Consider the following 72,089-nt stretch of genomic DNA (forward strand, 5'->3'; position numbering starts at 1 on the left):
ACCCTCAACTTTAAGTGGCTCCTATACTGGTTAAGTGCCACTAATGAAAACAAAACGGAGCTCCCTTTAAAAGGGAAACATGGAGATACCATACGATCAAGCAGGCCCACTCCTTGGCCTGTAACCTAGGAAGACAGAAATGGAAACACACAGGCAGGCAAAACTGCACTGCAGCAGTATTACAGTACCCAAGACAAGGAAGCAGCCAAAACGTCCATCAAGAGACGAATGGACAAAGAAGAACTGGTACGTGTCCGGACGGAATACTAGCCACGGAAACAAAAATGAAACAATGCCCTTTGCAGAACCATAGAGGACTCTGGAGGTAATCACGCAACATGAAGTCAGTCAGAAAGCGAAAGACACGTATGCCATGGGATCAATTACAGGTGTTACCTACAAGTTGAAACCAATGAAGACATTTCCACAGAGAGAGGCGGTCACAGATTTCTTAAACAAACTGATGGTTAGCCAACTGGAAAGTTGTGAAGACTGGATACATTAGGATCTTGCGGTTAAACACAGATATATATAAACACAGGTGAAATACGTAACCACCAAAGAGCTATGGGATTCCAAGAGAAGACTACTCCACACTGTGCCATAACCTCCATGCCAAATGGCTCCAAAGATGAATACATATATGTATAGGTGTAAAAGAAACACATCTTGCACACCTAGAACAAGCAAAACATTATAATCAAATTTGTTGTCATGAGAAATTAAAATTATACTAAAAAAACGAACAGGAATTAATGAGGCATAAAATTATGGGGCTTCTTCCTGGCTCATTCCATTCTAACTTACAAGCTTGGAACAGAGCTTCTAGGAAGGCTCAGTTGAGCTAGTAGCCACATTTGAGAACGGAGAAACCCTGTAGCACTTTGGCCTTCCTGCAAGAGCAATTTTAAACCCAGGGCTAATGGTCAGTTAAAAATCACCTCCATTGCAGGCTTGTAAGTGACACCTACCCGCAGAAAAACGTTGGGGGTCGAAAAGTGACCAAAAAATTAAAAAGCGGGCAATCTTTCAAGAAGACAATTCCAAGAGGCATATTTTATACACAGTTTCTCTTTTCTTTCTGTCTGTCTTTTTCTTTAAGCTAAAAACGTCATGGAAAAATGCTCAACGTCACAAATTAATCAAGACGTGCAAATCCAAAGTATAAAAACGTTCACCTCACAACAGTCAGAATGATCATCAGCAAAACAGTCCACAAACAATACATGCTGAAGGGCTTTTAGAGAACGGTGGACCCTCTAGCTGCTGGTGGGATGTCAACTGGTAACAGCCAGTAGTGAGAACAGAGAGGAAGTGCGTTTAAAGGTAAAAATTGAGCTACCGTATGATCTGGTAGGCCCACTACTGGCCCTATCACCTGACAAGACCAGAATCAAAAAGACACAGGCTGACAGTCCTACACGGCAGCAACATTTACCCTAGCCAAGACTTGGAACCACCAACATGTCCATCCACGGAGGAGTCCGAAAAGAAGAAGCTGTCCATGTACAGAAAGGAATACCACTCCGATAGAAAACATAAATTAAATATGAAAAACAGACAAAAGTAAGGAGACATATACTTTGGGGGTGTATCCGCCCACAATCCCCTCTAATTTACAAGCAAGGAACACTACCTTCCAGGAAGGTAATGTTTCCCTTGTAACCTGAGGGGGAATGTAGAAATGCTGCCGCCCTGGGGCCGTTTGCCGAAACAGCAGCTTTAAAACCTGGGCTAAGGTCGCGACTTCTTATTCACAAGGACCGAAGGGCTATAAATGACACCTGCCAACAAAATGTGTTGAGGGAGGTAATGGTGGAAAACATTCAAAATATGGCACATACTCCAAGAAACCATTTTAACCGGTTAGCTGTACTCTTAAAATAACAAAACAAAGTACACGGCTATAAGCTCAATATCAGGAATTATGAGACACATGCAAATCCAACCACAGAATGGTATCAGCTGACAGCGGTCACAATGACCATCAGCAAAAAAACAGAAACAATAAATGCTGAAGATGTTGCGAAGAAATGGATACCCTCAACTTTAAGTGGCTCCTATACTGGTTAAGTGCCACTAATGAAAACAAAACGGAGCTCCCTTTAAAAGGGAAACATGGAGATACCATACGATCAAGCAGGCCCACTCCTTGGCCTGTAACCTAGGAAGACAGAAATGGAAACACACAGGCAGGCAAAACTGCACTGCAGCAGTATTACAGTACCCAAGACAAGGAAGCAGCCAAAACGTCCATCAAGAGACGAATGGACAAAGAAGAACTGGTACGTGTCCGGACGGAATACTAGCCACGGAAACAAAAATGAAACAATGCCCTTTGCAGAACCATAGAGGACTCTGGAGGTAATCACGCAACATGAAGTCAGTCAGAAAGCGAAAGACACGTATGCCATGGGATCAATTACAGGTGTTACCTACAAGTTGAAACCAATGAAGACATTTCCACAGAGAGAGGCGGTCACAGATTTCTTAAACAAACTGATGGTTAGCCAACTGGAAAGTTGTGAAGACTGGATACATTAGGATCTTGCGGTTAAACACAGATATATATAAACACAGGTGAAATACGTAACCACCAAAGAGCTATGGGATTCCAAGAGAAGACTACTCCACACTGTGCCATAACCTCCATGCCAAATGGCTCCAAAGATGAATACATATATGTATAGGTGTAAAAGAAACACATCTTGCACACCTAGAACAAGCAAAACATTATAATCAAATTTGTTGTCATAAGAAATTAAAATTATACTAAAAAAACGAACAGGAATTAATGAGGCATAAAATTATGGGGCTTCTTCCTGGCTCATTCCATTCTAACTTACAAGCTTGGAACACAGCTTCTAGGAAGGCTCAGTTGAGCTAGTAGCCACATTTGAGAACGGAGAAACCCTGTAGCACTTTGGCCTTCCTGCAAGAGCAATTTTAAACCCAGGGCTAATGGTCAGTTAAAAATCACCTCCATTGCAGGCTTGTAAGTGACACCTACCCGCAGAAAAACGTTGGGGGTCGAAAAGTGACCAAAAAATTAAAAAGCGGGCAATCTTTCAAGAAGACAATTCCAAGAGGCATATTTTATACACAGTTTCTCTTTTCTTTCTGTCTGTCTTTTTCTTTAAGCTAAAAACGTCATGGAAAAATGCTCAACGTCACAAATTAATCAAGACGTGCAAATCCAAAGTATAAAAACGTTCACCTCACAACAGTCAGAATGATCATCAGCAAAACAGTCCACAAACAATACATGCTGAAGGGCTTTTAGAGAACGGTGGACCCTCTAGCTGCTGGTGGGATGTCAACTGGTAACAGCCAGTAGTGAGAACAGAGAGGAAGTGCGTTTAAAGGTAAAAATTGAGCTACCGTATGATCTGGTAGGCCCACTACTGGCCCTATCACCTGAGAAGACCAGAATCAAAAAGACACAGGCTGACAGTCCTACACGGCAGCAACATTTACCCTAGCCAAGACTTGGAACCACCAACATGTCCATCCACGGAGGAGTCCGAAAAGAAGAAGCTGTCCATGTACAGAAAGGAATACCACTCCGATAGAAAACATAAATTAAATATGAAAAACAGACAAAAGTAAGGAGACATATACTTTGGGGGTGTATCCGCCCACAATCCCCTCTAATTTACAAGCAAGGAACACTACCTTCCAGGAAGGTAATGTTTCCCTTGTAACCTGAGGGGGAATGTAGAAATGCTGCCGCCCTGGGGCCGTTTGCCGAAACAGCAGCTTTAAAACCTGGGCTAAGGTCGCGACTTCATATTCACAAGGACCGAAGGGCTATAAATGACACCTGCCAACAAAATGTGTTGAGGGAGGTAATGGTGGAAAACATTCAAAATATGGCACATACTCCAAGAAACCATTTTAACCGGTTAGCTGTACTCTTAAAATAACAAAACAAAGTACACGGCTATAAGCTCAATATCAGGAATTATGAGACACATGCAAATCCAACCACAGAATGGTATCAGCTGACAGCGGTCACAATGACCATCAGCAAAAAAACAGAAACAATAAATGCTGAAGATGTTGCGAAGAAATGGATACCCTCAACTTTAAGTGGCTCCTATACTGGTTAAGTGCCACTAATGAAAACAAAACGGAGCTCCCTTTAAAAGGGAAACATGGAGATACCATACGATCAAGCAGGCCCACTCCTTGGCCTGTAACCTAGGAAGACAGAAATGGAAACACACAGGCAGGCAAAACTGCACTGCAGCAGTATTACAGTACCCAAGACAAGGAAGCAGCCAAAACGTCCATCAAGAGACGAATGGACAAAGAAGAACTGGTACGTGTCCGGACGGAATACTAGCCACGGAAACAAAAATGAAACAATGCCCTTTGCAGAACCATAGAGGACTCTGGAGGTAATCACGCAACATGAAGTCAGTCAGAAAGCGAAAGACACGTATGCCATGGGATCAATTACAGGTGTTACCTACAAGTTGAAACCAATGAAGACATTTCCACAGAGAGAGGCGGTCACAGATTTCTTAAACAAACTGATGGTTAGCCAACTGGAAAGTTGTGAAGACTGGATACATTAGGATCTTGCGGTTAAACACAGATATATATAAACACAGGTGAAATACGTAACCACCAAAGAGCTATGGGATTCCAAGAGAAGACTACTCCACACTGTGCCATAACCTCCATGCCAAATGGCTCCAAAGATGAATACATATATGTATAGGTGTAAAAGAAACACATCTTGCACACCTAGAACAAGCAAAACATTATAATCAAATTTGTTGTCATAAGAAATTAAAATTATACTAAAAAAACGAACAGGAATTAATGAGGCATAAAATTATGGGGCTTCTTCCTGGCTCATTCCATTCTAACTTACAAGCTTGGAACAGAGCTTCTAGGAAGGCTCAGTTGAGCTAGTAGCCACATTTGAGAACGGAGAAACCCTGTAGCATTTTGGCCTTCCTGCAAGAGCAATTTTAAACCCAGGGCTAATGGTCAGTTAAAAATCACCTCCATTGCAGGCTTGTAAGTGACACCTACCCGCAGAAAAACGTTGGGGGTCGAAAAGTGACCAAAAAATTAAAAAGCGGGCAATCTTTCAAGAAGACAATTCCAAGAGGCACATTTTATACACAGTTTCTCTTTTCTTTCTGTCTGTCTTTTTCTTTAAGCTAAAAACGTCATGGAAAAATGCTCAACGTCACAAATTAATCAAGACGTGCAAATCCAAAGTATAAAAACGTTCACCTCACAACAGTCAGAATGATCATCAGCAAAACAGTCCACAAACAATACATGCTGAAGGGCTTTTAGAGAACGGTGGACCCTCTAGCTGCTGGTGGGATGTCAACTGGTAACAGCCAGTAGTGAGAACAGAGAGGAAGTGCGTTTAAAGGTAAAAATTGAGCTACCGTATGATCTGGTAGGCCCACTACTGGCCCTATCACCTGAGAAGACCAGAATCAAAAAGACACAGGCTGACAGTCCTACACGGCAGCAACATTTACCCTAGCCAAGACTTGGAACCACCAACATGTCCATCCACGGAGGAGTCCGAAAAGAAGAAGCTGTCCATGTACAGAAAGGAATACCACTCCGATAAAAAACATAAATTAAATATGAAAAACAGACAAAAGTAAGGAGACATATACTTTGGGGGTGTATCCGCCCACAATCCCCTCTAATTTACAAGCAAGGAACACTACCTTCCAGGAAGGTAATGTTTCCCTTGTAACCTGAGGGGGAATGTAGAAATGCTGCCGCCCTGGGGCCGTTTGCCGAAACAGCAGCTTTAAAACCTGGGCTAAGGTCGCGACTTCATATTCACAAGGACCGAAGGGCTATAAATGACACCTGCCAACAAAATGTGTTGAGGGAGGTAATGGTGGAAAACATTCAAAATATGGCACATACTCCAAGAAACCATTTTAACCGGTTAGCTGTACTCTTAAAATAACAAAACAAAGTACACGGCTATAAGCTCAATATCAGGAATTATGAGACACATGCAAATCCAACCACAGAATGGTATCAGCTGACAGCGGTCACAATGACCATCAGCAAAAAAACAGAAACAATAAATGCTGAAGATGTTGCGAAGAAATGGATACCCTCAACTTTAAGTGGCTCCTATACTGGTTAAGTGCCACTAATGAAAACAAAACGGAGCTCCCTTTAAAAGGGAAACATGGAGATACCATACGATCAAGCAGGCCCACTCCTTGGCCTGTAACCTAGGAAGACAGAAATGGAAACACACAGGCAGGCAAAACTGCACTGCAGCAGTATTACAGTACCCAAGACAAGGAAGCAGCCAAAACGTCCATCAAGAGACGAATGGACAAAGAAGAACTGGTACGTGTCCGGACGGAATACTAGCCACGGAAACAAAAATGAAACAATGCCCTTTGCAGAACCATAGAGGACTCTGGAGGTAATCACGCAACATGAAGTCAGTCAGAAAGCGAAAGACACGTATGCCATGGGATCAATTACAGGTGTTACCTACAAGTTGAAACCAATGAAGACATTTCCACAGAGAGAGGCGGTCACAGATTTCTTAAACAAACTGATGGTTAGCCAACTGGAAAGTTGTGAAGACTGGATACATTAGGATCTTGCGGTTAAACACAGATATATATAAACACAGGTGAAATACGTAACCACCAAAGAGCTATGGGATTCCAAGAGAAGACTACTCCACACTGTGCCATAACCTCCATGCCAAATGGCTCCAAAGATGAATACATATATGTATAGGTGTAAAAGAAACACATCTTGCACACCTAGAACAAGCAAAACATTATAATCAAATTTGTTGTCATGAGAAATTAAAATTATACTAAAAAAACGAACAGGAATTAATGAGGCATAAAATTATGGGGCTTCTTCCTGGCTCATTCCATTCTAACTTACAAGCTTGGAACACAGCTTCTAGGAAGGCTCAGTTGAGCTAGTAGCCACATTTGAGAACGGAGAAACCCTGTAGCACTTTGGCCTTCCTGCAAGAGCAATTTTAAACCCAGGGCTAATGGTCAGTTAAAAATCACCTCCGTTGCAGGCTTGTAAGTGACACCTACCCGCAGAAAAACGTTGGGGGTCGAAAAGTGACCAAAAAATTAAAAAGCGGGCAATCTTTCAAGAAGACAATTCCAAGAGGCATATTTTATACACAGTTTCTCTTTTCTTTCTGTCTGTCTTTTTCTTTAAGCTAAAAACGTCATGGAAAAATGCTCAACGTCACAAATTAATCAAGACGTGCAAATCCAAAGTATAAAAACGTTCACCTCACAACAGTCAGAATGATCATCAGCAAAACAGTCCACAAACAATACATGCTGAAGGGCTTTTAGAGAACGGTGGACCCTCTAGCTGCTGGTGGGATGTCAACTGGTAACAGCCAGTAGTGAGAACAGAGAGGAAGTGCGTTTAAAGGTAAAAATTGAGCTACCGTATGATCTGGTAGGCCCACTACTGGCCCTATCACCTGACGAGACCAGAATCAAAAAGACACAGGCTGACAGTCCTACACGGCAGCAACATTTACCCTAGCCAAGACTTGGAACCACCAACATGTCCATCCACGGAGGAGTCCGAAAAGAAGAAGCTGTCCATGTACAGAAAGGAATACCACTCCGATAGAAAACATAAATTAAATATGAAAAACAGACAAAAGTAAGGAGACATATACTTTGGGGGTGTATCCGCCCACAATCCCCTCTAATTTACAAGCAAGGAACACTACCTTCCAGGAAGGTAATGTTTCCCTTGTAACCTGAGGGGGAATGTAGAAATGCTGCCGCCCTGGGGCCGTTTGCCGAAACAGCAGCTTTAAAACCTGGGCTAAGGTCGCGACTTCATATTCACAAGGACCGAAGGGCTATAAATGACACCTGCCAACAAAATGTGTTGAGGGAGGTAATGGTGGAAAACATTCAAAATATGGCACATACTCCAAGAAACCATTTTAACCGGTTAGCTGTACTCTTAAAATAACAAAACAAAGTACACGGCTATAAGCTCAATATCAGGAATTATGAGACACATGCAAATCCAACCACAGAATGGTATCAGCTGACAGCGGTCACAATGACCATCAGCAAAAAAACAGAAACAATAAATGCTGAAGATGTTGCGAAGAAATGGATACCCTCAACTTTAAGTGGCTCCTATACTGGTTAAGTGCCACTAATGAAAACAAAACGGAGCTCCCTTTAAAAGGGAAACATGGAGATACCATACGATCAAGCAGGCCCACTCCTTGGCCTGTAACCTAGGAAGACAGAAATGGAAACACACAGGCAGGCAAAACTGCACTGCAGCAGTATTACAGTACCCAAGACAAGGAAGCAGCCAAAACGTCCATCAAGAGACGAATGGACAAAGAAGAACTGGTACGTGTCCGGACGGAATACTAGCCACGGAAACAAAAATGAAACAATGCCCTTTGCAGAACCATAGAGGACTCTGGAGGTAATCACGCAACATGAAGTCAGTCAGAAAGCGAAAGACACGTATGCCATGGGATCAATTACAGGTGTTACCTACAAGTTGAAACCAATGAAGACATTTCCACAGAGAGAGGCGGTCACAGATTTCTTAAACAAACTGATGGTTAGCCAACTGGAAAGTTGTGAAGACTGGATACATTAGGATCTTGCGGTTAAACACAGATATATATAAACACAGGTGAAATACGTAACCACCAAAGAGCTATGGGATTCCAAGAGAAGACTACTCCACACTGTGCCATAACCTCCATGCCAAATGGCTCCAAAGATGAATACATATATGTATAGGTGTAAAAGAAACACATCTTGCACACCTAGAACAAGCAAAACATTATAATCAAATTTGTTGTCATGAGAAATTAAAATTATACTAAAAAAACGAACAGGAATTAATGAGGCATAAAATTATGGGGCTTCTTCCTGGCTCATTCCATTCTAACTTACAAGCTTGGAACAGAGCTTCTAGGAAGGCTCAGTTGAGCTAGTAGCCACATTTGAGAACGGAGAAACCCTGTAGCACTTTGGCCTTCCTGCAAGAGCAATTTTAAACCCAGGGCTAATGGTCAGTTAAAAATCACCTCCGTTGCAGGCTTGTAAGTGACACCTACCCGCAGAAAAACGTTGGGGGTCGAAAAGTGACCAAAAAATTAAAAAGCGGGCAATCTTTCAAGAAGACAATTCCAAGAGGCATATTTTATACACAGTTTCTCTTTTCTTTCTGTCTTTTTCTTTAAGCTAAAAACGTCATGGAAAAATGCTCAACGTCACAAATTAATCAAGACGTGCAAATCCAAAGTATAAAAACGTTCACCTCACAACAGTCAGAATGATCATCAGCAAAACAGTCCACAAACAATACATGCTGAAGGGCTTTTAGAGAACGGTGGACCCTCTAGCTGCTGGTGGGATGTCAACTGGTAACAGCCAGTAGTGAGAACAGAGAGGAAGTGCGTTTAAAGGTAAAAATTGAGCTACCGTATGATCTGGTAGGCCCACTACTGGCCCTATCACCTGAGAAGACCAGAATCAAAAAGACACAGGCTGACAGTCCTACACGGCAGCAACATTTACCCTAGCCAAGACTTGGAACCACCAACATGTCCATCCACGGAGGAGTCCGAAAAGAAGAAGCTGTCCATGTACAGAAAGGAATACCACTCCGATAGAAAACATAAATTAAATATGAAAAACAGACAAAAGTAAGGAGACATATACTTTGGGGGTGTATCCGCCCACAATCCCCTCTAATTTACAAGCAAGGAACACTACCTTCCAGGAAGGTAATGTTTCCCTTGTAACCTGAGGGGGAATGTAGAAATGCTGCCGCCCTGGGGCCGTTTGCCGAAACAGCAGCTTTAAAACCTGGGCTAAGGTCGCGACTTCATATTCACAAGGACCGAAGGGCTATAAATGACACCTGCCAACAAAATGTGTTGAGGGAGGTAATGGTGGAAAACATTCAAAATATGGCACATACTCCAAGAAACCATTTTAACCGGTTAGCTGTACTCTTAAAATAACAAAACAAAGTACACGGCTATAAGCTCAATATCAGGAATTATGAGACACATGCAAATCCAACCACAGAATGGTATCAGCTGACAGCGGTCACAATGACCATCAGCAAAAAAACAGAAACAATAAATGCTGAAGATGTTGCGAAGAAATGGATACCCTCAACTTTAAGTGGCTCCTATACTGGTTAAGTGCCACTAATGAAAACAAAACGGAGCTCCCTTTAAAAGGGAAACATGGAGATACCATACGATCAAGCAGGCCCACTCCTTGGCCTGTAACCTAGGAAGACAGAAATGGAAACACACAGGCAGGCAAAACTGCACTGCAGCAGTATTACAGTACCCAAGACAAGGAAGCAGCCAAAACGTCCATCAAGAGACGAATGGACAAAGAAGAACTGGTACGTGTCCGGACGGAATACTAGCCACGGAAACAAAAATGAAACAATGCCCTTTGCAGAACCATAGAGGACTCTGGAGGTAATCACGCAACATGAAGTCAGTCAGAAAGCGAAAGACACGTATGCCATGGGATCAATTACAGGTGTTACCTACAAGTTGAAACCAATGAAGACATTTCCACAGAGAGAGGCGGTCACAGATTTCTTAAACAAACTGATGGTTAGCCAACTGGAAAGTTGTGAAGACTGGATACATTAGGATCTTGCGGTTAAACACAGATATATATAAACACAGGTGAAATACGTAACCACCAAAGAGCTATGGGATTCCAAGAGAAGACTACTCCACACTGTGCCATAACCTCCATGCCAAATGGCTCCAAAGATGAATACATATATGTATAGGTGTAAAAGAAACACATCTTGCACACCTAGAACAAGCAAAACATTATAATCAAATTTGTTGTCATGAGAAATTAAAATTATACTAAAAAAACGAACAGGAATTAATGAGGCATAAAATTATGGGGCTTCTTCCTGGCTCATTCCATTCTAACTTACAAGCTTGGAACAGAGCTTCTAGGAAGGCTCAGTTGAGCTAGTAGCCACATTTGAGAATGGAGAAACCCTGTAGCACTTTGGCCTTCCTGCAAGAGCAATTTTAAACCCAAGGTTAATGGTCAGTTAAAAATCACCTCCATTGCAGGCTTGTAAGTGACACCTACCCGCAGAAAAACGTTGGGGGTCGAAAAGTGACCAAAAAATTAAAAAGCGGGCAATCTTTCAAGAAGACAATTCCAAGAGGCATATTTTATACACAGTTTCTCTTTTCTTTCTGTCTGTCTTTTTCTTTAAGCTAAAAACGTCATGGAAAAATGCTCAACGTCACAAATTAATCAAGACGTGCAAATCCAAAGTATAAAAACGTTCACGTCACAACAGTCAGAATGATCATCAGCAAAACAGTCCACAAACAATACATGCTGAAGGGCTTTTAGAGAACGGTGGACCCTCTAGCTGCTGGTGGGATGTCAACTGGTAACAGCCAGTAGTGAGAACAGAGAGGAAGTGCGTTTAAAGGTAAAAATTGAGCTACCGTATGATCTGGTAGGCCCACTACTGGCCCTATCACCTGACGAGACCAGAATCAAAAAGACACAGGCTGACAGTCCTACACGGCAGCAACATTTACCCTAGCCAAGACTTGGAACCACCAACATGTCCATCCACGGAGGAGTCCGAAAAGAAGAAGCTGTCCATGTACAGAAAGGAATACCACTCCGATAGAAAACATAAATTAAATATGAAAAACAGACAAAAGTAAGGAGACATATACTTTGGGGGTGTATCCGCCCACAATCCCCTCTAATTTACAAGCAAGGAACACTACCTTCCAGGAAGGTAATGTTTCCCTTGTAACCTGAGGGGGAATGTAGAAATGCTGCCGCCCTGGGGCCGTTTGCCGAAACAGCAGCTTTAAAACCTGGGCTAAGGTCGCGACTTCATATTCACAAGGACCGAAGGGCTATAAATGACACCTGCCAACAAAATGTGTTGAGGGAGGTAATGGTGGAAAACATTCAAAATATGGCACATACTCCAAGAAACCATTTTAACCGGTTAGCTGTACTCTTAAAATAACAAAACAAAGTACACGGCTATAAGCTCAATATCAGGAATTATGAGACACATGCAAATCCAACCACAGAATGGTATCAGCTGACAGCGGTCACAATGACCATCAGCAAAAAAACAGAAACAATAAATGCTGAAGATGTTGCGAAGAAATGGATACCCTCAACTTTAAGTGGCTCCTATACTGGTTAAGTGCCACTAATGAAAACAAAACGGAGCTCCCTTTAAAAGGGAAACATGGAGATACCATACGATCAAGCAGGCCCACTCCTTGGCCTGTAACCTAGGAAGACAGAAATGGAAACACACAGGCAGGCAAAACTGCACTGCAGCAGTATTACAGTACCCAAGACAAGGAAGCAGCCAAAACGTCCATCAAGAGACGAATGGACAAAGAAGAACTGGTACGTGTCCGGACGGAATACTAGCCACGGAAACAAAAATGAAACAATGCCCTTTGCAGAACCATAGAGGACTCTGGAGGTAATCACGCAACATGAAGTCAGTCAGAAAGCGAAAGACACGTATGCCATGGGATCAATTACAGGTGTTACCTACAAGTTGAAACCAATGAAGACATTTCCACAGAGAGAGGCGGTCACAGATTTCTTAAACAAACTGATGGTTAGCCAACTGGAAAGTTGTGAAGACTGGATACATTAGGATCTTGCGGTTAAACACAGATATATATAAACACAGGTGAAATACGTAACCACCAAAGAGCTATGGGATTCCAAGAGAAGACTACTCCACACTGTGCCATAACCTCCATGCCAAATGGCTCCAAAGATGAATACATATATGTATAGGTGTAAAAGAAACACATCTTGCACACCTAGAACAAGCAAAACATTATAATCAAATTTGTTGTCATGAGAAATTAAAATTATACTAAAAAAACGAACAGGAATTAATGAGGCATAAAATTATGGGGCTTCTTCCTGGCTCATTCCATTCTAACTTACAAGCTTGGAACACAGCTTCTAGGAAGGCTCAGTTGAGCTAGTAGCCACATTTGAGAACGGAGAAACCCTGTAGCATTTTGGCCTTCCTGCAAGAGCAATTTTAAACCCAGGGCTAATGGTCAGTTAAAAATCACCTCCATTGCAGGCTTGTAAGTGACACCTACCCGCAGAAAAACGTTGGGGGTCGAAAAGTGACCAAAAAATTAAAAAGCGGGCAATCTTTCAAGAAGACAATTCCAAGAGGCACATTTTATACACAGTTTCTCTTTTCTTTCTGTCTGTCTTTTTCTTTAAGCTAAAAACGTCATGGAAAAATGCTCAACGTCACAAATTAATCAAGACGTGCAAATCCAAAGTATAAAAACGTTCACCTCACAACAGTCAGAATGATCATCAGCAAAACAGTCCACAAACAATACATGCTGAAGGGCTTTTAGAGAACGGTGGACCCTCTAGCTGCTGGTGGGATGTCAACTGGTAACAGCCAGTAGTGAGAACAGAGAGGAAGTGCGTTTAAAGGTAAAAATTGAGCTACCGTATGATCTGGTAGGCCCACTACTGGCCCTATCACCTGACAAGACCAGAATCAAAAAGACACAGGCTGACAGTCCTACACGGCAGCAACATTTACCCTAGCCAAGACTTGGAACCACCAACATGTCCATCCACGGAGGAGTCCGAAAAGAAGAAGCTGTCCATGTACAGAAAGGAATACCACTCCGATAAAAAACATAAATTAAATATGAAAAACAGACAAAAGTAAGGAGACATATACTTTGGGGGTGTATCCGCCCACAATCCCCTCTAATTTACAAGCAAGGAACACTACCTTCCAGGAAGGTAATGTTTCCCTTGTAACCTGAGGGGGAATGTAGAAATGCTGCCGCCCTGGGGCCGTTTGCCGAAACAGCAGCTTTAAAACCTGGGCTAAGGTCGCGACTTCATATTCACAAGGACCGAAGGGCTATAAATGACACCTGCCAACAAAATGTGTTGAGGGAGGTAATGGTGGAAAACATTCAAAATATGGCACATACTCCAAGAAACCATTTTAACCGGTTAGCTGTACTCTTAAAATAACAAAACAAAGTACACGGCTATAAGCTCAATATCAGGAATTATGAGACACATGCAAATCCAACCACAGAATGGTATCAGCTGACAGCGGTCACAATGACCATCAGCAAAAAAACAGAAACAATAAATGCTGAAGATGTTGCGAAGAAATGGATACCCTCAACTTTAAGTGGCTCCTATACTGGTTAAGTGCCACTAATGAAAACAAAACGGAGCTCCCTTTAAAAGGGAAACATGGAGATACCATACGATCAAGCAGGCCCACTCCTTGGCCTGTAACCTAGGAAGACAGAAATGGAAACACACAGGCAGGCAAAACTGCACTGCAGCAGTATTACAGTACCCAAGACAAGGAAGCAGCCAAAACGTCCATCAAGAGACGAATGGACAAAGAAGAACTGGTACGTGTCCGGACGGAATACTAGCCACGGAAACAAAAATGAAACAATGCCCTTTGCAGAACCATAGAGGACTCTGGAGGTAATCACGCAACATGAAGTCAGTCAGAAAGCGAAAGACACGTATGCCATGGGATCAATTACAGGTGTTACCTACAAGTTGAAACCAATGAAGACATTTCCACAGAGAGAGGCGGTCACAGATTTCTTAAACAAACTGATGGTTAGCCAACTGGAAAGTTGTGAAGACTGGATACATTAGGATCTTGCGGTTAAACACAGATATATATAAACACAGGTGAAATACGTAACCACCAAAGAGCTATGGGATTCCAAGAGAAGACTACTCCACACTGTGCCATAACCTCCATGCCAAATGGCTCCAAAGATGAATACATATATGTATAGGTGTAAAAGAAACACATCTTGCACACCTAGAACAAGCAAAACATTATAATCAAATTTGTTGTCATGAGAAATTAAAATTATACTAAAAAAACGAACAGGAATTAATGAGGCATAAAATTATGGGGCTTCTTCCTGGCTCATTCCATTCTAACTTACAAGCTTGGAACACAGCTTCTAGGAAGGCTCAGTTGAGCTAGTAGCCACATTTGAGAACGGAGAAACCCTGTAGCATTTTGGCCTTCCTGCAAGAGCAATTTTAAACCCAGGGCTAATGGTCAGTTAAAAATCACCTCCGTTGCAGGCTTGTAAGTGACACCTACCCGCAGAAAAACGTTGGGGGTCGAAAAGTGACCAAAAAATTAAAAAGCGGGCAATCTTTCAAGAAGACAATTCCAAGAGGCACATTTTATACACAGTTTCTCTTTTCTTTCTGTCTGTCTTTTTCTTTAAGCTAAAAACGTCATGGAAAAATGCTCAACGTCACAAATTAATCAAGACGTGCAAATCCAAAGTATAAAAACGTTCACCTCACAACAGTCAGAATGATCATCAGCAAAACAGTCCACAAACAATACATGCTGAAGGGCTTTTAGAGAACGGTGGACCCTCTAGCTGCTGGTGGGATGTCAACTGGTAACAGCCAGTAGTGAGAACAGAGAGGAAGTGCGTTTAAAGGTAAAAATTGAGCTACCGTATGATCTGGTAGGCCCACTACTGGCCCTATCACCTGACGAGACCAGAATCAAAAAGACACAGGCTGACAGTCCTACACGGCAGCAACATTTACCCTAGCCAAGACTTGGAACCACCAACATGTCCATCCACGGAGGAGTCCGAAAAGAAGAAGCTGTCCATGTACAGAAAGGAATACCACTCCGATAGAAAACATAAATTAAATATGAAAAACAGACAAAAGTAAGGAGACATATACTTTGGGGGTGTATCCGCCCACAATCCCCTCTAATTTACAAGCAAGGAACACTACCTTCCAGGAAGGTAATGTTTCCCTTGTAACCTGAGGGGGAATGTAGAAATGCTGCCGCCCTGGGGCCGTTTGCCGAAACAGCAGCTTTAAAACCTGGGCTAAGGTCGCGACTTCATATTCACAAGGACCGAAGGGCTATAAATGACACCTGCCAACAAAATGTGTTGAGGGAGGTAATGGTGGAAAACATTCAAAATATGGCACATACTCCAAGAAACCATTTTAACCGGTTAGCTGTACTCTTAAAATAACAAAACAAAGTACACGGCTATAAGCTCAATATCAGGAATTATGAGACACATGCAAATCCAACCACAGAATGGTATCAGCTGACAGCGGTCACAATGACCATCAGCAAAAAAACAGAAACAATAAATGCCGAAGATGTTGCGAAGAAATGGATACCCTCAACTTTAAGTGGCTCCTATACTGGTTAAGTGCCACTAATGAAAACAAAACGGAGCTCCCTTTAAAAGGGAAACATGGAGATACCATACGATCAAGCAGGCCCACTCCTTGGCCTGTAACCTAGGAAGACAGAAATGGAAACACACAGGCAGGCAAAACTGCACTGCAGCAGTATTACAGTACCCAAGACAAGGAAGCAGCCAAAACGTCCATCAAGAGACGAATGGACAAAGAAGAACTGGTACGTGTCCGGACGGAATACTAGCCACGGAAACAAAAATGAAACAATGCCCTTTGCAGAACCATAGAGGACTCTGGAGGTAATCACGCAACATGAAGTCAGTCAGAAAGCGAAAGACACGTATGCCATGGGATCAATTACAGGTGTTACCTACAAGTTGAAACCAATGAAGACATTTCCACAGAGAGAGGCGGTCACAGATTTCTTAAACAAACTGATGGTTAGCCAACTGGAAAGTTGTGAAGACTGGATACATTAGGATCTTGCGGTTAAACACAGATATATATAAACACAGGTGAAATACGTAACCACCAAAGAGCTATGGGATTCCAAGAGAAGACTACTCCACACTGTGCCATAACCTCCATGCCAAATGGCTCCAAAGATGAATACATATATGTATAGGTGTAAAAGAAACACATCTTGCACACCTAGAACAAGCAAAACATTATAATCAAATTTGTTGTCATGAGAAATTAAAATTATACTAAAAAAACGAACAGGAATTAATGAGGCATAAAATTATGGGGCTTCTTCCTGGCTCATTCCATTCTAACTTACAAGCTTGGAACACAGCTTCTAGGAAGGCTCAGTTGAGCTAGTAGCCACATTTGAGAACGGAGAAACCCTGTAGCACTTTGGCCTTCCTGCAAGAGCAATTTTAAACCCAGGGCTAATGGTCAGTTAAAAATCACCTCCATTGCAGGCTTGTAAGTGACACCTACCCGCAGAAAAACGTTGGGGGTCGAAAAGTGACCAAAAAATTAAAAAGCGGGCAATCTTTCAAGAAGACAATTCCAAGAGGCATATTTTATACACAGTTTCTCTTTTCTTTCTGTCTGTCTTTTTCTTTAAGCTAAAAACGTCATGGAAAAATGCTCAACGTCACAAATTAATCAAGACGTGCAAATCCAAAGTATAAAAACGTTCACGTCACAACAGTCAGAATGATCATCAGCAAAACAGTCCACAAACAATACATGCTGAAGGGCTTTTAGAGAACGGTGGACCCTCTAGCTGCTGGTGGGATGTCAACTGGTAACAGCCAGTAGTGAGAACAGAGAGGAAGTGCGTTTAAAGGTAAAAATTGAGCTACCGTATGATCTGGTAGGCCCACTACTGGCCCTATCACCTGACAAGACCAGAATCAAAAAGACACAGGCTGACAGTCCTACACGGCAGCAACATTTACCCTAGCCAAGACTTGGAACCACCAACATGTCCATCCACGGAGGAGTCCGAAAAGAAGAAGCTGTCCATGTACAGAAAGGAATACCACTCCGATAAAAAACATAAATTAAATATGAAAAACAGACAAAAGTAAGGAGACATATACTTTGGGGGTGTATCCGCCCACAATCCCCTCTAATTTACAAGCAAGGAACACTACCTTCCAGGAAGGTAATGTTTCCCTTGTAACCTGAGGGGGAATGTAGAAATGCTGCCGCCCTGGGGCCGTTTGCCGAAACAGCAGCTTTAAAACCTGGGCTAAGGTCGCGACTTCATATTCACAAGGACCGAAGGGCTATAAATGACACCTGCCAACAAAATGTGTTGAGGGAGGTAATGGTGGAAAACATTCAAAATATGGCACATACTCCAAGAAACCATTTTAACCGGTTAGCTGTACTCTTAAAATAACAAAACAAAGTACACGGCTATAAGCTCAATATCAGGAATTATGAGACACATGCAAATCCAACCACAGAATGGTATCAGCTGACAGCGGTCACAATGACCATCAGCAAAAAAACAGAAACAATAAATGCTGAAGATGTTGCGAAGAAATGGATACCCTCAACTTTAAGTGGCTCCTATACTGGTTAAGTGCCACTAATGAAAACAAAACGGAGCTCCCTTTAAAAGGGAAACATGGAGATACCATACGATCAAGCAGGCCCACTCCTTGGCCTGTAACCTAGGAAGACAGAAATGGAAACACACAGGCAGGCAAAACTGCACTGCAGCAGTATTACAGTACCCAAGACAAGGAAGCAGCCAAAACGTCCATCAAGAGACGAATGGACAAAGAAGAACTGGTACGTGTCCGGACGGAATACTAGCCACGGAAACAAAAATGAAACAATGCCCTTTGCAGAACCATAGAGGACTCTGGAGGTAATCACGCAACATGAAGTCAGTCAGAAAGCGAAAGACACGTATGCCATGGGATCAATTACAGGTGTTACCTACAAGTTGAAACCAATGAAGACATTTCCACAGAGAGAGGCGGTCACAGATTTCTTAAACAAACTGATGGTTAGCCAACTGGAAAGTTGTGAAGACTGGATACATTAGGATCTTGCGGTTAAACACAGATATATATAAACACAGGTGAAATACGTAACCACCAAAGAGCTATGGGATTCCAAGAGAAGACTACTCCACACTGTGCCATAACCTCCATGCCAAATGGCTCCAAAGATGAATACATATATGTATAGGTGTAAAAGAAACACATCTTGCACACCTAGAACAAGCAAAACATTATAATCAAATTTGTTGTCATGAGAAATTAAAATTATACTAAAAAAACGAACAGGAATTAATGAGGCATAAAATTATGGGGCTTCTTCCTGGCTCATTCCATTCTAACTTACAAGCTTGGAACACAGCTTCTAGGAAGGCTCAGTTGAGCTAGTAGCCACATTTGAGAACGGAGAAACCCTGTAGCATTTTGGCCTTCCTGCAAGAGCAATTTTAAACCCAGGGCTAATGGTCAGTTAAAAATCACCTCCGTTGCAGGCTTGTAAGTGACACCTACCCGCAGAAAAACGTTGGGGGTCGAAAAGTGACCAAAAAATTAAAAAGCGGGCAATCTTTCAAGAAGACAATTCCAAGAGGCACATTTTATACACAGTTTCTCTTTTCTTTCTGTCTGTCTTTTTCTTTAAGCTAAAAACGTCATGGAAAAATGCTCAACGTCACAAATTAATCAAGACGTGCAAATCCAAAGTATAAAAACGTTCACCTCACAACAGTCAGAATGATCATCAGCAAAACAGTCCACAAACAATACATGCTGAAGGGCTTTTAGAGAACGGTGGACCCTCTAGCTGCTGGTGGGATGTCAACTGGTAACAGCCAGTAGTGAGAACAGAGAGGAAGTGCGTTTAAAGGTAAAAATTGAGCTACCGTATGATCTGGTAGGCCCACTACTGGCCCTATCACCTGACGAGACCAGAATCAAAAAGACACAGGCTGACAGTCCTACACGGCAGCAACATTTACCCTAGCCAAGACTTGGAACCACCAACATGTCCATCCACGGAGGAGTCCGAAAAGAAGAAGCTGTCCATGTACAGAAAGGAATACCACTCCGATAGAAAACATAAATTAAATATGAAAAACAGACAAAAGTAAGGAGACATATACTTTGGGGGTGTATCCGCCCACAATCCCCTCTAATTTACAAGCAAGGAACACTACCTTCCAGGAAGGTAATGTTTCCCTTGTAACCTGAGGGGGAATGTAGAAATGCTGCCGCCCTGGGGCCGTTTGCCGAAACAGCAGCTTTAAAACCTGGGCTAAGGTCGCGACTTCATATTCACAAGGACCGAAGGGCTATAAATGACACCTGCCAACAAAATGTGTTGAGGGAGGTAATGGTGGAAAACATTCAAAATATGGCACATACTCCAAGAAACCATTTTAACCGGTTAGCTGTACTCTTAAAATAACAAAACAAAGTACACGGCTATAAGCTCAATATCAGGAATTATGAGACACATGCAAATCCAACCACAGAATGGTATCAGCTGACAGCGGTCACAATGACCATCAGCAAAAAAACAGAAACAATAAATGCCGAAGATGTTGCGAAGAAATGGATACCCTCAACTTTAAGTGGCTCCTATACTGGTTAAGTGCCACTAATGAAAACAAAACGGAGCTCCCTTTAAAAGGGAAACATGGAGATACCATACGATCAAGCAGGCCCACTCCTTGGCCTGTAACCTAGGAAGACAGAAATGGAAACACACAGGCAGGCAAAACTGCACTGCAGCAGTATTACAGTACCCAAGACAAGGAAGCAGCCAAAACGTCCATCAAGAGACGAATGGACAAAGAAGAACTGGTACGTGTCCGGACGGAATACTAGCCACGGAAACAAAAATGAAACAATGCCCTTTGCAGAACCATAGAGGACTCTGGAGGTAATCACGCAACATGAAGTCAGTCAGAAAGCGAAAGACACGTATGCCATGGGATCAATTACAGGTGTTACCTACAAGTTGAAACCAATGAAGACATTTCCACAGAGAGAGGCGGTCACAGATTTCTTAAACAAACTGATGGTTAGCCAACTGGAAAGTTGTGAAGACTGGATACATTAGGATCTTGCGGTTAAACACAGATATATATAAACACAGGTGAAATACGTAACCACCAAAGAGCTATGGGATTCCAAGAGAAGACTACTCCACACTGTGCCATAACCTCCATGCCAAATGGCTCCAAAGATGAATACATATATGTATAGGTGTAAAAGAAACACATCTTGCACACCTAGAACAAGCAAAACATTATAATCAAATTTGTTGTCATGAGAAATTAAAATTATACTAAAAAAACGAACAGGAATTAATGAGGCATAAAATTATGGGGCTTCTTCCTGGCTCATTCCATTCTAACTTACAAGCTTGGAACACAGCTTCTAGGAAGGCTCAGTTGAGCTAGTAGCCACATTTGAGAACGGAGAAACCCTGTAGCACTTTGGCCTTCCTGCAAGAGCAATTTTAAACCCAGGGCTAATGGTCAGTTAAAAATCACCTCCATTGCAGGCTTGTAAGTGACACCTACCCGCAGAAAAACGTTGGGGGTCGAAAAGTGACCAAAAAATTAAAAAGCGGGCAATCTTTCAAGAAGACAATTCCAAGAGGCATATTTTATACACAGTTTCTCTTTTCTTTCTGTCTGTCTTTTTCTTTAAGCTAAAAACGTCATGGAAAAATGCTCAACGTCACAAATTAATCAAGACGTGCAAATCCAAAGTATAAAAACGTTCACGTCACAACAGTCAGAATGATCATCAGCAAAACAGTCCACAAACAATACATGCTGAAGGGCTTTTAGAGAACGGTGGACCCTCTAGCTGCTGGTGGGATGTCAACTGGTAACAGCCAGTAGTGAGAACAGAGAGGAAGTGCGTTTAAAGGTAAAAATTGAGCTACCGTATGATCTGGTAGGCCCACTACTGGCCCTATCACCTGACAAGACCAGAATCAAAAAGACACAGGCTGACAGTCCTACACGGCAGCAACATTTACCCTAGCCAAGACTTGGAACCACCAACATGTCCATCCACGGAGGAGTCCGAAAAGAAGAAGCTGTCCATGTACAGAAAGGAATACCACTCCGATAAAAAACATAAATTAAATATGAAAAACAGACAAAAGTAAGGAGACATATACTTTGGGGGTGTATCCGCCCACAATCCCCTCTAATTTACAAGCAAGGAACACTACCTTCCAGGAAGGTAATGTTTCCCTTGTAACCTGAGGGGGAATGTAGAAATGCTGCCGCCCTGGGGCCGTTTGCCGAAACAGCAGCTTTAAAACCTGGGCTAAGGTCGCGACTTCATATTCACAAGGACCGAAGGGCTATAAATGACACCTGCCAACAAAATGTGTTGAGGGAGGTAATGGTGGAAAACATTCAAAATATGGCACATACTCCAAGAAACCATTTTAACCGGTTAGCTGTACTCTTAAAATAACAAAACAAAGTACACGGCTATAAGCTCAATATCAGGAATTATGAGACACATGCAAATCCAACCACAGAATGGTATCAGCTGACAGCGGTCACAATGACCATCAGCAAAAAAACAGAAACAATAAATGCTGAAGATGTTGCGAAGAAATGGATACCCTCAACTTTAAGTGGCTCCTATACTGGTTAAGTGCCACTAATGAAAACAAAACGGAGCTCCCTTTAAAAGGGAAACATGGAGATACCATACGATCAAGCAGGCCCACTCCTTGGCCTGTAACCTAGGAAGACAGAAATGGAAACACACAGGCAGGCAAAACTGCACTGCAGCAGTATTACAGTACCCAAGACAAGGAAGCAGCCAAAACGTCCATCAAGAGACGAATGGACAAAGAAGAACTGGTACGTGTCCGGACGGAATACTAGCCACGGAAACAAAAATGAAACAATGCCCTTTGCAGAACCATAGAGGACTCTGGAGGTAATCACGCAACATGAAGTCAGTCAGAAAGCGAAAGACACGTATGCCATGGGATCAATTACAGGTGTTACCTACAAGTTGAAACCAATGAAGACATTTCCACAGAGAGAGGCGGTCACAGATTTCTTAAACAAACTGATGGTTAGCCAACTGGAAAGTTGTGAAGACTGGATACATTAGGATCTTGCGGTTAAACACAGATATATATAAACACAGGTGAAATACGTAACCACCAAAGAGCTATGGGATTCCAAGAGAAGACTACTCCACACTGTGCCATAACCTCCATGCCAAATGGCTCCAAAGATGAATACATATATGTATAGGTGTAAAAGAAACACATCTTGCACACCTAGAACAAGCAAAACATTATAATCAAATTTGTTGTCATGAGAAATTAAAATTATACTAAAAAAACGAACAGGAATTAATGAGGCATAAAATTATGGGGCTTCTTCCTGGCTCATTCCATTCTAACTTACAAGCTTGGAACACAGCTTCTAGGAAGGCTCAGTTGAGCTAGTAGCCACATTTGAGAACGGAGAAACCCTGTAGCACTTTGGCCTTCCTGCAAGAGCAATTTTAAACCCAGGGCTAATGGTCAGTTAAAAATCACCTCCGTTGCAGGCTTGTAAGTGACACCTACCCGCAGAAAAACGTTGGGGGTCGAAAAGTGACCAAAAAATTAAAAAGCGGGCAATCTTTCAAGAAGACAATTCCAAGAGGCATATTTTATACACAGTTTCTCTTTTCTTTCTGTCTGTCTTTTTCTTTAAGCTAAAAACGTCATGGAAAAATGCTCAACGTCACAAATTAATCAAGACGTGCAAATCCAAAGTATAAAAACGTTCACGTCACAACAGTCAGAATGATCATCAGCAAAACAGTCCACAAACAATACATGCTGAAGGGCTTTTAGAGAACGGTGGACCCTCTAGCTGCTGGTGGGATGTCAACTGGTAACAGCCAGTAGTGAGAACAGAGAGGAAGTGCGTTTAAAGGTAAAAATTGAGCTACCGTATGATCTGGTAGGCCCACTACTGGCCCTATCACCTGACGAGACCAGAATCAAAAAGACACAGGCTGACAGTCCTACACGGCAGCAACATTTACCCTAGCCAAGACTTGGAACCACCAACATGTCCATCCACGGAGGAGTCCGAAAAGAAGAAGCTGTCCATGTACAGAAAGGAATACCACTCCGATAGAAAACATAAATTAAATATGAAAAACAGACAAAAGTAAGGAGACATATACTTTGGGGGTGTATCCGCCCACAATCCCCTCTAATTTACAAGCAAGGAACACTACCTTCCAGGAAGGTAATGTTTCCCTTGTAACCTGAGGGGGAATGTAGAAATGCTGCCGCCCTGGGGCCGTTTGCCGAAACAGCAGCTTTAAAACCTGGGCTAAGGTCGCGACTTCTTATTCACAAGGACCGAAGGGCTATAAATGACACCTGCCAACAAAATGTGTTGAGGGAGGTAATGGTGGAAAACATTCAAAATATGGCACATACTCCAAGAAACCATTTTAACCGGTTAGCTGTACTCTTAAAATAACAAAACAAAGTACACGGCTATAAGCTCAATATCAGGAATTATGAGACACATGCAAATCCAACCACAGAATGGTATCAGCTGACAGCGGTCACAATGACCATCAGCAAAAAAACAGAAACAATAAATGCTGAAGATGTTGCGAAGAAATGGATACCCTCAACTTTAAGTGGCTCCTATACTGGTTAAGTGCCACTAATGAAAACAAAACGGAGCTCCCTTTAAAAGGGAAACATGGAGATACCATACGATCAAGCAGGCCCACTCCTTGGCCTGTAACCTAGGAAGACAGAAATGGAAACACACAGGCAGGCAAAACTGCACTGCAGCAGTATTACAGTACCCAAGACAAGGAAGCAGCCAAAACGTCCATCAAGAGACGAATGGACAAAGAAGAACTGGTACGTGTCCGGACGGAATACTAGCCACGGAAACAAAAATGAAACAATGCCCTTTGCAGAACCATAGAGGACTCTGGAGGTAATCACGCAACATGAAGTCAGTCAGAAAGCGAAAGACACGTATGCCATGGGATCAATTACAGGTGTTACCTACAAGTTGAAACCAATGAAGACATTTCCACAGAGAGAGGCGGTCACAGATTTCTTAAACAAACTGATGGTTAGCCAACTGGAAAGTTGTGAAGACTGGATACATTAGGATCTTGCGGTTAAACACAGATATATATAAACACAGGTGAAATACGTAACCACCAAAGAGCTATGGGATTCCAAGAGAAGACTACTCCACACTGTGCCATAACCTCCATGCCAAATGGCTCCAAAGATGAATACATATATGTATAGGTGTAAAAGAAACACATCTTGCACACCTAGAACAAGCAAAACATTATAATCAAATTTGTTGTCATGAGAAATTAAAATTATACTAAAAAAACGAACAGGAATTAATGAGGCATAAAATTATGGGGCTTCTTCCTGGCTCATTCCATTCTAACTTACAAGCTTGGAACACAGCTTCTAGGAAGGCTCAGTTGAGCTAGTAGCCACATTTGAGAACGGAGAAACCCTGTAGCACTTTGGCCTTCCTGCAAGAGCAATTTTAAACCCAGGGCTAATGGTCAGTTAAAAATCACCTCCGTTGCAGGCTTGTAAGTGACACCTACCCGCAGAAAAACGTTGGGGGTCGAAAAGTGACCAAAAAATTAAAAAGCGGGCAATCTTTCAAGAAGACAATTCCAAGAGGCATATTTTATACACAGTTTCTCTTTTCTTTCTGTCTTTTTCTTTAAGCTAAAAACGTCATGGAAAAATGCTCAACGTCACAAATTAATCAAGACGTGCAAATCCAAAGTATAAAAACGTTCACGTCACAACAGTCAGAATGATCATCAGCAAAACAGTCCACAAACAATACATGCTGAAGGGCTTTTAGAGAACGGTGGACCCTCTAGCTGCTGGTGGGATGTCAACTGGTAACAGCCAGTAGTGAGAACAGAGAGGAAGTGCGTTTAAAGGTAAAAATTGAGCTACCGTATGATCTGGTAGGCCCACTACTGGCCCTATCACCTGACGAGACCAGAATCAAAAAGACACAGGCTGACAGTCCTACACGGCAGCAACATTTACCCTAGCCAAGACTTGGAACCACCAACATGTCCATCCACGGAGGAGTCCGAAGAGAAGAAGCTGTCCATGTACAGAAAGGAATACCACTCCGATAGAAAACATAAATTAAATATGAAAAACAGACAAAAGTAAGGAGACATATACTTTGGGGGTGTATCCGCCCACAATCCCCTCTAATTTACAAGCAAGGAACACTACCTTCCAGGAAGGTAATGTTTCCCTTGTAACCTGAGGGGGAATGTAGAAATGCTGCCGCCCTGGGGCCGTTTGCCGAAACAGCAGCTTTAAAACCTGGGCTAAGGTCGCGACTTCATATTCACAAGGACCGAAGGGCTATAAATGACACCTGCCAACAAAATGTGTTGAGGGAGGTAATGGTGGAAAACATTCAAAATATGGCACATACTCCAAGAAACCATTTTAACCGGTTAGCTGTACTCTTAAAATAACAAAACAAAGTACACGGCTATAAGCTCAATATCAGGAATTATGAGACACATGCAAATCCAACCACAGAATGGTATCAGCTGACAGCGGTCACAATGACCATCAGCAAAAAAACAGAAACAATAAATGCTGAAGATGTTGCGAAGAAATGGATACCCTCAACTTTAAGTGGCTCCTATACTGGTTAAGTGCCACTAATGAAAACAAAACGGAGCTCCCTTTAAAAGGGAAACATGGAGATACCATACGATCAAGCAGGCCCACTCCTTGGCCTGTAACCTAGGAAGACAGAAATGGAAACACACAGGCAGGCAAAACTGCACTGCAGCAGTATTACAGTACCCAAGACAAGGAAGCAGCCAAAACGTCCATCAAGAGACGAATGGACAAAGAAGAACTGGTACGTGTCCGGACGGAATACTAGCCACGGAAACAAAAATGAAACAATGCCCTTTGCAGAACCATAGAGGACTCTGGAGGTAATCACGCAACATGAAGTCAGTCAGAAAGCGAAAGACACGTATGCCATGGGATCAATTACAGGTGTTACCTACAAGTTGAAACCAATGAAGACATTTCCACAGAGAGAGGCGGTCACAGATTTCTTAAACAAACTGATGGTTAGCCAACTGGAAAGTTGTGAAGACTGGATACATTAGGATCTTGCGGTTAAACACAGATATATATAAACACAGGTGAAATACGTAACCACCAAAGAGCTATGGGATTCCAAGAGAAGACTACTCCACACTGTGCCATAACCTCCATGCCAAATGGCTCCAAAGATGAATACATATATGTATAGGTGTAAAAGAAACACATCTTGCACACCTAGAACAAGCAAAACATTATAATCAAATTTGTTGTCATGAGAAATTAAAATTATACTAAAAAAACGAACAGGAATTAATGAGGCATAAAATTATGGGGCTTCTTCCTGGCTCATTCCATTCTAACTTACAAGCTTGGAACAGAGCTTCTAGGAAGGCTCAGTTGAGCTAGTAGCCACATTTGAGAATGGAGAAACCCTGTAGCACTTTGGCATTCCTGCAAGAGCAATTTTAAACCCAGGGCTAATGGTCAGTTAAAAATCACCTCCATTGCAGGCTTGTAAGTGACACCTACCCGCAGAAAAACGTTGGGGGTCGAAAAGTGACCAAAAAATTAAAAAGCGGGCAATCTTTCAAGAAGACAATTCCAAGAGGCATATTTTATACACAGTTTCTCTTTTCTTTCTGTCTTTTTCTTTAAGCTAAAAACGTCATGGAAAAATGCTCAACGTCACAAATTAATCAAGACGTGCAAATCCAAAGTATAAAAACGTTCACGTCACAACAGTCAGAATGATCATCAGCAAAACAGTCCACAAACAATACATGCTGAAGGGCTTTTAGAGAACGGTGGACCCTCTAGCTGCTGGTGGGATGTCAACTGGTAACAGCCAGTAGTGAGAACAGAGAGGAAGTGCGTTTAAAGGTAAAAATTGAGCTACCGTATGATCTGGTAGGCCCACTACTGGCCCTATCACCTGACAAGACCAGAATCAAAAAGACACAGGCTGACAGTCCTACACGGCAGCAACATTTACCCTAGCCAAGACTTGGAACCACCAACATGTCCATCCACGGAGGAGTCCGAAAAGAAGAAGCTGTCCATGTACAGAAAGGAATACCACTCCGATAAAAAACATAAATTAAATATGAAAAACAGACAAAAGTAAGGAGACATATACTTTGGGGGTGTATCCGCCCACAATCCCCTCTAATTTACAAGCAAGGAACACTACCTTCCAGGAAGGTAATGTTTCCCTTGTAACCTGAGGGGGAATGTAGAAATGCTGCCGCCCTGGGGCCGTTTGCCGAAACAGCAGCTTTAAAACCTGGGCTAAGGTCGCGACTTCTTATTCACAAGGACCGAAGGGCTATAAATGACACCTGCCAACAAAATGTGTTGAGGGAGGTAATGGTGGAAAACATTCAAAATATGGCACATACTCCAAGAAACCATTTTAACCGGTTAGCTGTACTCTTAAAATAACAAAACAAAGTACACGGCTATAAGCTCAATATCAGGAATTATGAGACACATGCAAATCCAACCACAGAATGGTATCAGCTGACAGCGGTCACAATGACCATCAGCAAAAAAACAGAAACAATAAATGCTGAAGATGTTGCGAAGAAATGGATACCCTCAACTTTAAGTGGCTCCTATACTGGTTAAGTGCCACTAATGAAAACAAAACGGAGCTCCCTTTAAAAGGGAAACATGGAGATACCATACGATCAAGCAGGCCCACTCCTTGGCCTGTAACCTAGGAAGACAGAAATGGAAACACACAGGCAGGCAAAACTGCACTGCAGCAGTATTACAGTACCCAAGACAAGGAAGCAGCCAAAACGTCCATCAAGAGACGAATGGACAAAGAAGAACTGGTACATGTCCGGACGGAATACTAGCCACGGAAACAAAAATGAAACAATGCCCTTTGCAGAACCATAGAGGACTCTGGAGGTAATCACGCAACATGAAGTCAGTCAGAAAGCGAAAGACACGTATGCCATGGGATCAATTACAGGTGTTACCTACAAGTTGAAACCAATGAAGACATTTCCACAGAGAGAGGCGGTCACAGATTTCTTAAACAAACTGATGGTTAGCCAACTGGAAAGTTGTGAAGACTGGATACATTAGGATCTTGCGGTTAAACACAGATATATATAAACACAGGTGAAATACGTAACCACCAAAGAGCTATGGGATTCCAAGAGAAGACTACTCCACACTGTGCCATAACCTCCATGCCAAATGGCTCCAAAGATGAATACATATATGTATAGGTGTAAAAGAAACACATCTTGCACACCTAGAACAAGCAAAACATTATAATCAAATTTGTTGTCATGAGAAATTAAAATTATACTAAAAAAACGAACAGGAATTAATGAGGCATAAAATTATGGGGCTTCTTCCTGGCTCATTCCATTCTAACTTACAAGCTTGGAACAGAGCTTCTAGGAAGGCTCAGTTGAGCTAGTAGCCACATTTGAGAACGGAGAAACCCTGTAGCACTTTGGCCTTCCTGCAAGAGCAATTTTAAACCCAGGGCTAATGGTCAGTTAAAAATCACCTCCATTGCAGGCTTGTAAGTGACACCTACCCGCAGAAAAACGTTGGGGGTCGAAAAGTGACCAAAAAATTAAAAAGCGGGCAATCTTTCAAGAAGACAATTCCAAGAGGCATATTTTATACACAGTTTCTCTTTTCTTTCTGTCTGTCTTTTTCTTTAAGCTAAAAACGTCATGGAAAAATGCTCAACGTCACAAATTAATCAAGACGTGCAAATCCAAAGTATAAAAACGTTCACGTCACAACAGTCAGAATGATCATCAGCAAAACAGTCCACAAACAATACATGCTGAAGGGCTTTTAGAGAACGGTGGACCCTCTAGCTGCTGGTGGGATGTCAACTGGTAACAGCCAGTAGTGAGAACAGAGAGGAAGTGCGTTTAAAGGTAAAAATTGAGCTACCGTATGATCTGGTAGGCCCACTACTGGCCCTATCACCTGAGAAGACCAGAATCAAAAAGACACAGGCTGACAGTCCTACACGGCAGCAACATTTACCCTAGCCAAGACTTGGAACCACCAACATGTCCATCCACGGAGGAGTCCGAAAAGAAGAAGCTGTCCATGTACAGAAAGGAATACCACTCCGATAAAAAACATAAATTAAATATGAAAAACAGACAAAAGTAAGGAGACATATACTTTGGGGGTGTATCCGCCCACAATCCCCTCTAATTTACAAGCAAGGAACACTACCTTCCAGGAAGGTAATGTTTCCCTTGTAACCTGAGGGGGAATGTAGAAATGCTGCCGCCCTGGGGCCGTTTGCCGAAACAGCAGCTTTAAAACCTGGGCTAAGGTCGCGACTTCTTATTCACAAGGACCGAAGGGCTATAAATGACACCTGCCAACAAAATGTGTTGAGGGAGGTAATGGTGGAAAACATTCAAAATATGGCACATACTCCAAGAAACCATTTTAACCGGTTAGCTGTACTCTTAAAATAACAAAACAAAGTACACGGCTATAAGCTCAATATCAGGAATTATGAGACACATGCAAATCCAACCACAGAATGGTATCAGCTGACAGCGGTCACAATGACCATCAGCAAAAAAACAGAAACAATAAATGCTGAAGATGTTGCGAAGAAATGGATACCCTCAACTTTAAGTGGCTCCTATACTGGTTAAGTGCCACTAATGAAAACAAAACGGAGCTCCCTTTAAAAGGGAAACATGGAGATACCATACGATCAAGCAGGCCCACTCCTTGGCCTGTAACCTAGGAAGACAGAAATGGAAACACACAGGCAGGCAAAACTGCACTGCAGCAGTATTACAGTACCCAAGACAAGGAAGCAGCCAAAACGTCCATCAAGAGACGAATGGACAAAGAAGAACTGGTACGTGTCCGGACGGAATACTAGCCACGGAAACAAAAATGAAACAATGCCCTTTGCAGAACCATAGAGGACTCTGGAGGTAATCACGCAACATGAAGTCAGTCAGAAAGCGAAAGACACGTATGCCATGGGATCAATTACAGGTGTTACCTACAAGTTGAAACCAATGAAGACATTTCCACAGAGAGAGGCGGTCACAGATTTCTTAAACAAACTGATGGTTAGCCAACTGGAAAGTTGTGAAGACTGGATACATTAGGATCTTGCGGTTAAACACAGATATATATAAACACAGGTGAAATACGTAACCACCAAAGAGCTATGGGATTCCAAGAGAAGACTACTCCACACTGTGCCATAACCTCCATGCCAAATGGCTCCAAAGATGAATACATATATGTATAGGTGTAAAAGAAACACATCTTGCACACCTAGAACAAGCAAAACATTATAATCAAATTTGTTGTCATAAGAAATTAAAATTATACTAAAAAAACGAACAGGAATTAATGAGGCATAAAATTATGGGGCTTCTTCCTGGCTCATTCCATTCTAACTTACAAGCTTGGAACACAGCTTCTAGGAAGGCTCAGTTGAGCTAGTAGCCACATTTGAGAACGGAGAAACCCTGTAGCACTTTGGCCTTCCTGCAAGAGCAATTTTAAACCCAGGGCTAATGGTCAGTTAAAAATCACCTCCGTTGCAGGCTTGTAAGTGACACCTACCCGCAGAAAAACGTTGGGGGTCGAAAAGTGACCAAAAAATTAAAAAGCGGGCAATCTTTCAAGAAGACAATTCCAAGAGGCATATTTTATACACAGTTTCTCTTTTCTTTCTGTCTGTCTTTTTCTTTAAGCTAAAAACGTCATGGAAAAATGCTCAACGTCACAAATTAATCAAGACGTGCAAATCCAAAGTATAAAAACGTTCACCTCACAACAGTCAGAATGATCATCAGCAAAACAGTCCACAAACAATACATGCTGAAGGGCTTTTAGAGAACGGTGGACCCTCTAGCTGCTGGTGGGATGTCAACTGGTAACAGCCAGTAGTGAGAACAGAGAGGAAGTGCGTTTAAAGGTAAAAATTGAGCTACCGTATGATCTGGTAGGCCCACTACTGGCCCTATCACCTGAGAAGACCAGAATCAAAAAGACACAGGCTGACAGTCCTACACGGCAGCAACATTTACCCTAGCCAAGACTTGGAACCACCAACATGTCCATCCACGGAGGAGTCCGAAAAGAAGAAGCTGTCCATGTACAGAAAGGAATACCACTCCGATAGAAAACATAAATTAAATATGAAAAACAGACAAAAGTAAGGAGACATATACTTTGGGGGTGTATCCGCCCACAATCCCCTCTAATTTACAAGCAAGGAACACTACCTTCCAGGAAGGTAATGTTTCCCTTGTAACCTGAGGGGGAATGTAGAAATGCTGCCGCCCTGGGGCCGTTTGCCGAAACAGCAGCTTTAAAACCTGGGCTAAGGTCGCGACTTCATATTCACAAGGACCGAAGGGCTATAAATGACACCTGCCAACAAAATGTGTTGAGGGAGGTAATGGTGGAAAACATTCAAAATATGGCACATACTCCAAGAAACCATTTTAACCGGTTAGCTGTACTCTTAAAATAACAAAACAAAGTACACGGCTATAAGCTCAATATCAGGAATTATGAGACACATGCAAATCCAACCACAGAATGGTATCAGCTGACAGCGGTCACAATGACCATCAGCAAAAAAACAGAAACAATAAATGCTGAAGATGTTGCGAAGAAATGGATACCCTCAACTTTAAGTGGCTCCTATACTGGTTAAGTGCCACTAATGAAAACAAAACGGAGCTCCCTTTAAAAGGGAAACATGGAGATACCATACGATCAAGCAGGCCCACTCCTTGGCCTGTAACCTAGGAAGACAGAAATGGAAACACACAGGCAGGCAAAACTGCACTGCAGCAGTATTACAGTACCCAAGACAAGGAAGCAGCCAAAACGTCCATCAAGAGACGAATGGACAAAGAAGAACTGGTACGTGTCCGGACGGAATACTAGCCACGGAAACAAAAATGAAACAATGCCCTTTGCAGAACCATAGAGGACTCTGGAGGTAATCACGCAACATGAAGTCAGTCAGAAAGCGAAAGACACGTATGCCATGGGATCAATTACAGGTGTTACCTACAAGTTGAAACCAATGAAGACATTTCCACAGAGAGAGGCGGTCACAGATTTCTTAAACAAACTGATGGTTAGCCAACTGGAAAGTTGTGAAGACTGGATACATTAGGATCTTGCGGTTAAACACAGATATATATAAACACAGGTGAAATACGTAACCACCAAAGAGCTATGGGATTCCAAGAGAAGACTACTCCACACTGTGCCATAACCTCCATGCCAAATGGCTCCAAAGATGAATACATATATGTATAGGTGTAAAAGAAACACATCTTGCACACCTAGAACAAGCAAAACATTATAATCAAATTTGTTGTCATGAGAAATTAAAATTATACTAAAAAAACGAACAGGAATTAATGAGGCATAAAATTATGGGGCTTCTTCCTGGCTCATTCCATTCTAACTTACAAGCTTGGAACACAGCTTCTAGGAAGGCTCAGTTGAGCTAGTAGCCACATTTGAGAACGGAGAAACCCTGTAGCACTTTGGCCTTCCTGCAAGAGCAATTTTAAACCCAGGGCTAATGGTCAGTTAAAAATCACCTCCATTGCAGGCTTGTAAGTGACACCTACCCGCAGAAAAACGTTGGGGGTCGAAAAGTGACCAAAAAATTAAAAAGCGGGCAATCTTTCAAGAAGACAATTCCAAGAGGCATATTTTATACACAGTTTCTCTTTTCTTTCTGTCTGTCTTTTTCTTTAAGCTAAAAACGTCATGGAAAAATGCTCAACGTCACAAATTAATCAAGACGTGCAAATCCAAAGTATAAAAACGTTCACGTCACAACAGTCAGAATGATCATCAGCAAAACAGTCCACAAACAATACATGCTGAAGGGCTTTTAGAGAACGGTGGACCCTCTAGCTGCTGGTGGGATGTCAACTGGTAACAGCCAGTAGTGAGAACAGAGAGGAAGTGCGTTTAAAGGTAAAAATTGAGCTACCGTATGATCTGGTAGGCCCACTACTGGCCCTATCACCTGACAAGACCAGAATCAAAAAGACACAGGCTGACAGTCCTACACGGCAGCAACATTTACCCTAGCCAAGACTTGGAACCACCAACATGTCCATCCACGGAGGAGTCCGAAAAGAAGAAGCTGTCCATGTACAGAAAGGAATACCACTCCGATAAAAAACATAAATTAAATATGAAAAACAGACAAAAGTAAGGAGACATATACTTTGGGGGTGTATCCGCCCACAATCCCCTCTAATTTACAAGCAAGGAACACTACCTTCCAGGAAGGTAATGTTTCCCTTGTAACCTGAGGGGGAATGTAGAAATGCTGCCGCCCTGGGGCCGTTTGCCGAAACAGCAGCTTTAAAACCTGGGCTAAGGTCGCGACTTCATATTCACAAGGACCGAAGGGCTATAAATGACACCTGCCAACAAAATGTGTTGAGGGAGGTAATGGTGGAAAACATTCAAAATATGGCACATACTCCAAGAAACCATTTTAACCGGTTAGCTGTACTCTTAAAATAACAAAACAAAGTACACGGCTATAAGCTCAATATCAGGAATTATGAGACACATGCAAATCCAACCACAGAATGGTATCAGCTGACAGCGGTCACAATGACCATCAGCAAAAAAACAGAAACAATAAATGCTGAAGATGTTGCGAAGAAATGGATACCCTCAACTTTAAGTGGCTCCTATACTGGTTAAGTGCCACTAATGAAAACAAAACGGAGCTCCCTTTAAAAGGGAAACATGGAGATACCATACGATCAAGCAGGCCCACTCCTTGGCCTGTAACCTAGGAAGACAGAAATGGAAACACACAGGCAGGCAAAACTGCACTGCAGCAGTATTACAGTACCCAAGACAAGGAAGCAGCCAAAACGTCCATCAAGAGACGAATGGACAAAGAAGAACTGGTACGTGTCCGGACGGAATACTAGCCACGGAAACAAAAATGAAACAATGCCCTTTGCAGAACCATAGAGGACTCTGGAGGTAATCACGCAACATGAAGTCAGTCAGAAAGCGAAAGACACGTATGCCATGGGATCAATTACAGGTGTTACCTACAAGTTGAAACCAATGAAGACATTTCCACAGAGAGAGGCGGTCACAGATTTCTTAAACAAACTGATGGTTAGCCAACTGGAAAGTTGTGAAGACTGGATACATTAGGATCTTGCGGTTAAACACAGATATATATAAACACAGGTGAAATACGTAACCACCAAAGAGCTATGGGATTCCAAGAGAAGACTACTCCACACTGTGCCATAACCTCCATGCCAAATGGCTCCAAAGATGAATACATATATGTATAGGTGTAAAAGAAACACATCTTGCACACCTAGAACAAGCAAAACATTATAATCAAATTTGTTGTCATGAGAAATTAAAATTATACTAAAAAAACGAACAGGAATTAATGAGGCATAAAATTATGGGGCTTCTTCCTGGCTCATTCCATTCTAACTTACAAGCTTGGAACACAGCTTCTAGGAAGGCTCAGTTGAGCTAGTAGCCACATTTGAGAACGGAGAAACCCTGTAGCACTTTGGCCTTCCTGCAAGAGCAATTTTAAACCCAGGGCTAATGGTCAGTTAAAAATCACCTCCGTTGCAGGCTTGTAAGTGACACCTACCCGCAGAAAAACGTTGGGGGTCGAAAAGTGACCAAAAAATTAAAAAGCGGGCAATCTTTCAAGAAGACAATTCCAAGAGGCATATTTTATACACAGTTTCTCTTTTCTTTCTGTCTGTCTTTTTCTTTAAGCTAAAAACGTCATGGAAAAATGCTCAACGTCACAAATTAATCAAGACGTGCAAATCCAAAGTATAAAAACGTTCACGTCACAACAGTCAGAATGATCATCAGCAAAACAGTCCACAAACAATACATGCTGAAGGGCTTTTAGAGAACGGTGGACCCTCTAGCTGCTGGTGGGATGTCAACTGGTAACAGCCAGTAGTGAGAACAGAGAGGAAGTGCGTTTAAAGGTAAAAATTGAGCTACCGTATGATCTGGTAGGCCCACTACTGGCCCTATCACCTGACGAGACCAGAATCAAAAAGACACAGGCTGACAGTCCTACACGGCAGCAACATTTACCCTAGCCAAGACTTGGAACCACCAACATGTCCATCCACGGAGGAGTCCGAAAAGAAGAAGCTGTCCATGTACAGAAAGGAATACCACTCCGATAGAAAACATAAATTAAATATGAAAAACAGACAAAAGTAAGGAGACATATACTTTGGGGGTGTATCCGCCCACAATCCCCTCTAATTTACAAGCAAGGAACACTACCTTCCAGGAAGGTAATGTTTCCCTTGTAACCTGAGGGGGAATGTAGAAATGCTGCCGCCCTGGGGCCGTTTGCCGAAACAGCAGCTTTAAAACCTGGGCTAAGGTCGCGACTTCTTATTCACAAGGACCGAAGGGCTATAAATGACACCTGCCAACAAAATGTGTTGAGGGAGGTAATGGTGGAAAACATTCAAAATATGGCACATACTCCAAGAAACCATTTTAACCGGTTAGCTGTACTCTTAAAATAACAAAACAAAGTACACGGCTATAAGCTCAATATCAGGAATTATGAGACACATGCAAATCCAACCACAGAATGGTATCAGCTGACAGCGGTCACAATGACCATCAGCAAAAAAACAGAAACAATAAATGCTGAAGATGTTGCGAAGAAATGGATACCCTCAACTTTAAGTGGCTCCTATACTGGTTAAGTGCCACTAATGAAAACAAAACGGAGCTCCCTTTAAAAGGGAAACATGGAGATACCATACGATCAAGCAGGCCCACTCCTTGGCCTGTAACCTAGGAAGACAGAAATGGAAACACACAGGCAGGCAAAACTGCACTGCAGCAGTATTACAGTACCCAAGACAAGGAAGCAGCCAAAACGTCCATCAAGAGACGAATGGACAAAGAAGAACTGGTACGTGTCCGGACGGAATACTAGCCACGGAAACAAAAATGAAACAATGCCCTTTGCAGAACCATAGAGGACTCTGGAGGTAATCACGCAACATGAAGTCAGTCAGAAAGCGAAAGACACGTATGCCATGGGATCAATTACAGGTGTTACCTACAAGTTGAAACCAATGAAGACATTTCCACAGAGAGAGGCGGTCACAGATTTCTTAAACAAACTGATGGTTAGCCAACTGGAAAGTTGTGAAGACTGGATACATTAGGATCTTGCGGTTAAACACAGATATATATAAACACAGGTGAAATACGTAACCACCAAAGAGCTATGGGATTCCAAGAGAAGACTACTCCACACTGTGCCATAACCTCCATGCCAAATGGCTCCAAAGATGAATACATATATGTATAGGTGTAAAAGAAACACATCTTGCACACCTAGAACAAGCAAAACATTATAATCAAATTTGTTGTCATGAGAAATTAAAATTATACTAAAAAAACGAACAGGAATTAATGAGGCATAAAATTATGGGGCTTCTTCCTGGCTCATTCCATTCTAACTTACAAGCTTGGAACAGAGCTTCTAGGAAGGCTCAGTTGAGCTAGTAGCCACATTTGAGAACGGAGAAACCCTGTAGCACTTTGGCCTTCCTGCAAGAGCAATTTTAAACCCAGGGCTAATGGTCAGTTAAAAATCACCTCCGTTGCAGGCTTGTAAGTGACACCTACCCGCAGAAAAACGTTGGGGGTCGAAAAGTGACCAAAAAATTAAAAAGCGGGCAATCTTTCAAGAAGACAATTCCAAGAGGCATATTTTATACACAGTTTCTCTTTTCTTTCTGTCTTTTTCTTTAAGCTAAAAACGTCATGGAAAAATGCTCAACGTCACAAATTAATCAAGACGTGCAAATCCAAAGTATAAAAACGTTCACCTCACAACAGTCAGAATGATCATCAGCAAAACAGTCCACAAACAATACATGCTGAAGGGCTTTTAGAGAACGGTGGACCCTCTAGCTGCTGGTGGGATGTCAACTGGTAACAGCCAGTAGTGAGAACAGAGAGGAAGTGCGTTTAAAGGTAAAAATTGAGCTACCGTATGATCTGGTAGGCCCACTACTGGCCCTATCACCTGACGAGACCAGAATCAAAAAGACACAGGCTGACAGTCCTACACGGCAGCAACATTTACCCTAGCCAAGACTTGGAACCACCAACATGTCCATCCACGGAGGAGTCCGAAGAGAAGAAGCTGTCCATGTACAGAAAGGAATACCACTCCGATAGAAAACATAAATTAAATATGAAAAACAGACAAAAGTAAGGAGACATATACTTTGGGGGTGTATCCGCCCACAATCCCCTCTAATTTACAAGCAAGGAACACTACCTTCCAGGAAGGTAATGTTTCCCTTGTAACCTGAGGGGGAATGTAGAAATGCTGCCGCCCTGGGGCCGTTTGCCGAAACAGCAGCTTTAAAACCTGGGCTAAGGTCGCGACTTCATATTCACAAGGACCGAAGGGCTATAAATGACACCTGCCAACAAAATGTGTTGAGGGAGGTAATGGTGGAAAACATTCAAAATATGGCACATACTCCAAGAAACCATTTTAACCGGTTAGCTGTACTCTTAAAATAACAAAACAAAGTACACGGCTATAAGCTCAATATCAGGAATTATGAGACACATGCAAATCCAACCACAGAATGGTATCAGCTGACAGCGGTCACAATGACCATCAGCAAAAAAACAGAAACAATAAATGCTGAAGATGTTGCGAAGAAATGGATACCCTCAACTTTAAGTGGCTCCTATACTGGTTAAGTGCCACTAATGAAAACAAAACGGAGCTCCCTTTAAAAGGGAAACATGGAGATACCATACGATCAAGCAGGCCCACTCCTTGGCCTGTAACCTAGGAAGACAGAAATGGAAACACACAGGCAGGCAAAACTGCACTGCAGCAGTATTACAGTACCCAAGACAAGGAAGCAGCCAAAACGTCCATCAAGAGACGAATGGACAAAGAAGAACTGGTACGTGTCCGGACGGAATACTAGCCACGGAAACAAAAATGAAACAATGCCCTTTGCAGAACCATAGAGGACTCTGGAGGTAATCACGCAACATGAAGTCAGTCAGAAAGCGAAAGACACGTATGCCATGGGATCAATTACAGGTGTTACCTACAAGTTGAAACCAATGAAGACATTTCCACAGAGAGAGGCGGTCACAGATTTCTTAAACAAACTGATGGTTAGCCAACTGGAAAGTTGTGAAGACTGGATACATTAGGATCTTGCGGTTAAACACAGATATATATAAACACAGGTGAAATACGTAACCACCAAAGAGCTATGGGATTCCAAGAGAAGACTACTCCACACTGTGCCATAACCTCCATGCCAAATGGCTCCAAAGATGAATACATATATGTATAGGTGTAAAAGAAACACATCTTGCACACCTAGAACAAGCAAAACATTATAATCAAATTTGTTGTCATGAGAAATTAAAATTATACTAAAAAAACGAACAGGAATTAATGAGGCATAAAATTATGGGGCTTCTTCCTGGCTCATTCCATTCTAACTTACAAGCTTGGAACAGAGCTTCTAGGAAGGCTCAGTTGAGCTAGTAGCCACATTTGAGAATGGAGAAACCCTGTAGCACTTTGGCATTCCTGCAAGAGCAATTTTAAACCCAGGGCTAATGGTCAGTTAAAAATCACCTCCATTGCAGGCTTGTAAGTGACACCTACCCGCAGAAAAACGTTGGGGGTCGAAAAGTGACCAAAAAATTAAAAAGCGGGCAATCTTTCAAGAAGACAATTCCAAGAGGCATATTTTATACACAGTTTCTCTTTTCTTTCTGTCTTTTTCTTTAAGCTAAAAACGTCATGGAAAAATGCTCAACGTCACAAATTAATCAAGACGTGCAAATCCAAAGTATAAAAACGTTCACGTCACAACAGTCAGAATGATCATCAGCAAAACAGTCCACAAACAATACATGCTGAAGGGCTTTTAGAGAACGGTGGACCCTCTAGCTGCTGGTGGGATGTCAACTGGTAACAGCCAGTAGTGAGAACAGAGAGGAAGTGCGTTTAAAGGTAAAAATTGAGCTACCGTATGATCTGGTAGGCCCACTACTGGCCCTATCACCTGAGAAGACCAGAATCAAAAAGACACAGGCTGACAGTCCTACACGGCAGCAACATTTACCCTAGCCAAGACTTGGAACCACCAACATGTCCATCCACGGAGGAGTCCGAAAAGAAGAAGCTGTCCATGTACAGAAAGGAATACCACTCCGATAAAAAACATAAATTAAATATGAAAAACAGACAAAAGTAAGGAGACATATACTTTGGGGGTGTATCCGCCCACAATCCCCTCTAATTTACAAGCAAGGAACACTACCTTCCAGGAAGGTAATGTTTCCCTTGTAACCTGAGGGGGAATGTAGAAATGCTGCCGCCCTGGGGCCGTTTGCCGAAACAGCAGCTTTAAAACCTGGGCTAAGGTCGCGACTTCTTATTCACAAGGACCGAAGGGCTATAAATGACACCTGCCAACAAAATGTGTTGAGGGAGGTAATGGTGGAAAACATTCAAAATATGGCACATACTCCAAGAAACCATTTTAACCGGTTAGCTGTACTCTTAAAATAACAAAACAAAGTACACGGCTATAAGCTCAATATCAGGAATTATGAGACACATGCAAATCCAACCACAGAATGGTATCAGCTGACAGCGGTCACAATGACCATCAGCAAAAAAACAGAAACAATAAATGCTGAAGATGTTGCGAAGAAATGGATACCCTCAACTTTAAGTGGCTCCTATACTGGTTAAGTGCCACTAATGAAAACAAAACGGAGCTCCCTTTAAAAGGGAAACATGGAGATACCATACGATCAAGCAGGCCCACTCCTTGGCCTGTAACCTAGGAAGACAGAAATGGAAACACACAGGCAGGCAAAACTGCACTGCAGCAGTATTACAGTACCCAAGACAAGGAAGCAGCCAAAACGTCCATCAAGAGACGAATGGACAAAGAAGAACTGGTACGTGTCCGGACGGAATACTAGCCACGGAAACAAAAATGAAACAATGCCCTTTGCAGAACCATAGAGGACTCTGGAGGTAATCACGCAACATGAAGTCAGTCAGAAAGCGAAAGACACGTATGCCATGGGATCAATTACAGGTGTTACCTACAAGTTGAAACCAATGAAGACATTTCCACAGAGAGAGGCGGTCACAGATTTCTTAAACAAACTGATGGTTAGCCAACTGGAAAGTTGTGAAGACTGGATACATTAGGATCTTGCGGTTAAACACAGATATATATAAACACAGGTGAAATACGTAACCACCAAAGAGCTATGGGATTCCAAGAGAAGACTACTCCACACTGTGCCATAACCTCCATGCCAAATGGCTCCAAAGATGAATACATATATGTATAGGTGTAAAAGAAACACATCTTGCACACCTAGAACAAGCAAAACATTATAATCAAATTTGTTGTCATGAGAAATTAAAATTATACTAAAAAAACGAACAGGAATTAATGAGGCATAAAATTATGGGGCTTCTTCCTGGCTCATTCCATTCTAACTTACAAGCTTGGAACAGAGCTTCTAGGAAGGCTCAGTTGAGCTAGTAGCCACATTTGAGAACGGAGAAACCCTGTAGCACTTTGGCCTTCCTGCAAGAGCAATTTTAAACCCAGGGCTAATGGTCAGTTAAAAATCACCTCCATTGCAGGCTTGTAAGTGACACCTACCCGCAGAAAAACGTTGGGGGTCGAAAAGTGACCAAAAAATTAAAAAGCGGGCAATCTTTCAAGAAGACAATTCCAAGAGGCATATTTTATACACAGTTTCTCTTTTCTTTCTGTCTGTCTTTTTCTTTAAGCTAAAAACGTCATGGAAAAATGCTCAACGTCACAAATTAATCAAGACGTGCAAATCCAAAGTATAAAAACGTTCACGTCACAACAGTCAGAATGATCATCAGCAAAACAGTCCACAAACAATACATGCTGAAGGGCTTTTAGAGAACGGTGGACCCTCTAGCTGCTGGTGGGATGTCAACTGGTAACAGCCAGTAGTGAGAACAGAGAGGAAGTGCGTTTAAAGGTAAAAATTGAGCTACCGTATGATCTGGTAGGCCCACTACTGGCCCTATCACCTGAGAAGACCAGAATCAAAAAGACACAGGCTGACAGTCCTACACGGCAGCAACATTTACCCTAGCCAAGACTTGGAACCACCAACATGTCCATCCACGGAGGAGTCCGAAAAGAAGAAGCTGTCCATGTACAGAAAGGAATACCACTCCGATAAAAAACATAAATTAAATATGAAAAACAGACAAAAGTAAGGAGACATATACTTTGGGGGTGTATCCGCCCACAATCCCCTCTAATTTACAAGCAAGGAACACTACCTTCCAGGAAGGTAATGTTTCCCTTGTAACCTGAGGGGGAATGTAGAAATGCTGCCGCCCTGGGGCCGTTTGCCGAAACAGCAGCTTTAAAACCTGGGCTAAGGTCGCGACTTCTTATTCACAAGGACCGAAGGGCTATAAATGACACCTGCCAACAAAATGTGTTGAGGGAGGTAATGGTGGAAAACATTCAAAATATGGCACATACTCCAAGAAACCATTTTAACCGGTTAGCTGTACTCTTAAAATAACAAAACAAAGTACACGGCTATAAGCTCAATATCAGGAATTATGAGACACATGCAAATCCAACCACAGAATGGTATCAGCTGACAGCGGTCACAATGACCATCAGCAAAAAAACAGAAACAATAAATGCTGAAGATGTTGCGAAGAAATGGATACCCTCAACTTTAAGTGGCTCCTATACTGGTTAAGTGCCACTAATGAAAACAAAACGGAGCTCCCTTTAAAAGGGAAACATGGAGATACCATACGATCAAGCAGGCCCACTCCTTGGCCTGTAACCTAGGAAGACAGAAATGGAAACACACAGGCAGGCAAAACTGCACTGCAGCAGTATTACAGTACCCAAGACAAGGAAGCAGCCAAAACGTCCATCAAGAGACGAATGGACAAAGAAGAACTGGTACGTGTCCGGACGGAATACTAGCCACGGAAACAAAAATGAAACAATGCCCTTTGCAGAACCATAGAGGACTCTGGAGGTAATCACGCAACATGAAGTCAGTCAGAAAGCGAAAGACACGTATGCCATGGGATCAATTACAGGTGTTACCTACAAGTTGAAACCAATGAAGACATTTCCACAGAGAGAGGCGGTCACAGATTTCTTAAACAAACTGATGGTTAGCCAACTGGAAAGTTGTGAAGACTGGATACATTAGGATCTTGCGGTTAAACACAGATATATATAAACACAGGTGAAATACGTAACCACCAAAGAGCTATGGGATTCCAAGAGAAGACTACTCCACACTGTGCCATAACCTCCATGCCAAATGGCTCCAAAGATGAATACATATATGTATAGGTGTAAAAGAAACACATCTTGCACACCTAGAACAAGCAAAACATTATAATCAAATTTGTTGTCATAAGAAATTAAAATTATACTAAAAAAACGAACAGGAATTAATGAGGCATAAAATTATGGGGCTTCTTCCTGGCTCATTCCATTCTAACTTACAAGCTTGGAACACAGCTTCTAGGAAGGCTCAGTTGAGCTAGTAGCCACATTTGAGAACGGAGAAACCCTGTAGCACTTTGGCCTTCCTGCAAGAGCAATTTTAAACCCAGGGCTAATGGTCAGTTAAAAATCACCTCCGTTGCAGGCTTGTAAGTGACACCTACCCGCAGAAAAACGTTGGGGGTCGAAAAGTGACCAAAAAATTAAAAAGCGGGCAATCTTTCAAGAAGACAATTCCAAGAGGCATATTTTATACACAGTTTCTCTTTTCTTTCTGTCTGTCTTTTTCTTTAAGCTAAAAACGTCATGGAAAAATGCTCAACGTCACAAATTAATCAAGACGTGCAAATCCAAAGTATAAAAACGTTCACCTCACAACAGTCAGAATGATCATCAGCAAAACAGTCCACAAACAATACATGCTGAAGGGCTTTTAGAGAACGGTGGACCCTCTAGCTGCTGGTGGGATGTCAACTGGTAACAGCCAGTAGTGAGAACAGAGAGGAAGTGCGTTTAAAGGTAAAAATTGAGCTACCGTATGATCTGGTAGGCCCACTACTGGCCCTATCACCTGAGAAGACCAGAATCAAAAAGACACAGGCTGACAGTCCTACACGGCAGCAACATTTACCCTAGCCAAGACTTGGAACCACCAACATGTCCATCCACGGAGGAGTCCGAAAAGAAGAAGCTGTCCATGTACAGAAAGGAATACCACTCCGATAGAAAACATAAATTAAATATGAAAAACAGACAAAAGTAAGGAGACATATACTTTGGGGGTGTATCCGCCCACAATCCCCTCTAATTTACAAGCAAGGAACACTACCTTCCAGGAAGGTAATGTTTCCCTTGTAACCTGAGGGGGAATGTAGAAATGCTGCCGCCCTGGGGCCGTTTGCCGAAACAGCAGCTTTAAAACCTGGGCTAAGGTCGCGACTTCATATTCACAAGGACCGAAGGGCTATAAATGACACCTGCCAACAAAATGTGTTGAGGGAGGTAATGGTGGAAAACATTCAAAATATGGCACATACTCCAAGAAACCATTTTAACCGGTTAGCTGTACTCTTAAAATAACAAAACAAAGTACACGGCTATAAGCTCAATATCAGGAATTATGAGACACATGCAAATCCAACCACAGAATGGTATCAGCTGACAGCGGTCACAATGACCATCAGCAAAAAAACAGAAACAATAAATGCTGAAGATGTTGCGAAGAAATGGATACCCTCAACTTTAAGTGGCTCCTATACTGGTTAAGTGCCACTAATGAAAACAAAACGGAGCTCCCTTTAAAAGGGAAACATGGAGATACCATACGATCAAGCAGGCCCACTCCTTGGCCTGTAACCTAGGAAGACAGAAATGGAAACACACAGGCAGGCAAAACTGCACTGCAGCAGTATTACAGTACCCAAGACAAGGAAGCAGCCAAAACGTCCATCAAGAGACGAATGGACAAAGAAGAACTGGTACGTGTCCGGACGGAATACTAGCCACGGAAACAAAAATGAAACAATGCCCTTTGCAGAACCATAGAGGACTCTGGAGGTAATCACGCAACATGAAGTCAGTCAGAAAGCGAAAGACACGTATGCCATGGGATCAATTACAGGTGTTACCTACAAGTTGAAACCAATGAAGACATTTCCACAGAGAGAGGCGGTCACAGATTTCTTAAACAAACTGATGGTTAGCCAACTGGAAAGTTGTGAAGACTGGATACATTAGGATCTTGCGGTTAAACACAGATATATATAAACACAGGTGAAATACGTAACCACCAAAGAGCTATGGGATTCCAAGAGAAGACTACTCCACACTGTGCCATAACCTCCATGCCAAATGGCTCCAAAGATGAATACATATATGTATAGGTGTAAAAGAAACACATCTTGCACACCTAGAACAAGCAAAACATTATAATCAAATTTGTTGTCATAAGAAATTAAAATTATACTAAAAAAACGAACAGGAATTAATGAGGCATAAAATTATGGGGCTTCTTCCTGGCTCATTCCATTCTAACTTACAAGCTTGGAACACAGCTTCTAGGAAGGCTCAGTTGAGCTAGTAGCCACATTTGAGAACGGAGAAACCCTGTAGCACTTTGGCCTTCCTGCAAGAGCAATTTTAAACCCAGGGCTAATGGTCAGTTAAAAATCACCTCCGTTGCAGGCTTGTAAGTGACACCTACCCGCAGAAAAACGTTGGGGGTCGAAAAGTGACCAAAAAATTAAAAAGCGGGCAATCTTTCAAGAAGACAATTCCAAGAGGCATATTTTATACACAGTTTCTCTTTTCTTTCTGTCTGTCTTTTTCTTTAAGCTAAAAACGTCATGGAAAAATGCTCAACGTCACAAATTAATCAAGACGTGCAAATCCAAAGTATAAAAACGTTCACCTCACAACAGTCAGAATGATCATCAGCAAAACAGTCCACAAACAATACATGCTGAAGGGCTTTTAGAGAACGGTGGACCCTCTAGCTGCTGGTGGGATGTCAACTGGTAACAGCCAGTAGTGAGAACAGAGAGGAAGTGCGTTTAAAGGTAAAAATTGAGCTACCGTATGATCTGGTAGGCCCACTACTGGCCCTATCACCTGAGAAGACCAGAATCAAAAAGACACAGGCTGACAGTCCTACACGGCAGCAACATTTACCCTAGCCAAGACTTGGAACCACCAACATGTCCATCCACGGAGGAGTCCGAAAAGAAGAAGCTGTCCATGTACAGAAAGGAATACCACTCCGATAAAAAACATAAATTAAATATGAAAAACAGACAAAAGTAAGGAGACATATACTTTGGGGGTGTATCCGCCCACAATCCCCTCTAATTTACAAGCAAGGAACACTACCTTCCAGGAAGGTAATGTTTCCCTTGTAACCTGAGGGGGAATGTAGAAATGCTGCCGCCCTGGGGCCGTTTGCCGAAACAGCAGCTTTAAAACCTGGGCTAAGGTCGCGACTTCTTATTCACAAGGACCGAAGGGCTATAAATGACACCTGCCAACAAAATGTGTTGAGGGAGGTAATGGTGGAAAACATTCAAAATATGGCACATACTCCAAGAAACCATTTTAACCGGTTAGCTGTACTCTTAAAATAACAAAACAAAGTACACGGCTATAAGCTCAATATCAGGAATTATGAGACACATGCAAATCCAACCACAGAATGGTATCAGCTGACAGCGGTCACAATGACCATCAGCAAAAAAACAGAAACAATAAATGCTGAAGATGTTGCGAAGAAATGGATACCCTCAACTTTAAGTGGCTCCTATACTGGTTAAGTGCCACTAATGAAAACAAAACGGAGCTCCCTTTAAAAGGGAAACATGGAGATACCATACGATCAAGCAGGCCCACTCCTTGGCCTGTAACCTAGGAAGACAGAAATGGAAACACACAGGCAGGCAAAACTGCACTGCAGCAGTATTACAGTACCCAAGACAAGGAAGCAGCCAAAACGTCCATCAAGAGACGAATGGACAAAGAAGAACTGGTACGTGTCCGGACGGAATACTAGCCACGGAAACAAAAATGAAACAATGCCCTTTGCAGAACCATAGAGGACTCTGGAGGTAATCACGCAACATGAAGTCAGTCAGAAAGCGAAAGACACGTATGCCATGGGATCAATTACAGGTGTTACCTACAAGTTGAAACCAATGAAGACATTTCCACAGAGAGAGGCGGTCACAGATTTCTTAAACAAACTGATGGTTAGCCAACTGGAAAGTTGTGAAGACTGGATACATTAGGATCTTGCGGTTAAACACAGATATATATAAACACAGGTGAAATACGTAACCACCAAAGAGCTATGGGATTCCAAGAGAAGACTACTCCACACTGTGCCATAACCTCCATGCCAAATGGCTCCAAAGATGAATACATATATGTATAGGTGTAAAAGAAACACATCTTGCACACCTAGAACAAGCAAAACATTATAATCAAATTTGTTGTCATGAGAAATTAAAATTATACTAAAAAAACGAACAGGAATTAATGAGGCATAAAATTATGGGGCTTCTTCCTGGCTCATTCCATTCTAACTTACAAGCTTGGAACAGAGCTTCTAGGAAGGCTCAGTTGAGCTAGTAGCCACATTTGAGAACGGAGAAACCCTGTAGCACTTTGGCCTTCCTGCAAGAGCAATTTTAAACCCAGGGCTAATGGTCAGTTAAAAATCACCTCCATTGCAGGCTTGTAAGTGACACCTACCCGCAGAAAAACGTTGGGGGTCGAAAAGTGACCAAAAAATTAAAAAGCGGGCAATCTTTCAAGAAGACAATTCCAAGAGGCATATTTTATACACAGTTTCTCTTTTCTTTCTGTCTGTCTTTTTCTTTAAGCTAAAAACGTCATGGAAAAATGCTCAACGTCACAAATTAATCAAGACGTGCAAATCCAAAGTATAAAAACGTTCACGTCACAACAGTCAGAATGATCATCAGCAAAACAGTCCACAAACAATACATGCTGAAGGGCTTTTAGAGAACGGTGGACCCTCTAGCTGCTGGTGGGATGTCAACTGGTAACAGCCAGTAGTGAGAACAGAGAGGAAGTGCGTTTAAAGGTAAAAATTGAGCTACCGTATGATCTGGTAGGCCCACTACTGGCCCTATCACCTGAGAAGACCAGAATCAAAAAGACACAGGCTGACAGTCCTACACGGCAGCAACATTTACCCTAGCCAAGACTTGGAACCACCAACATGTCCATCCACGGAGGAGTCCGAAAAGAAGAAGCTGTCCATGTACAGAAAGGAATACCACTCCGATAAAAAACATAAATTAAATATGAAAAACAGACAAAAGTAAGGAGACATATACTTTGGGGGTGTATCCGCCCACAATCCCCTCTAATTTACAAGCAAGGAACACTACCTTCCAGGAAGGTAATGTTTCCCTTGTAACCTGAGGGGGAATGTAGAAATGCTGCCGCCCTGGGGCCGTTTGCCGAAACAGCAGCTTTAAAACCTGGGCTAAGGTCGCGACTTCATATTCACAAGGACCGAAGGGCTATAAATGACACCTGCCAACAAAATGTGTTGAGGGAGGTAATGGTGGAAAACATTCAAAATATGGCACATACTCCAAGAAACCATTTTAACCGGTTAGCTGTACTCTTAAAATAACAAAACAAAGTACACGGCTATAAGCTCAATATCAGGAATTATGAGACACATGCAAATCCAACCACAGAATGGTATCAGCTGACAGCGGTCACAATGACCATCAGCAAAAAAACAGAAACAATAAATGCTGAAGATGTTGCGAAGAAATGGATACCCTCAACTTTAAGTGGCTCCTATACTGGTTAAGTGCCACTAATGAAAACAAAACGGAGCTCCCTTTAAAAGGGAAACATGGAGATACCATACGATCAAGCAGGCCCACTCCTTGGCCTGTAACCTAGGAAGACAGAAATGGAAACACACAGGCAGGCAAAACTGCACTGCAGCAGTATTACAGTACCCAAGACAAGGAAGCAGCCAAAACGTCCATCAAGAGACGAATGGACAAAGAAGAACTGGTACGTGTCCGGACGGAATACTAGCCACGGAAACAAAAATGAAACAATGCCCTTTGCAGAACCATAGAGGACTCTGGAGGTAATCACGCAACATGAGGTCAGTCAGAAAGCGAAAGACACGTATGCCATGGGATCAATTACAGGTGTTACCTACAAGTTGAAACCAATGAAGACATTTCCACAGAGAGAGGCGGTCACAGATTTCTTAAACAAACTGATGGTTAGCCAACTGGAAAGTTGTGAAGACTGGATACATTAGGATCTTGCGGTTAAACACAGATATATAAACACAGGTGAAATACGTAACCACCAAAGAGCTATGGAATTCCAAGAGAAGACTACTCCACACTGTGCCATAACCTCCATGCCAAATGGCTCCAAAGATGAATACATATATGTATAGGTGTAAAAGAAACACATCTTGCACACCTAGAACAAGCAAAACATTATAATCAAATTTGTTGTCATAAGAAATTAAAATTATACTAAAAAAACGAACAGGAATTAATGAGGCATAAAATTATGGGGCTTCTTCCTGGCTCATTCCATTCTAACTTACAAGCTTGGAACACAGCTTCTAGGAAGGCTCAGTTGAGCTAGTAGCCACATTTGAGAACGGAGAAACCCTGTAGCACTTTGGCCTTCCTGCAAGAGCAATTTTAAACCCAGGGCTAATGGTCAGTTAAAAATCACCTCCGTTGCAGGCTTGTAAGTGACACCTACCCGCAGAAAAACGTTGGGGGTCGAAAAGTGACCAAAAAATTAAAAAGCGGGCAATCTTTCAAGAAGACAATTCCAAGAGGCATATTTTATACACAGTTTCTCTTTTCTTTCTGTCTGTCTTTTTCTTTAAGCTAAAAACGTCATGGAAAAATGCTCAACGTCACAAATTAATCAAGACGTGCAAATCCAAAGTATAAAAACGTTCACGTCACAACAGTCAGAATGATCATCAGCAAAACAGTCCACAAACAATACATGCTGAAGGGCTTTTAGAGAACGGTGGACCCTCTAGCTGCTGGTGGGATGTCAACTGGTAACAGCCAGTAGTGAGAACAGAGAGGAAGTGCGTTTAAAGGTAAAAATTGAGCTACCGTATGATCTGGTAGGCCCACTACTGGCCCTATCACCTGACAAGACCAGAATCAAAAAGACACAGGCTGACAGTCCTACACGGCAGCAACATTTACCCTAGCCAAGACTTGGAACCACCAACATGTCCATCCACGGAGGAGTCCGAAAAGAAGAAGCTGTCCATGTACAGAAAGGAATACCACTCCGATAGAAAACATAAATTAAATATGAAAAACAGACAAAAGTAAGGAGACATATACTTTGGGGGTGTATCCGCCCACAATCCCCTCTAATTTACAAGCAAGGAACACTACCTTCCAGGAAGGTAATGTTTCCCTTGTAACCTGAGGGGGAATGTAGAAATGCTGCCGCCCTGGGGCCGTTTGCCGAAACAGCAGCTTTAAAACCTGGGCTAAGGTCGCGACTTCATATTCACAAGGACCGAAGGGCTATAAATGACACCTGCCAACAAAATGTGTTGAGGGAGGTAATGGTGGAAAACATTCAAAATATGGCACATACTCCAAGAAACCATTTTAACCGGTTAGCTGTACTCTTAAAATAACAAAACAAAGTACACGGCTATAAGCTCAATATCAGGAATTATGAGACACATGCAAATCCAACCACAGAATGGTATCAGCTGACAGCGGTCACAATGACCATCAGCAAAAAAACAGAAACAATAAATGCTGAAGATGTTGCGAAGAAATGGATACCCTCAACTTTAAGTGGCTCCTATACTGGTTAAGTGCCACTAATGAAAACAAAACGGAGCTCCCTTTAAAAGGGAAACATGGAGATACCATACGATCAAGCAGGCCCACTCCTTGGCCTGTAACCTAGGAAGACAGAAATGGAAACACACAGGCAGGCAAAACTGCACTGCAGCAGTATTACAGTACCCAAGACAAGGAAGCAGCCAAAACGTCCATCAAGAGACGAATGGACAAAGAAGAACTGGTACGTGTCCGGACGGAATACTAGCCACGGAAACAAAAATGAAACAATGCCCTTTGCAGAACCATAGAGGACTCTGGAGGTAATCACGCAACATGAAGTCAGTCAGAAAGCGAAAGACACGTATGCCATGGGATCAATTACAGGTGTTACCTACAAGTTGAAACCAATGAAGACATTTCCACAGAGAGAGGCGGTCACAGATTTCTTAAACAAACTGATGGTTAGCCAACTGGAAAGTTGTGAAGACTGGATACATTAGGATCTTGCGGTTAAACACAGATATATATAAACACAGGTGAAATACGTAACCACCAAAGAGCTATGGGATTCCAAGAGAAGACTACTCCACACTGTGCCATAACCTCCATGCCAAATGGCTCCAAAGATGAATACATATATGTATAGGTGTAAAAGAAACACATCTTGCACACCTAGAACAAGCAAAACATTATAATCAAATTTGTTGTCATGAGAAATTAAAATTATACTAAAAAAACGAACAGGAATTAATGAGGCATAAAATTATGGGGCTTCTTCCTGGCTCATTCCATTCTAACTTACAAGCTTGGAACAGAGCTTCTAGGAAGGCTCAGTTGAGCTAGTAGCCACATTTGAGAACGGAGAAACCCTGTAGCACTTTGGCCTTCCTGCAAGAGCAATTTTAAACCCAGGGCTAATGGTCAGTTAAAAATCACCTCCGTTGCAGGCTTGTAAGTGACACCTACCCGCAGAAAAACGTTGGGGGTCGAAAAGTGACCAAAAAATTAAAAAGCGGGCAATCTTTCAAGAAGACAATTCCAAGAGGCATATTTTATACACAGTTTCTCTTTTCTTTCTGTCTTTTTCTTTAAGCTAAAAACGTCATGGAAAAATGCTCAACGTCACAAATTAATCAAGACGTGCAAATCCAAAGTATAAAAACGTTCACCTCACAACAGTCAGAATGATCATCAGCAAAACAGTCCACAAACAATACATGCTGAAGGGCTTTTAGAGAACGGTGGACCCTCTAGCTGCTGGTGGGATGTCAACTGGTAACAGCCAGTAGTGAGAACAGAGAGGAAGTGCGTTTAAAGGTAAAAATTGAGCTACCGTATGATCTGGTAGGCCCACTACTGGCCCTATCACCTGACGAGACCAGAATCAAAAAGACACAGGCTGACAGTCCTACACGGCAGCAACATTTACCCTAGCCAAGACTTGGAACCACCAACATGTCCATCCACGGAGGAGTCCGAAGAGAAGAAGCTGTCCATGTACAGAAAGGAATACCACTCCGATAGAAAACATAAATTAAATATGAAAAACAGACAAAAGTAAGGAGACATATACTTTGGGGGTGTATCCGCCCACAATCCCCTCTAATTTACAAGCAAGGAACACTACCTTCCAGGAAGGTAATGTTTCCCTTGTAACCTGAGGGGGAATGTAGAAATGCTGCCGCCCTGGGGCCGTTTGCCGAAACAGCAGCTTTAAAACCTGGGCTAAGGTCGCGACTTCATATTCACAAGGACCGAAGGGCTATAAATGACACCTGCCAACAAAATGTGTTGAGGGAGGTAATGGTGGAAAACATTCAAAATATGGCACATACTCCAAGAAACCATTTTAACCGGTTAGCTGTACTCTTAAAATAACAAAACAAAGTACACGGCTATAAGCTCAATATCAGGAATTATGAGACACATGCAAATCCAACCACAGAATGGTATCAGCTGACAGCGGTCACAATGACCATCAGCAAAAAAACAGAAACAATAAATGCTGAAGATGTTGCGAAGAAATGGATACCCTCAACTTTAAGTGGCTCCTATACTGGTTAAGTGCCACTAATGAAAACAAAACGGAGCTCCCTTTAAAAGGGAAACATGGAGATACCATACGATCAAGCAGGCCCACTCCTTGGCCTGTAACCTAGGAAGACAGAAATGGAAACACACAGGCAGGCAAAACTGCACTGCAGCAGTATTACAGTACCCAAGACAAGGAAGCAGCCAAAACGTCCATCAAGAGACGAATGGACAAAGAAGAACTGGTACGTGTCCGGACGGAATACTAGCCACGGAAACAAAAATGAAACAATGCCCTTTGCAGAACCATAGAGGACTCTGGAGGTAATCACGCAACATGAAGTCAGTCAGAAAGCGAAAGACACGTATGCCATGGGATCAATTACAGGTGTTACCTACAAGTTGAAACCAATGAAGACATTTCCACAGAGAGAGGCGGTCACAGATTTCTTAAACAAACTGATGGTTAGCCAACTGGAAAGTTGTGAAGACTGGATACATTAGGATCTTGCGGTTAAACACAGATATATATAAACACAGGTGAAATACGTAACCACCAAAGAGCTATGGGATTCCAAGAGAAGACTACTCCACACTGTGCCATAACCTCCATGCCAAATGGCTCCAAAGATGAATACATATATGTATAGGTGTAAAAGAAACACATCTTGCACACCTAGAACAAGCAAAACATTATAATCAAATTTGTTGTCATGAGAAATTAAAATTATACTAAAAAAACGAACAGGAATTAATGAGGCATAAAATTATGGGGCTTCTTCCTGGCTCATTCCATTCTAACTTACAAGCTTGGAACAGAGCTTCTAGGAAGGCTCAGTTGAGCTAGTAGCCACATTTGAGAATGGAGAAACCCTGTAGCACTTTGGCATTCCTGCAAGAGCAATTTTAAACCCAGGGCTAATGGTCAGTTAAAAATCACCTCCATTGCAGGCTTGTAAGTGACACCTACCCGCAGAAAAACGTTGGGGGTCGAAAAGTGACCAAAAAATTAAAAAGCGGGCAATCTTTCAAGAAGACAATTCCAAGAGGCATATTTTATACACAGTTTCTCTTTTCTTTCTGTCTTTTTCTTTAAGCTAAAAACGTCATGGAAAAATGCTCAACGTCACAAATTAATCAAGACGTGCAAATCCAAAGTATAAAAACGTTCACGTCACAACAGTCAGAATGATCATCAGCAAAACAGTCCACAAACAATACATGCTGAAGGGCTTTTAGAGAACGGTGGACCCTCTAGCTGCTGGTGGGATGTCAACTGGTAACAGCCAGTAGTGAGAACAGAGAGGAAGTGCGTTTAAAGGTAAAAATTGAGCTACCGTATGATCTGGTAGGCCCACTACTGGCCCTATCACCTGAGAAGACCAGAATCAAAAAGACACAGGCTGACAGTCCTACACGGCAGCAACATTTACCCTAGCCAAGACTTGGAACCACCAACATGTCCATCCACGGAGGAGTCCGAAAAGAAGAAGCTGTCCATGTACAGAAAGGAATACCACTCCGATAAAAAACATAAATTAAATATGAAAAACAGACAAAAGTAAGGAGACATATACTTTGGGGGTGTATCCGCCCACAATCCCCTCTAATTTACAAGCAAGGAACACTACCTTCCAGGAAGGTAATGTTTCCCTTGTAACCTGAGGGGGAATGTAGAAATGCTGCCGCCCTGGGGCCGTTTGCCGAAACAGCAGCTTTAAAACCTGGGCTAAGGTCGCGACTTCTTATTCACAAGGACCGAAGGGCTATAAATGACACCTGCCAACAAAATGTGTTGAGGGAGGTAATGGTGGAAAACATTCAAAATATGGCACATACTCCAAGAAACCATTTTAACCGGTTAGCTGTACTCTTAAAATAACAAAACAAAGTACACGGCTATAAGCTCAATATCAGGAATTATGAGACACATGCAAATCCAACCACAGAATGGTATCAGCTGACAGCGGTCACAATGACCATCAGCAAAAAAACAGAAACAATAAATGCTGAAGATGTTGCGAAGAAATGGATACCCTCAACTTTAAGTGGCTCCTATACTGGTTAAGTGCCACTAATGAAAACAAAACGGAGCTCCCTTTAAAAGGGAAACATGGAGATACCATACGATCAAGCAGGCCCACTCCTTGGCCTGTAACCTAGGAAGACAGAAATGGAAACACACAGGCAGGCAAAACTGCACTGCAGCAGTATTACAGTACCCAAGACAAGGAAGCAGCCAAAACGTCCATCAAGAGACGAATGGACAAAGAAGAACTGGTACGTGTCCGGACGGAATACTAGCCACGGAAACAAAAATGAAACAATGCCCTTTGCAGAACCATAGAGGACTCTGGAGGTAATCACGCAACATGAAGTCAGTCAGAAAGCGAAAGACACGTATGCCATGGGATCAATTACAGGTGTTACCTACAAGTTGAAACCAATGAAGACATTTCCACAGAGAGAGGCGGTCACAGATTTCTTAAACAAACTGATGGTTAGCCAACTGGAAAGTTGTGAAGACTGGATACATTAGGATCTTGCGGTTAAACACAGATATATATAAACACAGGTGAAATACGTAACCACCAAAGAGCTATGGGATTCCAAGAGAAGACTACTCCACACTGTGCCATAACCTCCATGCCAAATGGCTCCAAAGATGAATACATATATGTATAGGTGTAAAAGAAACACATCTTGCACACCTAGAACAAGCAAAACATTATAATCAAATTTGTTGTCATGAGAAATTAAAATTATACTAAAAAAACGAACAGGAATTAATGAGGCATAAAATTATGGGGCTTCTTCCTGGCTCATTCCATTCTAACTTACAAGCTTGGAACAGAGCTTCTAGGAAGGCTCAGTTGAGCTAGTAGCCACATTTGAGAACGGAGAAACCCTGTAGCACTTTGGCCTTCCTGCAAGAGCAATTTTAAACCCAGGGCTAATGGTCAGTTAAAAATCACCTCCATTGCAGGCTTGTAAGTGACACCTACCCGCAGAAAAACGTTGGGGGTCGAAAAGTGACCAAAAAATTAAAAAGCGGGCAATCTTTCAAGAAGACAATTCCAAGAGGCATATTTTATACACAGTTTCTCTTTTCTTTCTGTCTGTCTTTTTCTTTAAGCTAAAAACGTCATGGAAAAATGCTCAACGTCACAAATTAATCAAGACGTGCAAATCCAAAGTATAAAAACGTTCACGTCACAACAGTCAGAATGATCATCAGCAAAACAGTCCACAAACAATACATGCTGAAGGGCTTTTAGAGAACGGTGGACCCTCTAGCTGCTGGTGGGATGTCAACTGGTAACAGCCAGTAGTGAGAACAGAGAGGAAGTGCGTTTAAAGGTAAAAATTGAGCTACCGTATGATCTGGTAGGCCCACTACTGGCCCTATCACCTGAGAAGACCAGAATCAAAAAGACACAGGCTGACAGTCCTACACGGCAGCAACATTTACCCTAGCCAAGACTTGGAACCACCAACATGTCCATCCACGGAGGAGTCCGAAAAGAAGAAGCTGTCCATGTACAGAAAGGAATACCACTCCGATAAAAAACATAAATTAAATATGAAAAACAGACAAAAGTAAGGAGACATATACTTTGGGGGTGTATCCGCCCACAATCCCCTCTAATTTACAAGCAAGGAACACTACCTTCCAGGAAGGTAATGTTTCCCTTGTAACCTGAGGGGGAATGTAGAAATGCTGCCGCCCTGGGGCCGTTTGCCGAAACAGCAGCTTTAAAACCTGGGCTAAGGTCGCGACTTCTTATTCACAAGGACCGAAGGGCTATAAATGACACCTGCCAACAAAATGTGTTGAGGGAGGTAATGGTGGAAAACATTCAAAATATGGCACATACTCCAAGAAACCATTTTAACCGGTTAGCTGTACTCTTAAAATAACAAAACAAAGTACACGGCTATAAGCTCAATATCAGGAATTATGAGACACATGCAAATCCAACCACAGAATGGTATCAGCTGACAGCGGTCACAATGACCATCAGCAAAAAAACAGAAACAATAAATGCTGAAGATGTTGCGAAGAAATGGATACCCTCAACTTTAAGTGGCTCCTATACTGGTTAAGTGCCACTAATGAAAACAAAACGGAGCTCCCTTTAAAAGGGAAACATGGAGATACCATACGATCAAGCAGGCCCACTCCTTGGCCTGTAACCTAGGAAGACAGAAATGGAAACACACAGGCAGGCAAAACTGCACTGCAGCAGTATTACAGTACCCAAGACAAGGAAGCAGCCAAAACGTCCATCAAGAGACGAATGGACAAAGAAGAACTGGTACGTGTCCGGACGGAATACTAGCCACGGAAACAAAAATGAAACAATGCCCTTTGCAGAACCATAGAGGACTCTGGAGGTAATCACGCAACATGAAGTCAGTCAGAAAGCGAAAGACACGTATGCCATGGGATCAATTACAGGTGTTACCTACAAGTTGAAACCAATGAAGACATTTCCACAGAGAGAGGCGGTCACAGATTTCTTAAACAAACTGATGGTTAGCCAACTGGAAAGTTGTGAAGACTGGATACATTAGGATCTTGCGGTTAAACACAGATATATATAAACACAGGTGAAATACGTAACCACCAAAGAGCTATGGGATTCCAAGAGAAGACTACTCCACACTGTGCCATAACCTCCATGCCAAATGGCTCCAAAGATGAATACATATATGTATAGGTGTAAAAGAAACACATCTTGCACACCTAGAACAAGCAAAACATTATAATCAAATTTGTTGTCATAAGAAATTAAAATTATACTAAAAAAACGAACAGGAATTAATGAGGCATAAAATTATGGGGCTTCTTCCTGGCTCATTCCATTCTAACTTACAAGCTTGGAACACAGCTTCTAGGAAGGCTCAGTTGAGCTAGTAGCCACATTTGAGAACGGAGAAACCCTGTAGCACTTTGGCCTTCCTGCAAGAGCAATTTTAAACCCAGGGCTAATGGTCAGTTAAAAATCACCTCCGTTGCAGGCTTGTAAGTGACACCTACCCGCAGAAAAACGTTGGGGGTCGAAAAGTGACCAAAAAATTAAAAAGCGGGCAATCTTTCAAGAAGACAATTCCAAGAGGCATATTTTATACACAGTTTCTCTTTTCTTTCTGTCTGTCTTTTTCTTTAAGCTAAAAACGTCATGGAAAAATGCTCAACGTCACAAATTAATCAAGACGTGCAAATCCAAAGTATAAAAACGTTCACCTCACAACAGTCAGAATGATCATCAGCAAAACAGTCCACAAACAATACATGCTGAAGGGCTTTTAGAGAACGGTGGACCCTCTAGCTGCTGGTGGGATGTCAACTGGTAACAGCCAGTAGTGAGAACAGAGAGGAAGTGCGTTTAAAGGTAAAAATTGAGCTACCGTATGATCTGGTAGGCCCACTACTGGCCCTATCACCTGAGAAGACCAGAATCAAAAAGACACAGGCTGACAGTCCTACACGGCAGCAACATTTACCCTAGCCAAGACTTGGAACCACCAACATGTCCATCCACGGAGGAGTCCGAAAAGAAGAAGCTGTCCATGTACAGAAAGGAATACCACTCCGATAGAAAACATAAATTAAATATGAAAAACAGACAAAAGTAAGGAGACATATACTTTGGGGGTGTATCCGCCCACAATCCCCTCTAATTTACAAGCAAGGAACACTACCTTCCAGGAAGGTAATGTTTCCCTTGTAACCTGAGGGGGAATGTAGAAATGCTGCCGCCCTGGGGCCGTTTGCCGAAACAGCAGCTTTAAAACCTGGGCTAAGGTCGCGACTTCATATTCACAAGGACCGAAGGGCTATAAATGACACCTGCCAACAAAATGTGTTGAGGGAGGTAATGGTGGAAAACATTCAAAATATGGCACATACTCCAAGAAACCATTTTAACCGGTTAGCTGTACTCTTAAAATAACAAAACAAAGTACACGGCTATAAGCTCAATATCAGGAATTATGAGACACATGCAAATCCAACCACAGAATGGTATCAGCTGACAGCGGTCACAATGACCATCAGCAAAAAAACAGAAACAATAAATGCTGAAGATGTTGCGAAGAAATGGATACCCTCAACTTTAAGTGGCTCCTATACTGGTTAAGTGCCACTAATGAAAACAAAACGGAGCTCCCTTTAAAAGGGAAACATGGAGATACCATACGATCAAGCAGGCCCACTCCTTGGCCTGTAACCTAGGAAGACAGAAATGGAAACACACAGGCAGGCAAAACTGCACTGCAGCAGTATTACAGTACCCAAGACAAGGAAGCAGCCAAAACGTCCATCAAGAGACGAATGGACAAAGAAGAACTGGTACGTGTCCGGACGGAATACTAGCCACGGAAACAAAAATGAAACAATGCCCTTTGCAGAACCATAGAGGACTCTGGAGGTAATCACGCAACATGAAGTCAGTCAGAAAGCGAAAGACACGTATGCCATGGGATCAATTACAGGTGTTACCTACAAGTTGAAACCAATGAAGACATTTCCACAGAGAGAGGCGGTCACAGATTTCTTAAACAAACTGATGGTTAGCCAACTGGAAAGTTGTGAAGACTGGATACATTAGGATCTTGCGGTTAAACACAGATATATATAAACACAGGTGAAATACGTAACCACCAAAGAGCTATGGGATTCCAAGAGAAGACTACTCCACACTGTGCCATAACCTCCATGCCAAATGGCTCCAAAGATGAATACATATATGTATAGGTGTAAAAGAAACACATCTTGCACACCTAGAACAAGCAAAACATTATAATCAAATTTGTTGTCATAAGAAATTAAAATTATACTAAAAAAACGAACAGGAATTAATGAGGCATAAAATTATGGGGCTTCTTCCTGGCTCATTCCATTCTAACTTACAAGCTTGGAACACAGCTTCTAGGAAGGCTCAGTTGAGCTAGTAGCCACATTTGAGAACGGAGAAACCCTGTAGCACTTTGGCCTTCCTGCAAGAGCAATTTTAAACCCAGGGCTAATGGTCAGTTAAAAATCACCTCCGTTGCAGGCTTGTAAGTGACACCTACCCGCAGAAAAACGTTGGGGGTCGAAAAGTGACCAAAAAATTAAAAAGCGGGCAATCTTTCAAGAAGACAATTCCAAGAGGCATATTTTATACACAGTTTCTCTTTTCTTTCTGTCTGTCTTTTTCTTTAAGCTAAAAACGTCATGGAAAAATGCTCAACGTCACAAATTAATCAAGACGTGCAAATCCAAAGTATAAAAACGTTCACCTCACAACAGTCAGAATGATCATCAGCAAAACAGTCCACAAACAATACATGCTGAAGGGCTTTTAGAGAACGGTGGACCCTCTAGCTGCTGGTGGGATGTCAACTGGTAACAGCCAGTAGTGAGAACAGAGAGGAAGTGCGTTTAAAGGTAAAAATTGAGCTACCGTATGATCTGGTAGGCCCACTACTGGCCCTATCACCTGAGAAGACCAGAATCAAAAAGACACAGGCTGACAGTCCTACACGGCAGCAACATTTACCCTAGCCAAGACTTGGAACCACCAACATGTCCATCCACGGAGGAGTCCGAAAAGAAGAAGCTGTCCATGTACAGAAAGGAATACCACTCCGATAAAAAACATAAATTAAATATGAAAAACAGACAAAAGTAAGGAGACATATACTTTGGGGGTGTATCCGCCCACAATCCCCTCTAATTTACAAGCAAGGAACACTACCTTCCAGGAAGGTAATGTTTCCCTTGTAACCTGAGGGGGAATGTAGAAATGCTGCCGCCCTGGGGCCGTTTGCCGAAACAGCAGCTTTAAAACCTGGGCTAAGGTCGCGACTTCTTATTCACAAGGACCGAAGGGCTATAAATGACACCTGCCAACAAAATGTGTTGAGGGAGGTAATGGTGGAAAACATTCAAAATATGGCACATACTCCAAGAAACCATTTTAACCGGTTAGCTGTACTCTTAAAATAACAAAACAAAGTACACGGCTATAAGCTCAATATCAGGAATTATGAGACACATGCAAATCCAACCACAGAATGGTATCAGCTGACAGCGGTCACAATGACCATCAGCAAAAAAACAGAAACAATAAATGCTGAAGATGTTGCGAAGAAATGGATACCCTCAACTTTAAGTGGCTCCTATACTGGTTAAGTGCCACTAATGAAAACAAAACGGAGCTCCCTTTAAAAGGGAAACATGGAGATACCATACGATCAAGCAGGCCCACTCCTTGGCCTGTAACCTAGGAAGACAGAAATGGAAACACACAGGCAGGCAAAACTGCACTGCAGCAGTATTACAGTACCCAAGACAAGGAAGCAGCCAAAACGTCCATCAAGAGACGAATGGACAAAGAAGAACTGGTACGTGTCCGGACGGAATACTAGCCACGGAAACAAAAATGAAACAATGCCCTTTGCAGAACCATAGAGGACTCTGGAGGTAATCACGCAACATGAAGTCAGTCAGAAAGCGAAAGACACGTATGCCATGGGATCAATTACAGGTGTTACCTACAAGTTGAAACCAATGAAGACATTTCCACAGAGAGAGGCGGTCACAGATTTCTTAAACAAACTGATGGTTAGCCAACTGGAAAGTTGTGAAGACTGGATACATTAGGATCTTGCGGTTAAACACAGATATATATAAACACAGGTGAAATACGTAACCACCAAAGAGCTATGGGATTCCAAGAGAAGACTACTCCACACTGTGCCATAACCTCCATGCCAAATGGCTCCAAAGATGAATACATATATGTATAGGTGTAAAAGAAACACATCTTGCACACCTAGAACAAGCAAAACATTATAATCAAATTTGTTGTCATGAGAAATTAAAATTATACTAAAAAAACGAACAGGAATTAATGAGGCATAAAATTATGGGGCTTCTTCCTGGCTCATTCCATTCTAACTTACAAGCTTGGAACAGAGCTTCTAGGAAGGCTCAGTTGAGCTAGTAGCCACATTTGAGAACGGAGAAACCCTGTAGCACTTTGGCCTTCCTGCAAGAGCAATTTTAAACCCAGGGCTAATGGTCAGTTAAAAATCACCTCCATTGCAGGCTTGTAAGTGACACCTACCCGCAGAAAAACGTTGGGGGTCGAAAAGTGACCAAAAAATTAAAAAGCGGGCAATCTTTCAAGAAGACAATTCCAAGAGGCATATTTTATACACAGTTTCTCTTTTCTTTCTGTCTGTCTTTTTCTTTAAGCTAAAAACGTCATGGAAAAATGCTCAACGTCACAAATTAATCAAGACGTGCAAATCCAAAGTATAAAAACGTTCACGTCACAACAGTCAGAATGATCATCAGCAAAACAGTCCACAAACAATACATGCTGAAGGGCTTTTAGAGAACGGTGGACCCTCTAGCTGCTGGTGGGATGTCAACTGGTAACAGCCAGTAGTGAGAACAGAGAGGAAGTGCGTTTAAAGGTAAAAATTGAGCTACCGTATGATCTGGTAGGCCCACTACTGGCCCTATCACCTGAGAAGACCAGAATCAAAAAGACACAGGCTGACAGTCCTACACGGCAGCAACATTTACCCTAGCCAAGACTTGGAACCACCAACATGTCCATCCACGGAGGAGTCCGAAAAGAAGAAGCTGTCCATGTACAGAAAGGAATACCACTCCGATAAAAAACATAAATTAAATATGAAAAACAGACAAAAGTAAGGAGACATATACTTTGGGGGTGTATCCGCCCACAATCCCCTCTAATTTACAAGCAAGGAACACTACCTTCCAGGAAGGTAATGTTTCCCTTGTAACCTGAGGGGGAATGTAGAAATGCTGCCGCCCTGGGGCCGTTTGCCGAAACAGCAGCTTTAAAACCTGGGCTAAGGTCGCGACTTCATATTCACAAGGACCGAAGGGCTATAAATGACACCTGCCAACAAAATGTGTTGAGGGAGGTAATGGTGGAAAACATTCAAAATATGGCACATACTCCAAGAAACCATTTTAACCGGTTAGCTGTACTCTTAAAATAACAAAACAAAGTACACGGCTATAAGCTCAATATCAGGAATTATGAGACACATGCAAATCCAACCACAGAATGGTATCAGCTGACAGCGGTCACAATGACCATCAGCAAAAAAACAGAAACAATAAATGCTGAAGATGTTGCGAAGAAATGGATACCCTCAACTTTAAGTGGCTCCTATACTGGTTAAGTGCCACTAATGAAAACAAAACGGAGCTCCCTTTAAAAGGGAAACATGGAGATACCATACGATCAAGCAGGCCCACTCCTTGGCCTGTAACCTAGGAAGACAGAAATGGAAACACACAGGCAGGCAAAACTGCACTGCAGCAGTATTACAGTACCCAAGACAAGGAAGCAGCCAAAACGTCCATCAAGAGACGAATGGACAAAGAAGAACTGGTACGTGTCCGGACGGAATACTAGCCACGGAAACAAAAATGAAACAATGCCCTTTGCAGAACCATAGAGGACTCTGGAGGTAATCACGCAACATGAGGTCAGTCAGAAAGCGAAAGACACGTATGCCATGGGATCAATTACAGGTGTTACCTACAAGTTGAAACCAATGAAGACATTTCCACAGAGAGAGGCGGTCACAGATTTCTTAAACAAACTGATGGTTAGCCAACTGGAAAGTTGTGAAGACTGGATACATTAGGATCTTGCGGTTAAACACAGATATATAAACACAGGTGAAATACGTAACCACCAAAGAGCTATGGAATTCCAAGAGAAGACTACTCCACACTGTGCCATAACCTCCATGCCAAATGGCTCCAAAGATGAATACATATATGTATAGGTGTAAAAGAAACACATCTTGCACACCTAGAACAAGCAAAACATTATAATCAAATTTGTTGTCATAAGAAATTAAAATTATACTAAAAAAACGAACAGGAATTAATGAGGCATAAAATTATGGGGCTTCTTCCTGGCTCATTCCATTCTAACTTACAAGCTTGGAACACAGCTTCTAGGAAGGCTCAGTTGAGCTAGTAGCCACATTTGAGAACGGAGAAACCCTGTAGCACTTTGGCCTTCCTGCAAGAGCAATTTTAAACCCAGGGCTAATGGTCAGTTAAAAATCACCTCCGTTGCAGGCTTGTAAGTGACACCTACCCGCAGAAAAACGTTGGGGGTCGAAAAGTGACCAAAAAATTAAAAAGCGGGCAATCTTTCAAGAAGACAATTCCAAGAGGCATATTTTATACACAGTTTCTCTTTTCTTTCTGTCTGTCTTTTTCTTTAAGCTAAAAACGTCATGGAAAAATGCTCAACGTCACAAATTAATCAAGACGTGCAAATCCAAAGTATAAAAACGTTCACGTCACAACAGTCAGAATGATCATCAGCAAAACAGTCCACAAACAATACATGCTGAAGGGCTTTTAGAGAACGGTGGACCCTCTAGCTGCTGGTGGGATGTCAACTGGTAACAGCCAGTAGTGAGAACAGAGAGGAAGTGCGTTTAAAGGTAAAAATTGAGCTACCGTATGATCTGGTAGGCCCACTACTGGCCCTATCACCTGACAAGACCAGAATCAAAAAGACACAGGCTGACAGTCCTACACGGCAGCAACATTTACCCTAGCCAAGACTTGGAACCACCAACATGTCCATCCACGGAGGAGTCCGAAAAGAAGAAGCTGTCCATGTACAGAAAGGAATACCACTCCGATAGAAAACATAAATTAAATATGAAAAACAGACAAAAGTAAGGAGACATATACTTTGGGGGTGTATCCGCCCACAATCCCCTCTAATTTACAAGCAAGGAACACTACCTTCCAGGAAGGTAATGTTTCCCTTGTAACCTGAGGGGGAATGTAGAAATGCTGCCGCCCTGGGGCCGTTTGCCGAAACAGCAGCTTTAAAACCTGGGCTAAGGTCGCGACTTCATATTCACAAGGACCGAAGGGCTATAAATGACACCTGCCAACAAAATGTGTTGAGGGAGGTAATGGTGGAAAACATTCAAAATATGGCACATACTCCAAGAAACCATTTTAACCGGTTAGCTGTACTCTTAAAATAACAAAACAAAGTACACGGCTATAAGCTCAATATCAGGAATTATGAGACACATGCAAATCCAACCACAGAATGGTATCAGCTGACAGCGGTCACAATGACCATCAGCAAAAAAACAGAAACAATAAATGCTGAAGATGTTGCGAAGAAATGGATACCCTCAACTTTAAGTGGCTCCTATACTGGTTAAGTGCCACTAATGAAAACAAAACGGAGCTCCCTTTAAAAGGGAAACATGGAGATACCATACGATCAAGCAGGCCCACTCCTTGGCCTGTAACCTAGGAAGACAGAAATGGAAACACACAGGCAGGCAAAACTGCACTGCAGCAGTATTACAGTACCCAAGACAAGGAAGCAGCCAAAACGTCCATCAAGAGACGAATGGACAAAGAAGAACTGGTACGTGTCCGGACGGAATACTAGCCACGGAAACAAAAATGAAACAATGCCCTTTGCAGAACCATAGAGGACTCTGGAGGTAATCACGCAACATGAAGTCAGTCAGAAAGCGAAAGACACGTATGCCATGGGATCAATTACAGGTGTTACCTACAAGTTGAAACCAATGAAGACATTTCCACAGAGAGAGGCGGTCACAGATTTCTTAAACAAACTGATGGTTAGCCAACTGGAAAGTTGTGAAGACTGGATACATTAGGATCTTGCGGTTAAACACAGATATATATAAACACAGGTGAAATACGTAACCACCAAAGAGCTATGGGATTCCAAGAGAAGACTACTCCACACTGTGCCATAACCTCCATGCCAAATGGCTCCAAAGATGAATACATATATGTATAGGTGTAAAAGAAACACATCTTGCACACCTAGAACAAGCAAAACATTATAATCAAATTTGTTGTCATGAGAAATTAAAATTATACTAAAAAAACGAACAGGAATTAATGAGGCATAAAATTATGGGGCTTCTTCCTGGCTCATTCCATTCTAACTTACAAGCTTGGAACAGAGCTTCTAGGAAGGCTCAGTTGAGCTAGTAGCCACATTTGAGAACGGAGAAACCCTGTAGCACTTTGGCCTTCCTGCAAGAGCAATTTTAAACCCAGGGCTAATGGTCAGTTAAAAATCACCTCCGTTGCAGGCTTGTAAGTGACACCTACCCGCAGAAAAACGTTGGGGGTCGAAAAGTGACCAAAAAATTAAAAAGCGGGCAATCTTTCAAGAAGACAATTCCAAGAGGCATATTTTATACACAGTTTCTCTTTTCTTTCTGTCTTTTTCTTTAAGCTAAAAACGTCATGGAAAAATGCTCAACGTCACAAATTAATCAAGACGTGCAAATCCAAAGTATAAAAACGTTCACCTCACAACAGTCAGAATGATCATCAGCAAAACAGTCCACAAACAATACATGCTGAAGGGCTTTTAGAGAACGGTGGACCCTCTAGCTGCTGGTGGGATGTCAACTGGTAACAGCCAGTAGTGAGAACAGAGAGGAAGTGCGTTTAAAGGTAAAAATTGAGCTACCGTATGATCTGGTAGGCCCACTACTGGCCCTATCACCTGACGAGACCAGAATCAAAAAGACACAGGCTGACAGTCCTACACGGCAGCAACATTTACCCTAGCCAAGACTTGGAACCACCAACATGTCCATCCACGGAGGAGTCCGAAGAGAAGAAGCTGTCCATGTACAGAAAGGAATACCACTCCGATAGAAAACATAAATTAAATATGAAAAACAGACAAAAGTAAGGAGACATATACTTTGGGGGTGTATCCGCCCACAATCCCCTCTAATTTACAAGCAAGGAACACTACCTTCCAGGAAGGTAATGTTTCCCTTGTAACCTGAGGGGGAATGTAGAAATGCTGCCGCCCTGGGGCCGTTTGCCGAAACAGCAGCTTTAAAACCTGGGCTAAGGTCGCGACTTCATATTCACAAGGACCGAAGGGCTATAAATGACACCTGCCAACAAAATGTGTTGAGGGAGGTAATGGTGGAAAACATTCAAAATATGGCACATACTCCAAGAAACCATTTTAACCGGTTAGCTGTACTCTTAAAATAACAAAACAAAGTACACGGCTATAAGCTCAATATCAGGAATTATGAGACACATGCAAATCCAACCACAGAATGGTATCAGCTGACAGCGGTCACAATGACCATCAGCAAAAAAACAGAAACAATAAATGCTGAAGATGTTGCGAAGAAATGGATACCCTCAACTTTAAGTGGCTCCTATACTGGTTAAGTGCCACTAATGAAAACAAAACGGAGCTCCCTTTAAAAGGGAAACATGGAGATACCATACGATCAAGCAGGCCCACTCCTTGGCCTGTAACCTAGGAAGACAGAAATGGAAACACACAGGCAGGCAAAACTGCACTGCAGCAGTATTACAGTACCCAAGACAAGGAAGCAGCCAAAACGTCCATCAAGAGACGAATGGACAAAGAAGAACTGGTACGTGTCCGGACGGAATACTAGCCACGGAAACAAAAATGAAACAATGCCCTTTGCAGAACCATAGAGGACTCTGGAGGTAATCACGCAACATGAAGTCAGTCAGAAAGCGAAAGACACGTATGCCATGGGATCAATTACAGGTGTTACCTACAAGTTGAAACCAATGAAGACATTTCCACAGAGAGAGGCGGTCACAGATTTCTTAAACAAACTGATGGTTAGCCAACTGGAAAGTTGTGAAGACTGGATACATTAGGATCTTGCGGTTAAACACAGATATATATAAACACAGGTGAAATACGTAACCACCAAAGAGCTATGGGATTCCAAGAGAAGACTACTCCACACTGTGCCATAACCTCCATGCCAAATGGCTCCAAAGATGAATACATATATGTATAGGTGTAAAAGAAACACATCTTGCACACCTAGAACAAGCAAAACATTATAATCAAATTTGTTGTCATGAGAAATTAAAATTATACTAAAAAAACGAACAGGAATTAATGAGGCATAAAATTATGGGGCTTCTTCCTGGCTCATTCCATTCTAACTTACAAGCTTGGAACAGAGCTTCTAGGAAGGCTCAGTTGAGCTAGTAGCCACATTTGAGAATGGAGAAACCCTGTAGCACTTTGGCATTCCTGCAAGAGCAATTTTAAACCCAGGGCTAATGGTCAGTTAAAAATCACCTCCATTGCAGGCTTGTAAGTGACACCTACCCGCAGAAAAACGTTGGGGGTCGAAAAGTGACCAAAAAATTAAAAAGCGGGCAATCTTTCAAGAAGACAATTCCAAGAGGCATATTTTATACACAGTTTCTCTTTTCTTTCTGTCTGTCTTTTTCTTTAAGCTAAAAACGTCATGGAAAAATGCTCAACGTCACAAATTAATCAAGACGTGCAAATCCAAAGTATAAAAACGTTCACCTCACAACAGTCAGAATGATCATCAGCAAAACAGTCCACAAACAATACATGCTGAAGGGCTTTTAGAGAACGGTGGACCCTCTAGCTGCTGGTGGGATGTCAACTGGTAACAGCCAGTAGTGAGAACAGAGAGGAAGTGCGTTTAAAGGTAAAAATTGAGCTACCGTATGATCTGGTAGGCCCACTACTGGCCCTATCACCTGACAAGACCAGAATCAAAAAGACACAGGCTGACAGTCCTACACGGCAGCAACATTTACCCTAGCCAAGACTTGGAACCACCAACATGTCCATCCACGGAGGAGTCCGAAAAGAAGAAGCTGTCCATGTACAGAAAGGAATACCACTCCGATAGAAAACATAAATTAAATATGAAAAACAGACAAAAGTAAGGAGACATATACTTTGGGGGTGTATCCGCCCACAATCCCCTCTAATTTACAAGCAAGGAACACTACCTTCCAGGAAGGTAATGTTTCCCTTGTAACCTGAGGGGGAATGTAGAAATGCTGCCGCCCTGGGGCCGTTTGCCGAAACAGCAGCTTTAAAACCTGGGCTAAGGTCGCGACTTCATATTCACAAGGACCGAAGGGCTATAAATGACACCTGCCAACAAAATGTGTTGAGGGAGGTAATGGTGGAAAACATTCAAAATATGGCACATACTCCAAGAAACCATTTTAACCGGTTAGCTGTACTCTTAAAATAACAAAACAAAGTACACGGCTATAAGCTCAATATCAGGAATTATGAGACACATGCAAATCCAACCACAGAATGGTATCAGCTGACAGCGGTCACAATGACCATCAGCAAAAAAACAGAAACAATAAATGCTGAAGATGTTGCGAAGAAATGGATACCCTCAACTTTAAGTGGCTCCTATACTGGTTAAGTGCCACTAATGAAAACAAAACGGAGCTCCCTTTAAAAGGGAAACATGGAGATACCATACGATCAAGCAGGCCCACTCCTTGGCCTGTAACCTAGGAAGACAGAAATGGAAACACACAGGCAGGCAAAACTGCACTGCAGCAGTATTACAGTACCCAAGACAAGGAAGCAGCCAAAACGTCCATCAAGAGACGAATGGACAAAGAAGAACTGGTACGTGTCCGGACGGAATACTAGCCACGGAAACAAAAATGAAACAATGCCCTTTGCAGAACCATAGAGGACTCTGGAGGTAATCACGCAACATGAAGTCAGTCAGAAAGCGAAAGACACGTATGCCATGGGATCAATTACAGGTGTTACCTACAAGTTGAAACCAATGAAGACATTTCCACAGAGAGAGGCGGTCACAGATTTCTTAAACAAACTGATGGTTAGCCAACTGGAAAGTTGTGAAGACTGGATACATTAGGATCTTGCGGTTAAACACAGATATATATAAACACAGGTGAAATACGTAACCACCAAAGAGCTATGGGATTCCAAGAGAAGACTACTCCACACTGTGCCATAACCTCCATGCCAAATGGCTCCAAAGATGAATACATATATGTATAGGTGTAAAAGAAACACATCTTGCACACCTAGAACAAGCAAAACATTATAATCAAATTTGTTGTCATAAGAAATTAAAATTATACTAAAAAAACGAACAGGAATTAATGAGGCATAAAATTATGGGGCTTCTTCCTGGCTCATTCCATTCTAACTTACAAGCTTGGAACACAGCTTCTAGGAAGGCTCAGTTGAGCTAGTAGCCACATTTGAGAACGGAGAAACCCTGTAGCACTTTGGCCTTCCTGCAAGAGCAATTTTAAACCCAGGGCTAATGGTCAGTTAAAAATCACCTCCGTTGCAGGCTTGTAAGTGACACCTACCCGCAGAAAAACGTTGGGGGTCGAAAAGTGACCAAAAAATTAAAAAGCGGGCAATCTTTCAAGAAGACAATTCCAAGAGGCATATTTTATACACAGTTTCTCTTTTCTTTCTGTCTGTCTTTTTCTTTAAGCTAAAAACGTCATGGAAAAATGCTCAACGTCACAAATTAATCAAGACGTGCAAATCCAAAGTATAAAAACGTTCACCTCACAACAGTCAGAATGATCATCAGCAAAACAGTCCACAAACAATACATGCTGAAGGGCTTTTAGAGAACGGTGGACCCTCTAGCTGCTGGTGGGATGTCAACTGGTAACAGCCAGTAGTGAGAACAGAGAGGAAGTGCGTTTAAAGGTAAAAATTGAGCTACCGTATGATCTGGTAGGCCCACTACTGGCCCTATCACCTGAGAAGACCAGAATCAAAAAGACACAGGCTGACAGTCCTACACGGCAGCAACATTTACCCTAGCCAAGACTTGGAACCACCAACATGTCCATCCACGGAGGAGTCCGAAAAGAAGAAGCTGTCCATGTACAGAAAGGAATACCACTCCGATAGAAAACATAAATTAAATATGAAAAACAGACAAAAGTAAGGAGACATATACTTTGGGGGTGTATCCGCCCACAATCCCCTCTAATTTACAAGCAAGGAACACTACCTTCCAGGAAGCTAATGTTTCCCTTGTAACCTGAGGGGGAATGTAGAAATGCTGCCGCCCTGGGGCCGTTTGCCGAAACAGCAGCTTTAAAACCTGGGCTAAGGTCGCGACTTCATATTCACAAGGACCGAAGGGCTATAAATGACACCTGCCAACAAAATGTGTTGAGGGAGGTAATGGTGGAAAACATTCAAAATATGGCACATACTCCAAGAAACCATTTTAACCGGTTAGCTGTACTCTTAAAATAACAAAACAAAGTACACGGCTATAAGCTCAATATCAGGAATTATGAGACACATGCAAATCCAACCACAGAATGGTATCAGCTGACAGCGGTCACAATGACCATCAGCAAAAAAACAGAAACAATAAATGCTGAAGATGTTGCGAAGAAATGGATACCCTCAACTTTAAGTGGCTCCTATACTGGTTAAGTGCCACTAATGAAAACAAAACGGAGCTCCCTTTAAAAGGGAAACATGGAGATACCATACGATCAAGCAGGCCCACTCCTTGGCCTGTAACCTAGGAAGACAGAAATGGAAACACACAGGCAGGCAAAACTGCACTGCAGCAGTATTACAGTACCCAAGACAAGGAAGCAGCCAAAACGTCCATCAAGAGACGAATGGACAAAGAAGAACTGGTACGTGTCCGGACGGAATACTAGCCACGGAAACAAAAATGAAACAATGCCCTTTGCAGAACCATAGAGGACTCTGGAGGTAATCACGCAACATGAAGTCAGTCAGAAAGCGAAAGACACGTATGCCATGGGATCAATTACAGGTGTTACCTACAAGTTGAAACCAATGAAGACATTTCCACAGAGAGAGGCGGTCACAGATTTCTTAAACAAACTGATGGTTAGCCAACTGGAAAGTTGTGAAGACTGGATACATTAGGATCTTGCGGTTAAACACAGATATATATAAACACAGGTGAAATACGTAACCACCAAAGAGCTATGGGATTCCAAGAGAAGACTACTCCACACTGTGCCATAACCTCCATGCCAAATGGCTCCAAAGATGAATACATATATGTATAGGTGTAAAAGAAACACATCTTGCACACCTAGAACAAGCAAAACATTATAATCAAATTTGTTGTCATAAGAAATTAAAATTATACTAAAAAAACGAACAGGAATTAATGAG

This window comes from Grampus griseus (assembly GCF_964374135.1).
Source record: "Grampus griseus genome assembly, chromosome: 2".
In the NCBI taxonomy this organism is placed as follows: domain Eukaryota; kingdom Metazoa; phylum Chordata; class Mammalia; order Artiodactyla; family Delphinidae; genus Grampus; species Grampus griseus.